General features: G+C 44.2%; 1 protein-coding gene across 4 annotated transcripts; it reads right to left on the bottom strand.

Annotated features, from left to right (window-relative positions):
• Nucleotides 1-47,447: 47,447 nt before the first annotated feature.
• Nucleotides 47,448-51,487, bottom strand: LOC125519859 (uncharacterized). 4 transcript variants are annotated; one of them, XR_007288344.2, is made up of 6 exons: nucleotides 50,928-51,487; nucleotides 50,596-50,790; nucleotides 49,823-49,974; nucleotides 49,589-49,698; nucleotides 49,110-49,187; nucleotides 47,448-49,037 (listed from the first exon to the last, which is right to left on the bottom strand). XR_007288344.2 is itself a non-coding variant. In XM_048684636.2 (5 exons), exons 1-5 carry the CDS (start codon nucleotides 50,971-50,973, stop codon nucleotides 49,160-49,162), a joined length of 531 nt encoding a protein of 176 aa, XP_048540593.1. In that variant the 5' UTR covers nucleotides 50,974-51,487; the 3' UTR covers nucleotides 47,448-49,159. The 4 variants fall into 4 exon arrangements, 2 of the variants coding, with proteins under 2 accessions (XP_048540593.1, XP_048540594.1); XR_007288345.2 differs by having other exon boundaries at nucleotides 49,110-49,184; nucleotides 50,928-51,486; XM_048684636.2 differs by having other exon boundaries at nucleotides 47,448-49,187.
• Nucleotides 51,488-72,089: the final 20,602 nt, after the last annotated feature.

Below are 72,089 nucleotides of genomic sequence, written 5' to 3'. Positions count from 1 at the left end.
CATAACCGCATTGTAAGCAATGTCGCAAGTGGGGTAATCTTCACACAACCCATGTAATGAATAAGGAAAAGAGGTACATAGTTGGCTTACACTCGCCATGTCACACAATAGCATAAATATCATTACATTCATCCAGATACAATCAAGGTCCGACTATGGAACCAAAATAAAGAACAACCCCAAATGCAACAAAGTTCCCGATCGCCCCAACTGGGCACCACTACTGATCGTCAGGAAAGGAAACGTAGTATCGTCCTGAGTCCTCATCGAACTCCCACTTGAGCTCAGTTGAATCTCCTGGAGCGGTATCATCGGTCCCTGCATCTGGTTTTGGAAGTAATCTGTGAGTCACGGGGACTCAGCAATCTCACACCCTCGTGATCAAGACTATTTAAGCTCATAGGTAGGGTAAAAGGTATGAGGTGGAGCTGCAGCAAGCACTAGCATATATGGTGGCTAACATACGCAAATGAGAGCGAGAAGAGAAGGCAAAGGCACGGTCGAGAAACTATGATCAAGAAGTGATCCTATAACAATCTACGTTCAAGCATAACACGAGACCGTGTTCTCTTCCCGGACTCCGCCGAAAAGAGACCATCACGGCCACACACTCTGTTGATACATTTTAATTAAGTTAAGGTTAAGGTTTTCTACAACTGGACATTAACAAATTCCCATCTGCCCATAACCGCGGGCACAGCTTTCGAAAGATCAAATCCCTGCAGGGGTGTCCCAACTTAGCCCATCACAAGCTCTCACGGTCAACGAAGGATATTCCTTCTCCCAAGACAATCCGATCAGACTCGGAATCCCGGTTACAAGACATCTCGACAATGGTAAAACTAAACAAGCAAAGCCACCCGAATGTGCTGACAAATCCCGATAGGAGCTGCACATATCTCGTTCTCATGGCACAACAGATGAGACTAGCTACGAGTAAAACCAACCCTCAAGTTTCCCTGAGGTGGCCCGCAGGCAGCTCAGTTTGGACCAACACTCAGAGGAGCACTAGCCCAGGGGTTTAATAATAAAGATGACCCTTGAGTCCGCGAAACCCAAGGGAAAAGGCTAGGTGGCGAATGGTAAAACCAATGTTGGGCATTGCTGGGAGAGTTTTATTCAAGGCGAACTGTCAAGGGGTTCCCATTATAACCCAACCGTGTAAGGAACGCAAAATCAAGGAACATAACACCGGTCTAACGGAAACTAGGGCGGCAAGTGTGGAACAAAACACCAGGCATAAGGACGAGCCTTCCACCCTTTACCAAGTGTATAGAAGCATTAAAATAGGCAAGATAATATAATGATATCCCAACAATAAACATGTTCCAACAAGGAACAAACTCCAATCTTCACCTGCAACTAGCAACGCTATAAGAGGGGCTGAGCAAAGTGGTAACATAGCCAAACAACGGTTTGCTAGGACATGGTGGGTTAGAGGTTTGACATGGCAATATGGGGGGCATGATAAGAAAGTGGTAGGTATCATAGCATAGGCATAGCAATAGAGCGAGCATCTAGCAAGCAAAGATAGTAGTGATTTCGAGGGTATGGTCATCTTGCCTGCAAAGTTCTCCGAGTTGACGTTAGCTTGATCCTCGTAAGCGTACTCAATGGGTTCCTCGATCACGTACTCGTCTCCCAGCTCTACCCAAGCAAGAACACAAGCAAAGGGAGACACAATCAACCACGTGCAATGCACAAGCAACAATGATGCGAACATGGCATGATATGCGGGATGCGATATGCGATGCATATGCATGCTTTGGAAAGGAAAGATTGAACCTGGCCTCAACTTGGAAAACCAAGAGTGCCACTGGAAAGAGGAGTTGATTTCGGTCAAAATCGATATAAAGATCACCGGAATCAGATGCACGGTTTGCAAATGACAAGCAAAACAAATATGGCACCGATCTGCGATTAACAGCACGAGGCCATCTAAATGCATCAAGAACAACAAGCTACTGCACTCTAACATGACAACAAATCACATGGCAGGGATCCACTCAAGATGCTTGACAAAAGATGAACACTGAGCTACGGCTAATTCACTCAATAGCAGGTTTAAACAAGCATGGCAAAAGTGCAAAAGATATCAGGTCACAGACTTAGTGAAAATAACATGCCAGGAATTTAACATGACGAAGCGATGTTTCAAGCAAGATAACAACATGCTACAGGAACATATCATGGAAAAGCAAGGCATGGCATGAAGCTACTCAAAGCATACAACAAAAGTCCCTTACTGGCCATAAGCCAAAAGGGATTAGAAAATACAATGGCAACCATGTGAACATAGCAATTATCGTTAACAGATTCAGACTTAGTAGAAAGCTGGAACATGGCAAAACAGATATTAAGTAGGCATGTATACGAGGTCGATGCACTCACTACAAGGCATTGCATGACAAAATAAGCATACACCCAGCAAGTAGACATGGCATAGAAGCTAAAACATGGCAAGAGCAACATCATAGCATACATGGATCAACTACAACAAGCTCGGCAAAAATGTTTAACACGTAAACATTCTGCCAGGAACATTTTATAGCAAAAGTAGAGCTCGATTGAGTCAAGCTAGGGTGCTCCATAATTGCAAACAAAGACATGGATGGATAGAGCACAACAATATCTACAAAACATCCTTACTGATCATGCTCAAAAGAGTCATGGATCACTCTGTAGCAACATTAATACATGGCATAAAAATAATGACATGGCAAAGACTTAGAAGATTTCTAAGTCCCTGAAATCAGCAACATTACGAGAACTACTTTGCATGCTTGTGCTAGTCACCACAAAGATCACAAAAATACATGGCATACACCCCTATAAAGATGACATGGCATACTTCAAATCACATGTAGGGCTCAAGTTCATAGGAGGCACACATTAATCATGGAAAAAATGACAAAAGTCCAATTACTGATAAGGATCTGAAACTAATATAAACTAGCACTCTTGCAACAGCATTTAGGGCATCAAGATTAGCTCAAAAGAATATGGTGCAATGTAATGAAATGAAGTACTCGTGGAGACGAACAATTTGATATGCTACACGCCCAAAACGGAGCCACGGATGCAGAGATATGACATGATGAAAATATGCAAAAATTACTAGGAGTTGGACAAAAAGTCAACCGCTAGGGTTTTTTTCTAGATCCAGATCCGGATCGGCACGGATGACGAGGCGCTCGCCGGAGTTTCGTCAGAGTCGAGGAAGAGGGGCCCGAGGTCGCCGGAGCAGGGGGACGCTGGAGAGGAGGGTCGCGGGACGGCGCCGGCGAGCTCCTACGGCAGCGAGGCGAGGCGATGTGGCGGCGGGTCAGGGCGGCGCGGGGCGGCGGCCACCGGCGACGAGGTGGCGCGGCGCCGGCGGGGAAGGGAGCCGGGCGGCGCGGCTGACAATGCGGCGGCGGAGAAGAGGCGAGGAGGCGCGGGGGCGGTGACGGGCTTCGGGAGGGCCGGTTCGGGCTCGCCCAGGCCGGCGGCAGAGAGGGCGGCGGCGCGCCACATGGAAGCGCGTGATTGGCAGCGGCGGTGGCGTCCGGCGCGGACGAACGTGTCCGGCCGCGCGGAGAGGAGCGGGGCTAGGTCTAGGGTTGGAAGGGATCCGGAATTTTCGAGGGAGAGGCCTTTTTATAGGTAGGAGGAGCTAGGAGGCTCCAAATTGAGCACGGTTTGCGGCCACGCGATCATGATCGAACGGCCTAGATGATGGAGGGGGTTTAGGTGGGTTTTGGGCCACTTTGGAGGGGTATTGGGCTGTAACACACACGAGGCCTTTTCGGCTCCTCGGTTAACCGTTGGAGTATCAAACGAAGTCCAAATGGCACGAAACTTGACAGGCGGTCTACCGGTAGTAAACCAAGGCCGCTTGTCAAGTATCAGTCCAATCCGAGAACATTTAATACCCGCACACGAAAAGAGGTAGAAAGGGACACCGGAGGACATAGGAGCGCCATAATGCAAAACGGACAATGGGGAAAATGCTCGGATGCATGAGACGAACATGTATGCAAATGCGATGCACATGATGACATGATATGACATGCATGACAAAGACAAAAGCACACGAAGACAAAAACCCGACAACGAGGAAATAGCATAACTTAGTGCCGGAAATGGCAAGAGTTGGAATACAAATATGGCAGGTTACATACGGGGTTTTACAAAACTATTTGCAGATAGGTCCCTAGCCGAAAATAAACAGAAAAGAAAAATCTAACGAACGAACGTCCGCTAACACAGACTAACGAACGAATTTGTTTGCTAATAAAATGAATCGGGAGAACGTTCACTATTTAATCTAACCGAACAAAAATAAACCGATCTAAAAGAAAACTGAGAAAAACTATAGAACTAGATCGGTTTTTACCGGTTCGGCGGTTTTCGGCGAAAACCGGCGGCAGATCGGGAACGGCAGCGGTGGCGGGGAACTCCGGCGAGCAGGGCGGCGGGTGTCGGCGCGGCACGGCTTCGACGTCGGCGGGAGGCGGCCCGGGGCGGCGTGCGGCTGCGGGGCGCGACACGGGCGGCGTGCGGCAGCAGCGGCGGTGAGATGCGGGGCTGCGGCGGTGGCTTGGTGAGGAGGACGGGGTGGCGGGAGGCGGCTTTTAAGGAGCAGGGGGTGGCGGCTTGGCGAAGGGGGAAGGACGAGGGGAGTCCCCCTCGGTCATGACGGCGGCGGGGCTGGCCGGCTGGGCTTCGGCCCAGTCGGTCCGAAAGGATTTTTTTAAAATAATTTCGCTTAAAAATAAATCCAAAAATAAAATAAATAAAAATCCTAAAATCCCAAAAATAATTTTCACGGTCCTATCCTAATATTTAGGACAACATGAACATTTTCTGTGCTAAAATGCAATTTATGAAAATGCAATTTTCCCTAATTTACCCAAATAAAATCTCAAATAAAATCAAATAAAATTAAATTTCCATTATTTCCTCTATTTTGAAGAAGTCATATTATCTTCTCTCATTATGCTATTTATTTTGAACTAATTGGAAAAATAATTTCAAATAAGAAAACACCTTGATCCAATTTACCAATTTTGAAAATTCAAAAATGGAATTTTATGAAAACCTCCAACTCTCACATGGTCCTTGCGTTGCTTAAGGCCTCTAGGATCAAAATGTCCAAATAAAACCAATTCAAAATGCAAGAATCATGGATGCATATGATGACCTAATGATTAACATCCAAATTGAAAATTGGGATGTTACATGTTCCCGTCTTCTACCCTTTAACGTTTCTTAATTTTACGGAGATCCGTAACTCCGATTGGGCTGAAATTGTGAGGGGGGTTCTATCCATAAATTATCTTTCTTCCAGCGAAAGAAGAGCGGCAACTGCCTTACGAGGTGGCCACTACCGATCAAGGCGCGTTTGGGCCCCTGGTGTGCCCTGGTGCCTAGTGGGCCCCTCAAGCACCATCTTGCATTGATTATTCTTCCAAAAGTTCACATATATTCCAAAAAAAATCTCTGTAAAGTTTTATCGTGTTTGTACTTTGTTTGATATGGATATTCTGTGAAACAAAAAAATGCAACAAACAGGAACTGTCACTGGGCACTGGATCAATATGTTAGTCCAATAAATCATATAATTGTTGCCAAAAGTTTGTGAAAGTGTATAATATTGACATGGAACAACAAAAAATTATAGATACGGTGGAGACGTATCATCATCCGCAAGCTTAACACTTGCTCGTCCTCGAGTAGTTAAATGATTAAGAAGATAATTTTTGATGTGGAATGCTACCTAGTATAGTCTTGATCATGTAATCTAATCATGGCATGAATATTAAGACACGAGTAATTCAAAGAAATAGTCTATAATTTGACATAAAGACATCAATAATCAGGCATCCCAACAAACAACCATGTGTTCGAAAATATCAATGCTAAAGAACGTTATCCCTACAAAATCATATAGTCTTGTCATGCTCCACCTTCTTAACACAAAGCATTCATCATGCACAACCCCAATGACAAGCTGAGCAATTGGTTCATACTTTTTAACGCGCTTCAACTTTTTCAACCCCCAAGCGATACATGAGCGCAAGCCATGGACATAGCACTATGTGTGGAATAGAGTATGATGATAGGGGTAAACATAGAGAAGAAAAAAAGTAAGAAAGTATCACATCGACGTGGCTTAATCAACGGGCTATGGAGATGCCAATCAATTGATATCAATGCAAGGAGTAGGAATTGCCAAGCAACGGATGCACTAAGAGCTATAAGTGTATGAAAGCTCAATATGACAACTAAGTGGGTGTGCATCCAACTTGCTTTCTCAAGACCTCAGGCAATTGAGGAAGCCCATCATCGGAATATACAAGCCAAGTTCTATAATGAAAAATTCCCACTAGTGTCGTGGAATTGTCACGGCAGATGTCCTCAAAGAAGGACTTGATCGTGGAGCCATGGCAACTAGGAAGCTTAAAGGGTTTAAAACGGGACAAAGGACACGACGGTTTACACTGGTTCAGCCCCTTAAGATGAAGGTAAAAGCCTAATCCAGTTCGAGGTGATATTGCTAGGGTTTCGATAACCAGGAAGCAAATACGCTAAGCCTGGCTCTCAGTGTGATGTTTTTTTTGCCCTGAACCGCCGCCGGGTCATCCCTTTATATATAGAGGTTGACGCCCAGTGGCTCAGAGTCCCGGCCGGCTCATAAACAATGTCCGTCTCGGTTTCTCTCTATTCCCGCCTTATAATACAAGTTACACACATATGGCGGTTTATCTCTATGGGCCTTAAGTCGCCCTTTGGGCCTTGGGCCCTTAGCTAACCCGCCATCTCCAGGGGTCATCTTGGGCTTCATGAGTCGTCATAAGTATAACCCGGCCCCTCCCGGACGGGTCATACTAATAGTTATATCCCCAACATTAGGCCCTAGATTGATTTGAACTGGTTCATGTCAATCTTCAATACTTTATAAAAAAATCTTCTGCTCTTCATCTGCGCGAGAGTTTATAACCTGCCATGACGTCACCTGCCATTAATTCATATTTTGTTCAATCATATCCCAACGGATCTTTATCTTTAATAATCGTCCTGAGAATCGAGGCACCTGGGTAGCTGGATAACCATGTTTCGGCCTCCTCGTTTTTCACGCCCACTTATCAGTCTTTCCTTATAAATAGCCGCCACCGGTCTTCTTCTCATTGTCCCCTTTCCCATCGTCTTCTTCCTCTCGCAACCTCTGACGCTCGAACTCCGTCGCCGCCGCAGCGCTCAGCGTCGTCCTCAACCTTGGCCGCTGCATCAACCTAAGCTTGTCCAGAGAATGGCGGCGACCCTCTGCAGTAGATCTGCGTCCGTAAGTCTTTGCTTTTCCGCACCTTAGATCCGCATTAGGGTTTGTGAGTTCTTCAGTGTTCTTCACTGTTCATCACGGATTCTTTGTAGTTTCTCCACCGCATCCTCTTTTGATCTAAAAGAAGTATGGAACTCATGCGGTAGCTGCTTCGCATCCATTTCAGATGCTAGTAGATCCCCTTTTCTTGTACAAAGGCCTCCTTAGAACTGATGAACTCCTCTGTACTGGTTTTTTAGGTCTAGATTTATTTTCCTTTCTTGAACAATCTTGATCCAAAATGGTAGTAACAGCCTGTGAAACTTGTTTATCTCACTACTTAGCTATTTTTTTGTCGATGGCAACTTTTGAATACCTTTAGTCATGGCGGCTTATCATGCCGGATCATTTTTCCTTCATATATCATTAGCCCTTATTTAAGCCGCCATTACGCATTTTTATTGCAAAACATTAACCTGTGATTCCACCATTTAACTTGAACCGGCAAATTACTTCCTTTTTAGCTTGTCCTCTCACCATGCCGCCAAAGACGACGACAGTTTGCAACAGGGTCCCTTCCACAGTCACTGACGCCACTCTGAAGGATTTTTTTACCATTGGGTATTTACCGGAGAAGAGCACTATGTCTTATCGCGCCCCTAACCTGGCCGAAGAAAGACCTCAGCCCAAGGATGGTGAAGTCATCATCTTTACTGATCATATGAAGCGGGGTTTTTCACCACCGGCTCAAAATTCTTCAGAGATGTTCTGCATTTTTTTAAGCTTCATCCACAAGATCTTGGACCCAAATCCATATCAAACATCTGCAATTACCAAGTTCTTTGCGAGGCTTATCTTCAAGAAGAACCTACTGTTCAACTCTTTAGAGAGTATTTCTATTTGAACTGCCAGAATGAATGCACCAACGGCCTCAGCTTGGAACTTGGTGGAATTTCGATTCAGCGCAGACGGGATGTTGTCCTTCCTTTAGTAGTCTTGCCAAGCCATCCCAAGGACTGGAACCAAACTTGGTTTTATTGCCAAGACACGTCGCCAGCTGATGAAAAACCAATGCCGGGTTATCATGCTGAGCGTCTTGACGCTAAGTTTTCACTCCCTGATAAGCTTTCTGCCACTGAACATAAGAAACTCATCCCAACCATCAAAAGGGTTCAAGCCCTGCTAGGAAACGGCTTAACTGGAGTTGACTTGATCCGTTGTTGGATCGCATGGCGGATCATCCCTCTAAGTCGTCGATCTGACTTGATGTACAACTACACCAGAGGAGCAGATGATCCGTTACGCCATAGCTCTCTACGTCTGACTGAAGAAGCCATCATTGAAATGTCAACCACCCTTGTAAATAGCAAATATGAAGACTGCAGTAAAGTTGGATAGAGTCCTTTCTTCAAACTTAACCCGGCACCAGAGGTAAATTCCCTTGACTCCTTTTTCTTCAGTAGTTAAGTTTTTGCTTGAGTTTCAACCTATTATTTTCCTACAGGCTAAATCTGAGTTTTGGAAATCCAAATATGATCATGAGGCTGCCAAAAAAGCTAGAGTCGCCGCAAGAGCCGCCAAGAAGACAACTAGAAAACCCAAAAAGAAACCAATTGCTTCTGATCTCCTCAAGCTGGATGACGCCTCTGATTCGGAGGTAGCCCTTGACTCTCTTGGCCTGCTTTTTAACAACCTTATTGACACTGACTATTACCAAGATGACACGGGGGCCAGCCAGGCAGTAGAAGAAGAGGTAATTATTTCCTCCGATTCAGAACCTTTGCCAAGACAGAAACCTCGACTGGTAACCCGGAAAGTAAGGTTTTCACACCCCTTGGCTTATTTAGATCCTCATTTTCTTTTGAAAAAACAGCAACATGAGAGCCGCCATCAGACTCGGACCAGTGACGACAATGATCTGCCCTCCGGCTTACCGAAAACTCCTCGGAAACGCCAAAATGAGGTTTCTTTCACCTTTGACTTTTGCCTTTATCAATGAATCTATTTCCTTGCTCTTTTAACTGTGATTTCACTTTTGTAGGAGGTCTCTCGTTCTTCTGGTGATTCTTCACAAACTCAACTTCCGGCTTTCAAGACTGCCCCTGGGTAAAGATAGTTATCCTTCTTCTGCATCTTTATGTCCGTATCATTATACTGACTCATCAAATTCTTCTTAGTGGTCAAGCAAAGCCCAAAAAGGCCAGGGTAGCTAAGTCGACTGAAGACCCGAAAGCCGCTGAACCGGCACTATCGATTCCTGCCCCTGGATAACCTGAAGCACCAGAAGATCTTGCTGTGAGCGTTTAATCAGACCCTCCTGAGACGTCTGCTGACGAACCCGTTCTCAATCCATCTACTGCAGAACCGTCAAGCTCAGCTAACCCGTCGGCGACTTATGACAATGATGTTCTAATCACTGGTAGTAGATTTGTTGAGCCGGGCAACCCAACTATGCTGGCCAGACACTCCGCCAAGCAAGAGGTTTGGAAAAGCAAAGAGTGCAGTTTGACATCTCTCACTATGCTCACCTGAGTATTAGTGACATGCTATCTGGCTACCTTAGTCATGTGCATTCCAGCCGTGACTCTGAAATTGAGATGGTCAAACAGCTGTAACTAAAATATGAGGTATGCTCTCCGACTTTAATTACTTTATATGCTCTGCCAGCCCCCCAAGTTTCCTGATTACGATAAACCTGAATGATATGTAGACTTGTGATATAGGTTGATGTTCTGTCCTAGATTTTCCCCAAGTCCGGTTTAAAAATGTTTAACTGGATTTATATGATTAGCATAATTTCGCACTTGTAGTCCCCAAGGGCCGGCTTAATTCATCATGAATGAGCCGGTACTTTAACTTTATAACTTTCTTGGACCAGTCAAAACCAAAATTGTCATCTGGCTCAAGAGGGAAAAAACTTTCTGAATATCATGCATTAGCCCCAAGTGCCAAGCGTTGTTACCTGTAAAACACTTGGGACTTTTTAAAAGAGTCATTTCTGCATTTAAGAATTACTTTGGAAGACATTAGCCCCCAAGTGCCAAGTGGTATTGCTTTGCAAAGTGCTTGGGACTTTAATCATTATGACCTCTATTGGAATAAACTTTGACACATCTGTGCCTATCTGCAGTCCGCCATAACTGACTTGGATTCTCAACTGGCTGAGATAAAGAATCGGCTAGCAGCTCAGGAAATAGAGACCCAACAGGCTGAATCCAAATTGCAGGCTAGTATATCTGAAACAGAGAAGCTGAAGACCACCCTCAGTGCAGAAAAAGAAACTTGGTCCAAAGAAAAAACTACCTTGATCCATCATGCCGAAAAAGCTGAGGCGGCTCTAGAAAAAGTTACCGCTGAACTCACCGGTTTAAAAACCGTGTGTCTCGGATGGTCTCCGCCATCTTTGGTGAGTCATGCTGTCAATTACTCAAATTGAATCATTGTCCTTATGATATAATCCACCGCTTAACTCATTATATAATCTATACAGGCCCCAGGAGCAGCAATTTGAACCAAGATCCATTGATAAAGCTGAAGGCAGTTTACACACTCGTGGAGCAGTTGTACACTGGAGCTCAACGGATTCTTGCAACTATCTACCTAGTGAATCAAGAGCCAAACTTATTGAGCGATGTTTTGAAGAAGCTATCAGTCTTCCCTGCTAGGTTCCAAGAAATCAAGCGATCCTGCGCTAGAGCTGGACCTGTGTCGGCTTTAAGACATTCTAAAGCCTGGATGCTAGAGCTTGACCCGGCAGATGTAATCAAGGGGTATCCTAGATTCAAGGAAGATGGAACACCTTTTGACCAACAAGACTTTGCAGCCTGCGTGAAAGAAATTCGCCCGTGTGCTACAAGCCTTGTTGAAGACCCTGCGTGAAAGAAATTCGCCCGTGTGCTACAAGCCTTGTTGAAGACACCGATCTTAACAAATATCAGCCAGGTTTTGATACTGAAAATAAGAAGATAGCGACACCTTCATACAAAGTGATGGACTTACTCCCACCAAGCCGTAAGCACACCTTCGCCCCTGAGATTGACCCATCTGGTCTGATAGATGATGAGGCTGAATTTATCGCCCTACGTGGCTTTGACTGGACCAAAACCAATCTCCAAACGGCGAAGGAGGACGAACCGGCGAGGGATGAGCCACAACCATCAAGCTAGCCAGGCCTCGGGTCATGCACCGGTTGAACTTATCATCTGCTGTACGAGAAAAACAGTTTGATCCTTTTTTGGATCCAAATGCCTTGTAATAGGCTAGCACTTTAAACTCCTTGCTCTGTTATGACATCATGCATATTATGCCACTTATTTATCCATCATAAGAATTTGAATCTGCTTCCTGGAGGCTTATAGCCTTTGAGAAAATCCAGAAGGAATGATAATTTTGAAGCAGCAATTTTAATGATGAGTTTGGACTTAAACATTTATATAAATCATAATTCTACAAACCCTGCATAGATGTTTAATAACATATACCCTGGCGACTTAACGTCAAAAACCAGGGCCGGCTTTAAACATAATCATTGATAAACAATATCATACCTGTGATATTGAATTGTATTGCCGGTTTATGATACCTATGTAGTAAGGGTGATAGCCCATTCCTGTAGAAGCCGACACTTCCACACATATGATGATTGTTAGGCGCTGGCAATTTATTGACCAAGGTCAAGCCGGGTTAAATAGAAGCCACTCATGAGACACTTCAAATATGATTAAAAAAGTCTCAAGACAAACTCAAAAGATTGTTTGCAAAAAACTTCAGATAAAACAGACAAAATAGACAAAATTTTGAGGCTTCTGATTTGAATATGATCAGTAAACCGTTCCAAAGGGGTTAAGCTAGGATTCGAATACGATCATGTAGCCCCCAGTGGCTTTGGCGTTGCGCCGATCAAGAGGGTACTGACAACTATGTTCTCTTTGGTTCGAATACGACCTATGTTTAAACAAGAAGCCCCCAAATGACCTTGAGAGTTTTTTAACGATGCTGATTCGAATACGATCAACGTTGGAGCCAAAGGGGTTGAGCTATGATTCGAATACGATCAGGAAGCCCCCTAGTGAGTTTGGCAGTGTGCCGATCAAAAGGGTACCGACAGCCATGTTCTCTTTGGTTCGAATATGACCTATGTTTGAACAGGAAGCCCCCTAGTGATCATGAGGTTTAGCGGCTAGATTTGAATACGATCATGAGCCGTACCAAGAGAGTTAAGCTAAATTCGAATACGATCAGCCCCCAATTGGTCGTTTTATGATTAGAATAATAAAGACATGTGATCATTGAGGATGAAAAGGACAGAGGTCCTGCTTTATTACTTATCATAATATATACAACGTCAAAGTATGTACATTACGAGAGCTAGTGGCTCAAGTGTAGTAAGGCCGAAGATGAGCAATATTCCATGGTCGGCGGGTCTCCTCCTCCGACTTACGTGAGTCTTTGTGCTCTCGAACATCGATAAGGTAGTATGACCCGTTGTTCAAGTTCTTGCTGACCACAAAGGGTCCTTCCCAAGGTGGGGATAGCTTGTGCGCATCAGACTGATCCTGGATGAGCCGGAGCACCAATCACCTTCTTGAAAGGTTCTTGACTTAACCCGACGACTGTGATAACGACGCAGGTCCTGTTGGTAAATTGCCGAGCGAGCTTCTGCTAAGTCACGCTCTTCATTTAATAGGTCAAGTGCATACTGACGGGCTTGTTCATTATCGGCTTCAACGTAAGCCGCCACGCGGGGCGAGTCATGACGGATATCACTGGGCAGGACTGCCTCTGCTCCATAAACCATGAAGAAAGGCGTATAACCCGTAGACCTGTTAGGGGTAGTATTAATGCTCCATATCACCGAGGGTAATTCCTCCACCCAACAACTCGGCGTCCATTGTAAAGGAACCATAAGCCGGGGCTTGAGACCTTTTAAGATTTCCTGATTTGCTCTCTCAGCTTGACCATTAGATTGGGGGTGAGCTACTGATGAAACATCAAGCCGGATATGCTCACGTTGACAAAATTCCTCCATAGCGCCCTTGGACAGATTAGTACCATTCTCAGTTATAATGCTATGTGGAAAGCCGAAGCAAAAGATCACCTTTTTTTCATGAATTGAACCGTTGTGGCTGCATCACACTTACTAACCGGCTCTGCCTCAACCCACTTTGTGAATTTGTCAACTGCCACCAAAAGGTGTGTCTTTTTATCTTTGGATCTTTTGATAGGTCCAACCATATCGAGCCCTAGACTGTGAATGGCTAAGTAATTGGAATCATCCGTAATTCCTGAGCCGGTACGTGCGTCCGTCGTGAGAATTTTTGACAACCGTCACACCTACTGACCAGGTCCTCCGCATCAGCGTGAGCCGTCAGCCAGTAAAAACCATGACGGAATGCTTTGGCTACAAGAGACTTTGAACCGGCATGATGGCCACAACCCCCTTCATATATTTCACCAAGAATTTCTTGACCTTCCTCAAGAGAAACACGACGTTGAAATGCCCCAGTGACACTGCGATGATGCAACTTGCCATTGGCAATTGTCATTGACTTAGACCACCGGGTTATCTGTCTAGCCAAGGTCTCATCCTCGGGCAACTCGCCCCGGGTCATATAAGCCAAATATGACAATGTCCAATATGGAATGACGTGAAGAGCAGCCACCAATTGTGCTTCCGGGTCTAGAACAGCCAAGTCTTCCTCTGTAGGCAACTTTACAGAAGGGTTATGCAGAACATCGAAAAAGTGTTAGGAGGCACCGGCTTACGCTAAGATCCCAACCGGCTTAAAGCATCAACCGCTTCGTTCCTTCTGCGGTCAATGTGCTCCACTTGATAACCCTTGAAGTGTCCAGCAACAGCGTCAACCTCACGGCGATAAGCCGCCATGAGAGGATCCTTGGAGTCCCACTTGCCTGATACTTGCTGAGCCACTAAATCTGAGTCGCCAAGGCACCTTACCCGGCTTAAACTCATTTCTTTAGCCATTCGAAGACCATGGAGTAAGGCCTAATACTCAGCTGGGTTGTTAGTACAAGTAAACATCAACCGCAACACATAACAAAATTTGTGACCTCGAGGGGAAGTCAAAACAACTCCAGCCCCCGAGCCCTCCAATTTCCTAGACCCATCAAAATGAATCGTCCAATATGTGTTGTCTGGCTTCTCTTCAAGCATCTGCAACTCTGTCCAATCATTAATGAAGTCCACCAGCGCTTGATGGCAGTGCGTGGCACATACTTTAAACCATGAGACCCAAGTTCAATGGCCCACTTGGCGACTCGTCCCGTGGCTTCTCTATTTTGAATGATATCTCCTAAAGGCGCAAAACTAACCACAATAATGGGATGACCCTGGAAATATAGCTTAAGCTTTCGGCTTGCCATGAAAACCCCATAAACAAGCTTCTGCCAGTGTGGATACCTCTGCTTGGACTCAATAAGCAATCCACTAACGTAATAAACCGGCCGTTGAACCGGATATTCTTTGCCAGCCTCCGTGCGCTCCACTACAATGGCCACGCTAACAGCACGGGCATTAGTGGCCACATATAATAATAATGGCTCCTTATCAATAGGAGCAGCAAGGACTGGCGGCTCAGCAAGCTGTCTCTTCAAATCCTCAAAGGCAGCATTAGCAGCATTTCTCTAGACAAAGTCATCTGTCTTCTTCATCATCTGATATAACGGTATAGCCTTCTCCCCTAGCCGGATTATGAACCAGCTTAAAGCAGCAATGCGACCCGCCAGACGCTGAACATTGTTGATACACGTCGGTTTAGCAAGAGAGGTTATTGCTTTGATCTTCTCCGGGTTAGCCTCGATGCCTCTGTTAGAAACCAGAAAACCCAAAAGCTTGCCTGCTGGTACTCCAAAAACACACTTGGCCGGGTTAAGCATCATTTTGTAGACCCGGAGGTTATCGAAGGTTTCCTTCAAATCATCTATCAAGGTTTCCTTCAAATCATCTATCAAGGTTTCCTTCTCTCTGGACTTTACTATGATGTCATCCACATAAGCATGAACATTGCGCCCAATCTGATTGTGAAGACAGTTCTGCACACACCGCTGATAAGTCGCCTGGGCACTCTTAAGCCCAAAAGGCATAGACACATAGTAGAAGGCTCCAAACGGAGTAATAAAAGTCGTCTTCTCCTGGTCCTTAACTGCCATCTTGATCTGATGATAACCAGAATAAGCATACAAAAAGCTCAAACGCTCACAACCCACCGTAGCATCGATGATTTGATCAATACGAGGGAGAGCGAAAGGATCAGCCGAACAAGCTTTGTTTAAGTCTGTATAATCCACACACATGCGCCAGGTGCCGTTCTTTTTTAGTACAGGCAAAGGGTTAGCCAACCACTCTGGGTAAAAAACTTCAACAATAAACCCGGCCGCCAAGAGCCAGGCCACCTCCTCACCAATAGCTTTACGCCTCTCCTCATTAAACCGCCAAAGAAACTGCCTGACCGGCTTAAATTTCGGATCAATATTAAGAGTGTGCTCAGCGAGTTCTCTCGGTACACCCGACATGTCAGAAGGTTTCCATGCAAAGATGTCCCGGTTCTCACGGATGAACTCAATGAGCGCGCCTTCCTATTTGGGATCCAAATTAGCACTGATAATAAATTGTTTGGATGAGTCGCCAGGAACAAAATCAATCATCTTGGTATCATCTGCTGACTTAAACTTCAGCGCCGGCTCATGTTCGGTAGTTGGCTTCTTGAAAGATATTATGTCTGCCGGGTCAACATTGTCTTTGTAGAACTTTAACTCCTCCGTCGCGCAAATAGATTCCGCGTAAGCAGCATCGCCTTCCTCACACTCTAAGGCTATCTTCCGACTCCCATGTACCATGATAGTACCTTTATAACCCAGCATCTTGAGCTGCAGATAAACATAACACGGCCGTGCCATAAATTTTGCATAAGCCAGTCGTCCAAACAGGGCATGATACAGGCTCTTGATTTTGACCACCTCAAAGGTTAACTTCTCTGCCCTGGAATCATGATCATCTCCAAAGGCCACCTCCAACTCAATCTTACCCACTGGATATGCCGACTTACCAGGCACCACTCCATGGAACACAGTGTTGGACGTCTTAAGGTTTTTATCAGTCAACCCCATACGTCAAAAAGTCTCATAATACAAGATGTTGATGCTACTGCCCCCATCCATAAGCACTTTAGTGAACTTATATCCACCAACCTGAGGTGCCACCACTAAAGGCAGGTGACCCGGATTGTCAACCCGGGGAGGGTGATCTTCCCTACTCCATATAATAGGCTGCCCCGACCATCTCAGATAACGAGGAACTACCGGCTCAACTGTGTTCACAACCCTTTTATGAAGTTTCAGGTCTCGTTTGCACAAACTAGTGGTGAACACATGATATTGTCCACTATTCAGCTGCTTTGGATTGCTCTGATAACCCGATTGTTGTTGCTGCTGACCTCCCTGGCCAGATTGTTGATTATGACCACCTTGACCTCCTTGAGAGCCTTGAAAGCCGGCATTTGAACCGTCGCCCGAGCCATGAAAACCACCTCCACCTGAGCCGCTGCCCGGCCCATGATTGCCGTCGAACATGTTAGAGTTTTTGAAAGCCTTCATGATCATACAATCCTTCCATAGGTGAGTGGCCGGTTTCTGCTAAGTACCATGCCTTGGACAGGGCTCGTTTAATAACTGCTCAAGAGTGGGACCTGACCCGCCGGACCGAGGAGGCGGCCTCCCCTTACGCCATTGATTGTTGCCTTGTGCGTTGGCGTTAGCCACAAAATCCAAACTACCGTCAGCCTTACGTTTATTGCCTCCTTGATTCGCCGGATTATGCTGATGACCCTTGGCATTGCCGTTCTTCTTTCCCTTCCCTGTCTTATCCTCGCCAGACTCAGGATCTTTAGTACTATCAGAATCGGCGTACTTGACCAGAGCCGCCATGAGCTGACCCATGTCGTTACAATCACGCTTGAGCCGCCCCAGCTTCTGTTATATAGGCATAAACAACAATTTTTCTCCAACATTAAGACTGCAGAGCCGGCATCCATCTTATCGGATGAATGTATTATGGCCTTGACCCGATGCACCCAATGGGTCGTGGACTCACCTTCCTCTTGCTTGCAATTAGTCAAATACACAATTGACATGGGCTGCTTGCATGTGTCTTTGAAGTTCTGGATAAACCGGGCCTTTAACTCTGCCCATGAACCAATGGAATTAGGTGGCAGCCCCTTCAACCAAGTGCGGGCCGTTCCATCCAACATCATGGTGAAGGACTTGGCCATCGCCGCATCACTGACCTCCAACAGCTCCGTGGCCATCTCATAGCTTTCAATCCATGCTCCAGGCTGCAAATCAGCTGTATAATTTGGCACCTTTCGAGGCCCCTTGAAATCCTTGGGCAAACGCTCATTATGTAGAGCCGGCACCAAACAAGGGACACCGCCGGTTCTCGTGGCCACGCCTGCCTCAATAGAAGCCGTTGGATAAACCGGAAAAGATTGATAAGCCGCCTGCTGAACCGCCCGCTCAGCCTCTTGACGTATTATGTCCTGATCGATCAAGTTAGGAGCTCCAACATGTGTCAGGTTATGCCCACCTGGCTGGTTACGACGCTGGGCATTGCTTGACATGGCTGCCAAATCCATATGTCTGCTATAACTCGGGCTCTGGCTTGGGCGAGGGGTCAAATGAATCCTGTCTTGACTATAAGAGTATGCCTCCTGTTGTGCCAGAGCCGTATGAAGAAGTTCCCTGACCCTTCGCGTTTCTATCGCCATCGGAGAGTCGCCCTCCACCGAGAGAGACGCCAAATGTGCCGACGCAGCGATCAGATTCTCCAAAGGGTTAGAAAAATGACCCGGTGGTGTCGATATATAACGAGGCGGATCAGTATTCATGCGAGGAGGTTCCATCGCTTGGGGCTGAACCGGCGTCCCAGCTCTGGGTGTTATAATCTGGTTTGCCTCCGGCGGGTTACTAGGGCCGTCTCCAGGTGTGCAGAAGAGATTTTGAGGATCATAAGCCGGAGGCAGACGGGATTGAGCCTTCTGGTGCCTCCTCCTCATGACCTCGTTAGATGCGTTCAGATTCATTGTAAGTTGGAAAGCCTCTAATTGAATCTGCTGAGCTCGAGCATCCAAATCCGCCCGCTCTGCTGCTATCCTGACATCCTCTGCTGCTAGGTTTTCCTTGGCTTGCATTATCTCCTCACGTAGCCGCGCCACTTCCGCACCATGTTGAGCCTGATCCATCGTATTAACCGCGGTGGTTAACTGTCGTGGAATTGTCACGGAAGATGTCCTTAGTGTCAGGACTTAGTCGCGAGGCCAACGCATCTATGTGGTAGCTTGAGAGGGGTTGAGCAGGATGAGAGACGCGATGTTTTACCCAGGTTCAGCCCCTCACGGTGGAGGTAAAAGCCTACATCCTGCTTCATTGATATTGATGATGATGATGATCACGGTTACAAGAGTGCTCATCTCGAGAGCTATTATCTAAACCTAACTTGTCCAACTTGTGGAACTTGTCAATCTTGTACCTCTTGGGGTGCCCTGCCCCTCCTTATATATGTTGAAGGGGCGGTTTACATGACTAGTCCTATTAGGATTAGAATTACTCTATTACAAGTGGAGTCCTAGTCTTGCTTCCTTTGCAAGGGAATATTCCTTATGCTTTCCTCATAAACCGGCCCACCATTTAAACGTGAACCGGCCTTCTGGGCCTTGGTCCTCGTCATCCATCTGACCCGCCCGCCGGGTCACAAGTGAGCCATAATGACCAGGCGGGTTGCTTGTAAACCGCCAGGTCAGGGCAGATCGCTAGTGTCGCCAATGAACCGCCAAGTGTCAGCCGGATCTCAAGTAAACCGCCAAGTGTCAGCCGGGTTATACTTCCAGCCGGTTTACGCTGCGGGGTATATCCCCGACATTAGCCCCCAGTTTAATTTGGATTTATCCATGTTAAACTGATCTTGTAAAATAAACACAAGAGCAAATTTGACAGATTATGCTCCGGGTTAAGAATTCTTGTAAACCGGCATCTGATGATCCTTAAATCCTTGTCATTTCCTCCTTCTAGAAAATCCGGGTTAACAAGCCAGCTTCATACTCAATTTGTTGACATTGGTTTCTCATAGAGAAATATTATGAAGAATAATCCACTTGAGTCGGCTTCCAAAGCGCCGGTTTAAGAAATATGGGACTTGAAATACTTATCTGATATTCAGTCGGTTTGAAGATGTAAAACTTTCCGGTTTAATATTACCAAAATGGCTGGTTTATAAATACTAATGGCACCGGGTCATAATTTTTGTCGACACCGGTTCATGTAATTGATCTTCCTGATTTGCTCAAAACTGATAAAATGAAGATGTTCCTCCTTTATATGCATAATACCTATAGCCCCCAAGTCTTAAGAGGAGAACATAGTGACAACTTAAGGCTTGCTCCAATAAGTGTTTCAACCTTGAAGAAGTCCGGTTTGTTCATCTCAATCATATAAACTGGATACTCCACATATGTAGCCCCCAAGTGACGGGTTGTCATGCTTGCAGCAACCTGGGACTTGTAATTGCTTATAAAAACTTCAATCAGTGTAACCCCCAAGGGCCGGGTCATTATGCAATAATGAGTAGGAACTTTGTAAATATAATTATGTAGATTTTAGCAGTGATGTGTAGCCCCCAAGGGCCGGCTTAGTAAGATAATACTGAACCGGGACTTGATATATACTTCAATGAAAATAACATCTTATAACGTAGCTTCCATCGTAGGGCTTGAACCCACGTCCACAAGGTTAAGAGCTTTGTGCTTTACCAACTGAGCAATGGATCCTTCAATATTATGGACGAAAACTTGTGTACCTTGAATTGTTGACAGGAGCAATTGGTAGCCCCCAAGGGCCGGCTCATTATAATATGATGAGTCGGGTCTTCAATAAGACTAGTAAAAATGACTTTGCATTAGCCCCCAAGTGTCATGATGCATGCTTGCAGCGACATGAGACTTGCATGTAATCTTGATTTGAATAATGTAGCCCCCAAGTGCTGGGTTGTAAGCCTGCAGCGACTCGGGACTATTCCTTCCATTGTAGAATAAATCATATCCTTTGATAAAATAATAGACATTGCGCTAAAGTGACTTTGAAAACTTAATAACACCGGTTATTAATAACCATAAAAATCCAGCCATGTTGGCTATTCAAGATAATATAATCTGGTGAAAACCTTATTCATTCAATATCATAATGAAAATTCAGCCAAGTTTGGCTATTCGAATAATATAACCCAATGATTTATAAGCGCATGATTCCAATGGCGCAATCCAAATATATATATATATATATACTGGCGACTTATAGTCCAATGCCAGGACGATTTAACAAACCTGTTTCTGCATACAACAAGTTTAAAGTGTCCTGGCGGTTTACCGTCGGACGGGTCATAATGCCCAACATACAACCCGGGTTTATAACCAAGGCTGCACTTAAGAATAATCAAATATGAAATATATCATACCTGTAACATTGAATCATATTGTTGGTTTTACCAACTTTTTGTAGTAAAGGTGATAACCCCAATCTTGAGTACCGATAACTCCTTCCATATTGTGTCGGTTTAGGATAAAACCGTACAGGGTTGTGATAAACACCGGATTATCCATATTCGATGCTGGCGACTTGTAGTCGAAACCAGGCGAGGTTAATAATCTCCGGATTGTAACTTGTACTGACAACTTATAGTTGACAACCTAACCGGGTTGAGAAAAATTCCGGTTTATAATTGAGTTTGTACTAACAACTGATAGTTGAAAGCTTGTGCCGGGTTAAGAAATACCAGACTGATGAAATGACTTATAGTCTGGCCGGGTCAATGGACGCCGGTTTACCTTAAAACCTTATCAAAGGAGAAGAAACTTTGACAACAAGCAAATGAAAAAACTTGTAGTCGAGGCTTTTCAAGGGCTGCCAGGCCCAAACTCGAGGCTTTTCATGGGCTGCCAGGCGGCTGAGTTAAACCATTTGACAAAGCCTTTTAAGATGGGCCTCCAACTAACCAATCGGTCGTTTTAACTTTGACAAGTTCAGGGTCTGTATAAGAGTAACTTGTCAAACGTTCGGCGGGTCATGCCAGGATTACCTGGATAGGAGTGGCTTACTTGATGAAGGCAGGTTAACCTGGGGTTTTAGGTGAATACACCAGGCTTCCAAGCCGTGGGTCGATACCCAATTACAAGGGTCCTTTCAAAATCTTTGTTACTTTACACAAAGAGCCCCCAAGTAACTTTGTGAGCTGTGCTCAATGGGTGCCTATGTTTGAGTTGTGCGTAGCAACAAGACTCTCTTTGGCCCCTTGGGTGTGAAGCTCCCAAGCTTTGTTGTGGCGTGATAGCCGGATTAATGGACAGGACTCCGCTTTGCAAGCAGAAGCTCCCATGTGATATATTTCTGAGCTGTGCTCGCCGGGTGCCTATGTTTGAGTTGTGGTGTGCAACAAACTCTCTTTGGCCCCTGATGATAATATTGTCTTGATAGCCGCATCAAGAGGGTAGTAATGCCATGTTCTCTTTGGTGAATACACCTATGTTTGAACAGGAAGCCCCCAAGTAATCATATGAAGATGAGCCCATAAGGCAGAACACCCATGTTTGAACCGCGCATCATGGCTGCAGGTCCTCTTCGGCAACCTTTAACTTTTTGCAAGAGATAAATTCTTCTTGAACCGGGATTTTGAACCGGATATTGAGAGCTCCAATGTTTTATGGGAGACATCTTTCCCTTGAACCGGATTTTAAACCGGAACCTTCATTTTCAGCCGAAAATTTTCTGACGGCCTTTCAGCTCGAACTTGCGAGAGATTAATTCCTCTTGAACCGGAAATTCTTAAACCGGATTTGAGAGCTTCAGAGCTTTGTGGGAGAACAGATTTCCCTTGAACCGGATTTTAAACCGGCATTCTTTATTTTGAACCGGAAATTTTCTGACGGCCTTCAAATTGCCATCAATATGGTAGTAGCCTCCGGGATCGGGTTATCTTTCCCTCCAATGTCCTGGGGTTCTTGACTTCACTGAAAACCGGCAACATTTGCTGAGTCATATTACTGTAGCCCCCGAGTCTCAAGGTGACTCGAGGAGTTGACTTGAGATTCTCCATTTTTTACCGTGATATAAACCGGTATGATTCATTCAATAGCTTAGTGATATAGTAACCCCTTCCTGCATTGGAGAACTTACAAGCCAGAATAATTGCTCTTTTAAAGAAAACAATATAAAATATATGCTGGATGGATTTCACCTGATATGTTAGGCCAGAAACTATTCACCACGGAGTTGATGATCACTAAAATCCATCACGGGTGAATCGACCATAGGAGCAGAAAGATGAGCCGGTCACGGTGTTGTAAGCCGGTGCAGGAGTCCGTTGAGTAACGACAACCACCTATGCCAAAAGATGTTGGCATGCCTCCATCTCCGCGGTATAATATCACTTTTTGTCATAAATAATTGCCCTGATTTGTTTGGACGACGGATGATCCGTTTATCGCGACAGAGGTGGCTCAGGCAGACCAGCGACTCCATATAGCTCCGACGGCTCAGGCAGACCGGCGACTTAATATAACCCCGGTGGCTCAAAGCGGCAAGGGCGGCTCAACGCGGCTCCGGCGGGTTGATGTAGATTAAGTTGCACGGGCGGTGACTTACGCACACATGTTCCATCAGTAAGTGGGCGCAGACGCCGGTGCGTGATGGTGCTGACGTCCAGGAGTGGCGACTCACGTATGTATCCATCGAGCATCACGGCATGAACAAGTACTAGTGCAAACATGACGTTGGCACGCACCCCTTATATGACACTTTTTTTTGTAATGAATAATGGTCCTGCGGAAAATATTATAGACCAGAGTAATTGTTCTCAAACAATTTAATATGTGCTATTTAAAATAGTCCGGACGGATATCACCTGATGTATTTGGACTTGATGATCCCTACCGGTGTCCGTTAGTCAACCCGGCACGTTGAATAGGCCAGACCTCGGGGCGGACAGTAAAACGACCGCAACATCAGAGGCGGCTCGGACAGATGAGTCAGCTATGGCTTTGTAAGCCGGTGCGGGTGGGGAGAGTCAGCAACAGCATTGGAAACGGCTTGACCGCGGGTGCGGATGATGAGTCAGTCGTGGGTGCGGTAAGCCGCACGGATGGCCAGTTAATCGCGGGCGCGATCCTAGCGAGTTGATGTAGATCGAATTGCACGGGGGGCGTGGAGGCGAAGCCGGCTTGCAGCAATGTCGAACAGGGGCAGTAGCTCGTGAGATCACGACACACAGAAACGGGTGTCGAAACGCTGGCGGCAGCCACGGAAGCAATGATGGCGGCCGGCGGTGGAGCCGTAGAGACTTGTGCCCTTGAGATGTCGCTCCTTTGTCTGTTTTACTTTTGTATACTCACGTGGACTAGTAGCAGAAACTGCTTTCGGGACTTAGAGCTTTTGACTCGAGCGTGGAGCAGCAGTGTGACGCACTGAAGCCAAAAACTTGTCCTTTCCTTTCACGGGATCAACTTCTGGCGCTCTTTCCTTTCAACACCTCATCTTCTGACTGATGCCGACAGCTCCTGCTGATGTGTTTTTTTTGTCACCCTATCCTCGGGAGTAGCAGTAGTCAGAAGACACCAAAATACGTAAGTGTTCGGTGCAGCCGATTCGCTTCAATCTTGACGGAAAAAGGAAACCTCCGGATTCGATCTTGATACGGACAACTGTTCGCTTATCGGTCTCGGCGACTCCTGTACGTAGCCGCGGCGACTCGGCGAGTCAGACAAAGCAACTGTATTTTGATGACTTCGATACGTGTAGATGAAAACCCCCTTTGCACTCGGCTATTTCGCAGCGATGAAGGAAAAAGTGATCCGGCCACGACGGATCGTCTGCTTGCATGCGACGGCGCACACAAATTTTAATTTTCTCAGACCTCATAGACTATAAACTTTGAAGTTGACGCGGATCTTTTCAACCCGGCTCTTCTTCATCCGAAAAATCACGAACTTCTCGATCCCTGGAAGAGATCCCTCCGAGAACTCAACACCACCGTACGCGGGCCCCACGGTGGGCGCCAACTGTCGTGGAATTGTCACGGCAGATGTCCTTAGTGTCAGGACTTAGTCACGAGGCCAATGCATCTATGTGGTAGCTTGAGAGGGGTTGAGCGGGATGAGAGACGTGATGTTTTACCCAGGTTCGGCCCCTCACGGTGGAGGTAAAAGCCTACATCCTGCTTCATTGATATTGATGATGATGATCATGGTTACAAGAGTGCTCATCTCGAGAGCTATTGTCTAAACCTAACTTGTCCAACTTGTGGAACTTGTCAATCTTGTCCCTCTTGGGGTGCCCTGCCCCTCCTTATATATGTTGAAGGGGCGGTTTACATGACTAGTCCTATTAGGATTAGAATTACTCTATTACAAGTGGAGTCCTAGTCTTGCTTCCTTTGTAAGGGAATATTCCTTATGCTTTCCTCATAAACCGGCCCACCATTTAAACGTGAACCGGCCTTCTGGGCCTTGGTCCTCGTCATCCATCTGACCCGCCCGCCGGGTCACAAGTGAGCCATAATGACCAGGCGGGTTGCTTGTAAACCGCCAGGTCAGGGCAGATTGCCAGTGTCGCCAGTGAACCGCCAAGTGTCAGCCGGATCTCAAGTAAACCGCCAAGTGTCAGCCGGATCTCAAGTAAACCGCCAAGTGTCAGCCGGATCTCAAGTAAACCGCCAAGTGTCAGCCGGGTTATACTTCCAGCCGGTTTTCCTTGGCTTGCGTTATCCCCTCACGTAGCCGCGCCACTTCCGCACCATGTTGAGCCTGATCCACCGTATTAACCGTGGTGGTTAACAGAGTTGTCAGCCTGTCCATGATATTTATCAGCACTTGAGCCGGCGCGCGCATAGGGCCCGGGCCGGTGTTGACCCGGTGGTTATTGCTGCCGCCGCCGTAGAGTTTTGAACGTGATGTGTGCCAGTCATGAAGATCCCTGCTCTGCTCGGCGGCTCAAAGGGGTCCGGAATACTGCTGCCATCGGAACAGCCCCCAAGCCCGCCACCTTGTAGTTGATATAATGAATCCGTCTCACCTGTGGATGACTCACCGTCAGAATAGATGGCTGTCTCACCGCCATCCACGGATCCTTCAGAAAGCTCCTCTCCATGGATGCAACCCACGAAGGCACGCTTCACGGTGGGCTGAGCCCGGGCGGGTCTCGCACACTGAGCCATCTCGATGATGTTGGTGTAGATGTCCGACTCAGGGCCCGGCTCGCCGATTCGGCCAATTAAGACGTGGATTCCGCCAACGGGGACCCGGTATCCGTACTCAATTGAGCCGATGTCAGGGGCCCAGCCTGCATCGACGATGTAGAGCTTGCCGCGACGACTTGGTCATCCGGCCCATAGCATATCCCTTGAGCCCTTCGAAGCTGCCCTTCAAGAACTCAAATCCACCGTGCGTTGGCCCCACGGTGGGCGCCAACTGTCATGGAATTGTCACGGCAGATGTCCTCAAAGAAGGACTTGATCATGGAGCCATCGCAACTAGGAAGCTTAAAGGGGTTAAAATGGGACAAAGGACACGAGGGTTTATACTGGTTCAGCCCCTTACGATGAAGGTAAAAGCCTAATCCAGTTCGAGGTGATATTGCTAGGGTTTCGATAACCAGGCAACAAATACGCTAAGCCTGGCACCCTTTATATACAGAGGTTGACGCCCAGCGGCTTAGAGTCCTGGCCGGCTCATAAACAGTGTCCGGCTTGGTTTCTCTCTATTCCTGCCTTATAATACAAGTTACACACATATGGCGGTTTATCTCTACGGGCCTTAAGTCGCCCTTTGGGCCTTGGGCCCTTAGCTAACCCGCCATCTCCAGGAGTCGTCTTGGGCTTCATGAGTCGTCATAAGTATAACCCGACCCCTCCCGGGTGGGTCATACTAATAGTTATATCCCCAACAACTAGTATATGTAAGTGACTACATAGGAGAGTCTATACATGAAAAACATGGTGCTACTTTGAAGCACAAGTGTGGAAAGGATAGTAGCATTTCCCATTCTCTCTTTTTCTCTCATTTTTTTCTTTTTTGGGATCTTTTTGGCCTCCTTTTTTCTGTCTAGAGTCTCATCCCGACTTGTTGGGGAATCATAGTCTCCATCATCCATTCCTCACTGGGACATGCTCTAATAATGAATAATGATGATCATCACACTTCTATTTACTTACAACTCAAAAGAAATAAAAATTACAATTCGATACCTAGAACAATATGACTCTATATGAATGCCTCTAGCAGTGTACCAGGATGTGTAATGATCTAGCGTAGCAAAGATATCAAAAAATGGACAAGCCATGAAAATACCATGCTAGCTATCTTACGATCATGCAAAGCAATATGAAAATGAATGCTCAAGTCATGTATATGATGATTATGGAAGTTGCATGGCAATATATCTTGGAATGGCTATGGAAATGCCATCATAGGTAGGTATCGTGGCTGTTTTGAGGAAGATATAATGAGGCTTATGTGTGATAGAGCATATCATATCATAAAAGAACAATTCATGCACATCAAGTAAAGGTCAATATAAACAATTTCTTGCAATTTTATCATATTGGAAACATAGAGAGGTTGAGATGTAGTCCCTCTCTCATAATAATTGCAAGTAGGAGCAGCAAGCACATGCATATTATAATCATCAAAATCATCATGTGTAATGGTAAAACACAACCCATCAATATAATCCTTAATAAGAGCAAACTTCTCCGATATAGTGTAGTTGGGAGAATTCAAAAGGATAATAGGACTATCATGTGTGGGTGCAATAGAAACGATTTCATTCTTAACATAAGTAACTATAGCAAGTTCATCTCCATAAGCATAATTCATATTGGCATCATGGCCACAAGCATAGCAAGCATCAAGTTCATCAAAAGGGATATTTCAAACGAAGCAACGGGATCATAGCAATTATCATAGCATTCATCCTTTGGTAAGCACGAAGGGAAATTAAACAATGTATGGGATAAAGAGTTACTCTCATTAGAAGGTGGGCATGGGTAGCTAATCTGCTCTTCCTCCTTTTGTTCTTCGCTCTTCTCCTCATCTTTTTCATCTAATGAGTTCACAGTTTCATCAATTTCTTCTTGCATAGATTCCTGCAAAATATTAGTCTCTTCTTCAACAACCGAGACTTTCTCAATAAATACATCAATATTAGAATTCTATTTATAATTCTCATAGCAATATTTAAGTATAGCAAAATTTTCAGGTCTATAAACAACATCATCATAATCTTCATACTTTTCAAACAAAGATTCAATTTCATAAGCACCCTTAAAAGCAACAAATTCTTCTATTTGTTCCACATCATAGTAATCATATCTACCATTAGCATAAGAAGCCAAGGTTTCGTTATCATTAAATTCACATGAAACGGGAAGGTGTCGAGCCTTCATCCTAGAGCAACAAGTATTATCATATCTCAAGCATAAATTCCAAGAATACCAATGCAACATTTCAATTTGATCCCATAAGAGTTTCCCTTTTTGAGTCAAGCGATAATCCCTAAAGTATTCACGTTGATCCAATGTGTCTCCCATTATCAAGTTGAATGGGGTTTTCTCAGTATTATCAAAGTAGTGTTTAATATTTTTCACATAAAGAGGATATCGAGGGTTTTAGGAGGTTCCCCATCTCCATGAGTAGCAAGTACAACTAATTTTTGGTATTTCTTGCTCCATATCCATAACTAAAGATATAAAACAACTTAGAGCAGAAAATAAAAACTACTTAGTGATAAAGCAAAGAAGCACAAAATGAGAATATTCACCCCATGCTATTGCTCCCCGGCAATAGCGCCATAAAAAGGTCTTGATAACCCATAGGTATAGGGCATCGCTTGTAGCCTTTTTTGATAAATAAGAGTGTTGAACCCAACGAGGAGCTAAAGGTAGAACAAATATTCCATCAAGTTCTATCGACCATCGATACAACTCTACGCGCACTTAACATTCGCTTTACCTAGAACAAGAATAAAACTAGAAGTACTTTGCAAGAATAAAACTACGGATAAATTGCAAGATAATAAATTTAGTAGTTTAGTAGAAAGATTTTTGTAACACAAAAGAAAGATTTGTCCCTAGGCAATCGATAACTAGACCGGAAATCATTATTGCAATTTTGTATGAGGGAGATGCATGATCTAACATACTTTCCGTACTTGGATCATATGCACTTATGATTGGAACTCTAGCAAGCATCCGCAACTACCAAAGATCATTAAGGTAAAACCCAACCATAGCATTAAGTATCAAGTCCTCTTTATCCCATACACAACAACCCCCTTACTCAGGCGTAAGCTTCTGTCACTCTAGCCACCCACCATAAGCGAATCATGAACGTATTGCAACACCCTATAGTAGGGACCCCTCATGCTTGCGCGAAACGGAGGGCACCATAGGACAACATCAAAATAAAATATACAACTCAAACCAATCATGATCATCAATCAACCCATAGGACAAAATAGATCTACTCAAACATCATAGGATAACCACATATCATTGGATAATAATATATAGTGTTGAGCACCATGTTTAAGTAGAGAATTCGAATAGGAATAGAGAGGTTACACCACTGCATAGAGGGGGGGAGAGTTGGTGTTGATGGTGTTGAAGTTGTTGGCGTAGATCGCCGTCATGATGATTGCCCCGACGGCGTTATGATGCCACCGGGAGAGAGATCCCCCTTCTTCTTCTTAGGGTTTCCCCTCTAGTCCATGGCCTCCATGGCGGCAGAGGGGCCAGAGCATGCCCGAGATTGGATCTCTCCCTCTCTCTCCCTCTCTCTCTCTCTCTGTTCTCTTCTGTTTCGCGTTCTCGTTTTCCGGCCCTTCAATGTTGCTTAAATTCATGGAGATCTGTAACTACGATTGGGCTGAAATTTTGAGGGGGTTTTTATCCATAAATTATCTTTCTTGCGGCGAAATAAGGGCAGCAACCGCCTTACACGATGGCCACTACCAATTAGGGCGTGCCTGGGCTCCCTTGGTGCGCACTGGTGCCTAGTGGGCCCCTTGAGCATTGTCTTGTGTTGATTCTTCTTCCAAAAATTTACATATATTCCAAAAAAATCTCTGTAAAGTTTTATCGCATTTGGACTTCGTCTGATATGGATATTCTGCGAAACAAAAAACATGCAACAAACAGGAACTGGCACTGGGCACTGGATCAATATGTTAGTCCAATAAATCATATAAATTGTTGCCAAAAGTATGTGAATGTGTATAATATTGGCATTGGAACAATAGAAAATTATAGATACTACATAGATGTATCATACGCATATGAAAGTGTTGAGGCGGCGACACTTGAGTGTCCCAGTCCTGGGTCTCGTCCTCTGCCGCTGCCAACACGTTCAGGTAAGCAATGATGTCCGCTGGTAGGACAGTGTATCCGTTCCTGGCATGAGAATCAAAAAAATCAGGTGCAGGCAACGGAATAATATCACATGTGTCCTCACTAGAAACGAAGTTATAGCGAATGCGGTGAGAAGGCTCAGGGGCATCAATAAAGTGATAATTTTCCATCAACTGGTGGTCCAAGTAAGCTCTAGGTAACAAGTAATCATGGGGGCATATAGCAACATTGAAACGTCTTGCCAAGCGAGTGGCATAGATGCCACCATGAATTTTACCCTTAGTCCTATTAGTGTGCAAATGGCGTGCAATGATAGCCTCGAGGTTATAGGTGTGGTCACTATGAAGTGCACGGCTTAAAATGGCAAGGTCATGGGCACTGAGTATACTACCTTGTGATGACCCACAAGGGGATCAATAGTAGTCCTTTTCATAAGTAAGAGTGTCGAACCCAACGAGGAGCAGAAGGAAATGACAAGTAGTTTTCAGTAAGGTATTTTCTGCAAGCACTGAAATTGTCGGTAATAGGTAGTTTGATAGGAAGATAACTTGTAACAACCAAGTAATGGTAACGGTAAATAAAGTGCAGCAAGGTAGCCCTATCCTTTTGTGGCAAAGGACAAGCCAAAACAATCTCTTATAATAAGCAAAGCGTTCTTGAGTGTACACGGGAATTTCATCTAGTCACTTTCATCATATTGGTTTGAGTCGTGTTCACTACTTTGATAATTTGATATGTGGGTGGACCGGTGCTTGGGTGTTGTTCTTACTTGAACAAACCTCCCACTTATGATTAACCCCTTCACAAGCATCCGCAACTAGTAGAAAAGTATTAAGATAAAATCTAACCATAACATTAAACATATGGATCCAAATCGGTCCCTTTTGAAGTAGCACATAAACTAGGGTTTAAGCTTCTGTCACTCTAGCAACCCATCATCTAATAACTACTCTGCAATGGATTCCCTTAGTCCCAAAGATGGTGAAGTGCCACGTAGTCGACGTTCACATGACACCACTAAGGGAATCACAACATACATATCATCAAAATAGCAAACACATATCTAGTTCACATGATTACTTGCAACATGACTTCTCCCGTGACCTCAAGAACAAAAGTAACTACTCACAAATGATATCCATGCTCAAGATCAGAGGGGTATTAAATAGCATAATGGATTTGAACATATAATCTTCCACCAAATAAACCATATAGTAATCAACTACAAGATGTAATCAACACTACTAGTCACCCACAGGTACCAATCCGAGGTTCTGATACAAAGATTGAACACAAGAGATGAACTAGGGTTTGAGAGGAGATGGTGTTGTTGAAGATGTTTATGGAGATTGGCCTCCCAAAGATGAGAGGGTTGTTGGTGATGACGATGGCTTCGACTTCCCCCTCTGGGAGGGAAGTTCCCCCGGCAGAATCGCTCCGCCGGAGGGCAAAAGTGCTCCCGCCCAAGTTCCACCTCGAGACGGTGGCGCTCCATCCCGAAAATCCTCTCCTTATTTTTTTCTAGGTCAAAATGACTTATATACCAGGAGATGGGCACTGGAGGTGGGCCGAGTTGCCCATCACCCACCAAGGCGCGCCTGGGGGGCCTGGCGCACCCTCGTGTCTCGTGGGCACCTGGCACCCCCCCTCTAGCAGTTATTTGTTCTAGTATTTTTATATATTCCAAAATAATTCTTCGTAAAATTTCAGCTCATTTGGAGTTGTGCAGAATAGGTAGCTCTGACTAGCTTTTTCAGGTCTAGAATTCTAGCTGCCGACATTCTCCCTCTTTGTGTCCATATAAAGGGAGAAAATGCATTAGAGTTACTCCATAAAGCATTATTATGCATAAAAACATTATAAATAATAGTATGAAAACATGATGCAAAATGGACGTATCAACTCCCCAAGCTTAGACCTCGCTTGTCCACAAGTGAAAACCGATATTGAAAAACATGTCCACATACTTAGAGAGAGGTGTCGATAAAAACAAAATACGAACATAGTAGCATCATGCATATTATTATAACAACAACAAAATTTATCATATAACTTCTCATGAACAAGTAACAAATCATCACAACATTGAAGTAGAAAGCGTTAACTTTATTGAAAACTAACAAACTATGTTTTCAGTCAACTTTGCAACTACAATTCATCATATTTTCAGGAAGGGTCTCGTATCGGAGCCTTTTGGCAAGTCCACATACTCAACCATCATTTAATCTTCTATAATTTCTAACACTCATAATATATATGAGGAAAAAGTTTTAACCGGACACATAGAAAGATAGGGGCTTATAGTTTCACCTCCCAACTCATTCACCTAAAGGGTGATGTCAACAATAATAACTCATGCTCACTCATATCCAATTGGATACATGTGCCTAGATCTTTCCCCACCACATGATGCTTGCAAAAATAGGAAATAAAAAGGAACAGGGAGGAATACTTTGACTCTTGCATAAAAAGTAAATACATAAAAGTAGAAGATAGGCCCTTCACAGAGGGAAGCAGAGCTTGTCATGCGCTTTTTGGTTTGTATGCACAATCTCTTAATGCAAAAGAACGGCATGTTATATTGCCCCTTATGATAGCAACCTTTATTATGCAGTCCGTCGCTTTTATTACTTTGCGATCACAAGTTCGTACAACGCTTAATTTCTCTTACACTACATGATCAAACACATTTAGAAGGAATTTTTATTGCCTTATTGCACCGATGACAACTTACTTGAAGGATCTTGCTCAATCCATAGGTAGGTATGGTGGACTCTCAAAATAAGATTTTTGGGTTTAAGGCTTTTTGGATGCACAAGTAGTATCTCTATGATACGTATCCAACGTATCTATAATTTTTCATTGCTCCATGCTATTATATTATCTGTTTTGGATGTTAATGGGCTTTATTTTACACTTTTATATAATTTTTGGGACTAACCTATTAACCGAAGGCCCAACCCAAATTGCTGTTTTTTTGCATATTTCAGTGTTCCGCAGAAAAGGAATATCAAACGAAGTCCAAACGGAATGAAACCTTCGGGAACGTGATTTTCTCAACAAACGTGATCCAGGAGACCTAGAGTGGGAGTCAAGAAACAATCGAGGAGGCCATGAGGCAGGGGCGCGCCCTCCACCCTCATGGGCCCCTCGTTGCTCCACCGACCTACTTCTTCCTCCTATATATATCCACGTACCCCGCAAACATCCAGGAGCACCACGAAAACCTAATTCCACCGCCGCAACCTTCTGTACCCGAGAGATCCCATCTTGGGGCCTTTTCCAAAGCTCCGTCGGAGGGGGCATCGATCACGGAGGGCCTCTACATCAACTCCATGGCCTCTCCGGTGATGTGTGAGTAGTTTACTTCAGACCTTCGAGTCCATAGTTATTAGCTAGATGGCTTCTTCTCTCTCTTTGGATCTCAATACAAAGTTCTCCTTGATCTTCTTGGAGATCTATTCGATGTAATCTTATTTTGTGATGTGTTTGTCGAGATCCGATGAATTGTGGGTTTATGATCAAGTTTATCTATGAACAATATTTGAATCTCCTCTGAATTATTTTATGTATGATTGGTTATATTTGCAAGTCTCTTCGAATTATCAGTTTGGTTTGGCCTACTAGATTGATCTTTCTTGCAATGGGAGAAGTGCTTAGCTTTAGGTTCAATCTTGCGGTGTCCTTTCCCATTGACAGCAGGGGCAGCAAGGCACGTATTGTATTGTTGCCATCAAGGATAAAAATATGGGGTTTATATCATATTGCATGAGTTTATCCCTCTACATCATGTCATCTTACTTAAAGCATTACTCTGTTCTTATGAACTTAATACTCTCGATGCATGCTGGATAGCGGTCGATGTGTGGAGTAATAGTAGTAGATGCAGAATCATTTCGGTCTACTTGTCTCGGACGTGATGCCTATATACATGATCATACCTAGATATTCTTATAACTCTGCTCAATTCTATCAATTGCTCGACAGTTATTCGTTTACCCACCGTAATACTTATGCTCTTGAGAGAAGCCACTAGTGAAACCTATGGCCCCCGGGTCTATTTTCCATCTTATTAATCTTCCGTCAACAAGCTATTTTCTGTCGTATTTTATCTTTGCATTATTTTCTTTTCCGCTTTATCACAAAAATACCAAAAATATTATCTTATCATATCTATCAGATCTCACTCTTGTAAGTGACCGTGAAGGGATTGACAACCCCTTTTATTGCGTTGGTTGCGAGGTTCTTATTTGTTTGTGTAGGTGTCTGGGACTCGAGCGTGGTCTCCTACTGGATTGATACCTTGGTTCTAAAAAACTGAGGGAAATACTTACGCAACTTTACTGCATCACCCTTTCCTCTTCAAGGGAAAACCAACACAGTGCTCAAGAGGTAGCAAGAAGGATTTCTGGCGCCGTTGTCAGGGAGATTTGCGCCAAGTCAAGTCAAGATTTGACTTCCGACAACAAGCCATTTCTGGCGCCGTTGCCGGGGAGTCTATGCACAAGTCAAGACATACCAAGTACCCATCACAAACTCTTATCCCTCGCACTACATTATTTTTCATTTGCCGCTCGTTCCCCCCCACTTCACCCTTGCCGTTTTATTCACCCTCTCTTTTTCGTTCGCCTCTTTTTCGCTTGCTTCTTGTTTGCTTGTGTGTTGGATTGCTTTCTTTTCACGATGGCTCAAGATAATACTACTCCGATTGCTCCTCTTACCGATGCCGAATCTTGTGAAATTAATGCTGCTTTGTTGAATCTTGCCATGAAAGATCAATTTGCCGGCCTTCCTAGTGAAGATGCCGCAACCCACCTGAATAGCTTTATTGATTTGTGTGATATGCAAAAGAAGAAAGATATGGACAATGATATTGTTAAGTTGAAGCTATTTCCTTTTTCGCTTAGAGATCATGCCAAAGTTTGGTTTTCGTCTTTGCCTAAAAATAGTATTGATTTATGGAATAAGTGCAAAGATGCTTTTATCTCTAAGTATCCCCCCCCCCCCGCTAAAATCAACTCTCTTAGAAACGATATCATGAATTTTAAGCAACTTGATCATGAACATGCTGCACAAGCTTGGGAGAGGATGAAATTAATGATATGTAATTGCCCTACACATGGTTTGAATCTTTGGATGATTATACAAAAAAATTATGCCGGATTGATTTTTGCTTCTAGAAATCTTTTAGATTCGGCCGCGGGAGGCACTTTTATGGAAATCACTTTAGGAGGAGCTACTAAACTCCTACATAATATTATGGTTAATTATTCTCAATGGCACACCGAAAGATCTACTAATAAAAAAGTGCATGCGATAGAAGAAATTTATATTTTGAGTGGAAAGATGGATGAACTTATGAAGTTATTGGTACTAAAAGTGTTTCTTCTGGTAACATCCCAAATTTTCAATTTGGAATGTTATACACTAGATCATCATTGCATATCATATTTTATTGCATTTTGGTTCATCCTAGAAATTCTACGCAACTCAAGGACCCTCGGAGAGAGTTGGGGATTTCGTTATTTTCATATTTGAGTTTTCTCAAATTTTGAAAATAGGATCATTCGATTTTATTTATTTTATCTTCAATTATTTCTATTATCAAAATATGAGAGATGGAATAAAATGACTTTCCCAAAATAAAGAAATATTGAGGATTTAATAATAAAATCAAATAAGATTTTATTTTGGTTTTATTTGCTATTTTATTTGAATTTAGGAAAAATGCGCATTTTTCAAAATTGCATTTAGGCCCCAAATAAATGTTCATCCTGTGCGGCTTGATTTTAGAAGCTGGGAAAATTTTATTTCGGGATTTTTGGAGTCTGTTTAGTATTCCTTTTGTTTTTTTCTGAGCATAATTACGAAAAAAAACGCGCGAACCGACCAACGGGCCGTATCCGGCCCGGACTCCTCCGGGGGGAGGCTTTATATAGCGCGACCCTGGGCCGAGCCAGCCCAAAGCCACGCCCCACCGCCCCAAACCCTAAGCCGCCGCCCTAAGCCGCCACCGCCGCTGCGCGCCGCCGCCGCCCTAAGCCGCCACCGCCGCTGCGCGCCGCCGCCGCCCGCTGCCGCCGGAGTTCGCGTTCGTCGGTTTTTTTCGGTTTTTTTAGATCCACTTTTTTGTTAGATCGGTTTTTTTCGGTTTAGTTTATTGAGCGAGCGTTCGCTCGTCCGTTCGTTTTAACGTACGCGTTCATCGTCTAGATCCAGATAACGAACGTTCGTTCATTAATCTGTTCATCATTTTTCTGTTCTCAGATTAAATCCGCGATTTTTTTGATCGTGATTTCTGATCCGATTTTCGTTCTAGTATAACTTTTCGCTCGTTTATCAGAATCAGGAGATTCAAGCGCCTGGAGTTTCGTCTTGAAACCCTCTTTCCGTTTAACCAACTCAAACAAGTTTTTGCTTCTGTAAAATTTGACCTAGATCCAGAATAGTAAACGAAGCTTGTTTCTTTTGCCGTTTTGTCTTTCGTTGCTTCATTCGATTTGGTTCTTTTTGCCAACCGGAGTTCTTAAGTTAAACTTTCTGGTTAGATCTCTTATTTGAGTTTTACCTATGCATTACTGGAGTACTTATTGTATGCTTATTTGTTTGCGATAGAGTAACCGGAGTGCACCGCTTGCTACTTCGAATCGCTAGGTTTTGCGGATCATCAGCAAGGCAAGTAACATTTTGATCATACCTCCTACTACCCAGTTTTTATTGCATTTAGATCAGCCCTCACACATTGCATGATTAGGGTCTAATTAAATTGTGGGTTTGGGAAGTAGATGAGGTAGTACCTATCACCTGTTTTATTATCAAACCTTTGGAAGTTACTTCTACGTTTGCTTATGCCATGCTATGCTAGTAGACGTGGATTGGATGAGTGAAATCCATGACAGATGTGAGTTTGTTAAATTAATGGTTTATCTAAGGTGGCAACTTAAACACACATCTGGGTGGACTGAGGCACCTGGGTATTCCAGCGATTGCCTGTTTTCTTTTGGACCGCCACCCAGGCTCAAAGGGATCATGAGATTATTCATACTAGAAACTTCCGTGTGCAGCCACAAGCTACTATCGTCTCTAGCATAGTTGACTAAGTTGTGCGAACTCTTACAGTGGTAGACTAGCAGATGTAGGGGAAAGTAGGTGTAACGGTCTACCCGATCGCAAGGTGTTAGCGCTTCTGAAAGACTATGTCTCGGTCATCCGTTTCTCAAACACCATGTAGTGCGAGAATCCCAATAGAGGAGATCGAGTCTTGTGGGGAAAAGTGCGCAAACCTGTGCAGAGTGTATAAACTAATCATGGTTAGCCGTGTCCCCGGTTATGGACATCTTGAGTATCTAGTACTTGGATTATCATGTGAATCTCATCATGTTACTCTAATTAATTTGTTGGGTTTGTTTAATGATGATGTTTAATTGGGATTGAGAGGGTGTCTACACTCTCAATGTTTAACAACCACCTTGATAGTTAAATAAAATTTATTCCTTTACAGTAGGGAAAAATTGGCTTTACGCAAAACTGTAACCATAGAGCTTTCCACCAGCCAAATATGCATGTAGTATAGCTTTATTTTTGCGTTATTCTCTATGTGTTACCTTGCCAGCATATTCCATGTGCTGACCCGTTTCGGGCTGCAACGTTCATGTTGCAGACTTTTCAGACAACGAGTAAGGTGTTTTTAGGTTGTGGTTCTATACTTAGTGATGCCGTTGGAGTTGATGGACTCACTTATCTTTCAAGCCTTCCGCTGTTATCGTTATTAGATGGCCTTAAGCCATATTTATTGTAATAGTTCTCTTTTGAGACACTCGATGTAATAAGTGTGTGATTGCTACTCTGTTATAAATCCTTCAAGTACTGTGTGGTGTCAGCATTACTGATCCAGGGATGACACTGGAGCACAAAGATTGGACCGTTTGAGGTCTGGGCGCTACAAGATGGTATTAGAGCACACGCTGACTGTAGGACATGACCACTAAGCTAAAGCCCTAGATCACTACTCACTCTTCTCATTCTGACTCCTCATCTTTTCTACTCTTTTAGGATGGGGATGCATGGAACAAGTTCACGCAACCAGATGAAGATACACCCTTTGGACGTCACTTGAAGGAAGTCACTAGATATCTGAACATAGGAGTACCAAGCTTCACCGGGACTTACAACACCACTTTACCTGAAGAAGAGCGCTGGATGATTCAAGTTCAAGTTTCAGAAAGGACGTTCATGCCAATCACTGAGCCCATGGAGTTTTCCTTTGATGCACCAACTTGGAGTCTAGGAAAGAGCATGGCAGCTCACATCGCCATGGGACGCATTGGAGAAGTTTACCGCAATGATCTCAAGGATACAATCTACCAGATTTGTGGGCGCCGAGATGAGCACTGGGAGATGATCAGCACCAGGAAGGATAGATCAATTGCAACTTGTATCCAGGAGTTAAACCAGCACATTCGACGTCAGGAGAACCAAATGTGCGCAGACATGATAGATCTGAAGAAGGCGAGGACAAGAATCAAGGAACTGGAGAAAGAACTCAAGGCTACACGTGAAGATTATGAAGAGGAAATCGAAGTATTAGTGGAGAAGAATGACGATCTGATCAAGAATATTGGAATATTTATGGGAGGCCCTACACCAGTAGAAGAAGACAAAGAACCCAAGGAGATTCGCCCGGAAGACTACATCATCATCGACGACACCGACTCGGATCCAGATGATAGCGATGATGACTATGTTGATGAAGCTGGAGCAGATATCATGGAGTCTGCAACCGAAGAATATTTCTAGTAGACCACCCCATCAGCAGTATTAGTCCACCATGTAAATATAGTAGTCCGAGCACTTTTGCGATAGTTAGATCGATTGTATGCCCTTGTTTGATTGAATGAAGTGAATTGTTTGCTTTTGCCTCATGTGCATAAGGGTAGTGTTTTCTCTCTAGACCCCTCTCTATTCTTAAATCTCATCTTTTCTAAACCCTCAGATGCCTCCGAGACGTGACCCCGGATTTACCTTCCCACCGGAGCTCACCCAGTTGATCTAGCAGCAGAACACGTTGATGCAGTTGCTAGTCCAGAATCAGAATCAGGGGAACAACAACAACCCACCACCACCACCACCTGTTGATCACTTAGCCCGTTTTCTTAGGCTGAATCCGCCGGTGTTTTCCAGTAGCACCGAGCCGATAGTAGTAGATGATTGGCTCCGCAATATAGCAAGGGAGTTGACCACGGTAGGATGCACAGATGCGGAAAAGGTGAAGTTTGCCGCACATCAGCTTGAAGGACCCGCAGCATCATGGTGGGAGAATTTCACCGCCACCTTCCCTATCGACACTGTCACATGGGACCAGTTCCAACATGCTTTCCGTACTGCCCATGTTTCAGCAGGAGCTATGGCCATGAAGAAGCGAGAGTTTTGCAACTTGCGCCAAGGAGGACGGACAGTTGGCCAGTATGTGGAGGACTTTAGTAAGCTAGCACGTTATGCCCCAGATGACGTTGCTACGGATGTAGCTAAGCAGGAGAAGTTTCTGGAAGGACTGAATGATGAGTTGAGCATGCAGTTGATGGTAGCAACCTTCAACAACTACCAGGAGTTGGTAGATCGTGCTCTCATGATTGAAGGAAAGCAGCAGCAGATTGAGAATCGCAAGAGGAAGTATGGACAAGGGAAGTACAATTCAGGAGCTCAACAGAAGCCACGTTTTACCCCTAGACCGGGAGGACATTTTCAGCATACCCATGGAGGAGGTAGCTCGCACAATCATAATGGCACCAAGAATGGTAATGGGAATGTAGGAAGCAACGCCAGAACCGTACCAACCCATCAACCCCAGCCAAGAGAGACCTGAGCCAAGTCACTTGCTTTGAGTGCCAGAAGACCGGACATTATGCCAATGAATGTCCTGAATCCCAGAATGGAAATAGAAATGGAAGCTCTGGGAAGAAGCCGAACCCTTTCAATAGGGTACAGGTGAACCACGTTAACGTAGAGGAGGTTGAAGAGCAGCCGGATGCAGTAATCGGTAAGTTTTTGGTTAAGTCATTTACTGCACTCGTTCTTTTCGATACTGGTGCATCGCATTCATACATATCAAGGGGATTTGTGGATAAGTATAACCTGCCCACCAAAGTTCTTAGAACACCTATGTTAGTAAGCTCACCAGGAGTGGAGTATATGGCTAGTAAGGGATGTTTTCAATTTCCATTGAGTATAGGTAGGCATGTGTTTCCCTCGAATTTGATCATTTTGGAATCACAAGGTTTGGATGTAATTCTGGGTATGGATTGGCTGTCGATGTATGGAGGAAACATCGATTGCGCCAGTAAGTCAATTTTGCTTACCACCCCAGAAGGAAGAAGGATCAAGTATGTATCCCGGCATGTGCCGAAAAGGACTCAAGTAAATTCGTTAACAGGAGTTGTGCAGGAGGAAGTACCAGTAGTAAAGGATTTCCCTGATGTATTTCCAGAAGAGTTGCCAGGCATGCCACCGGATAGAGATATTGAGTTTTTGATTGAGCTTTTGCCAGGCACAGAGCCAATATCTAAGAGACCATATAGGATGCGCGCAAAGGATTTGGAAGAAATTAAGAAGCAGATTAAGGAGTTACTGGATAAAGGTTATATTCGCCCAAGTTCTTCACCTTGGGGATCGCCAGTACTTCTAGTGGAGAAGAAGGATGGATCGTTAAGGATGGTTGTTGACTATCGAGGATTGAATGAAGTAACAATCAAGAACAAGTACCCACTACGGATGATCAATGATCTGTTTGATCAATTGCAAGGAGCTAAGGTATTTTCCGAGATCGATCTGCGATCAGGATACCATCAGTTGAAGATTCGAGAACAGGATATACCTAAGACGGCTTTTACCACCAGGTATGGGTTGTACGAGTATACGATTATGTCATTTGGTCTGACTAACGCACCTGCATATTTTATGAACATGATGAACAAAGTATTTATGGAGTTTTTGGATAAGTTCGTCGTAGTGTTCATTGATGATATCCTGGTTTACTCGAAGAATGAAGAGGAACATAAGGAGCATTTGCGTTTGGTACTTGGTAAGCTCATAGAACATCAGTTATATGCCAAGTTTAGCAAATGTGAATTTTGGTTGAAGGAAGTTGGATTTCTCGGACACGTTATATCCGGAGAAGGTATAGCAGTAGATCCCACCAAGGTTGACACCGTGACAAATTGGGAAGCGCCAAAAACAGTTGGAGAGATCCGGAGTTTTCTTGGACTCGCGGGATACTACCGGAGATTCATTGAAAATTTCTTGAAGATTGCAAAGCCTATGAAGGAGTTATTGAAGAAGGATACCAAGTTCATATGGACCGAGAAATGTGAGGCCAGTATCCAGGAGTTGAAGAAACGATTGGTTACATCACCAGTGTTGATTTTGCCAGATCAGACCAAGGATTATGAGGTGTATTGCGACGCTTCACGTCGAGGACTTGGAGCAGTGCTTATGCAAGAAGGAAGAGTTGTTTCCTATGCCTCACGACATCTTAAGCCTCATGAGTTGAGTTATGCCACGCATGATTTGGAGTTAGCAGCCATAGTGCATGCATTGAAGACCTGGAGACATTTTCTCATTGGAAACCATTATGAGGTGTACACGGATCACAAGAGTTTGAAGTATATTTTCACGCAGAAGGAGTTGAATCTCAGGCAAAGGAGATGGTTGGAGCTCATAAAGGATTATGATATGAGATTGCATTATCACCCTGAAAAGGCTAACGTAGTAGCTGATGCGTTGAGCCGTAAAAGCCATGTCAACACTTTAATGATGGGAGATTTACCAAGAGAGTTAGCTAAGAATCTTCGTGAGTTGTGTTTGCAGATAGTCCCGAGAGGCTATATAGCAGCATTGGAGATTCAGTCTACTTTGATGGATAAGATCAGAGAAGCCCAGAAGAATGACAAGGAGAACACTTCTATTAAGGAGAAAATGAGCAAGGGAAAAGCTAAAGGATTTCGTGAGGATGAGCACGATACCTTATGGTTTGAAGACCGTGTTTATGTGCCTAATGATTCGGAGATCAGGAAGTTAATTCTGCAAGAGGCCCATGATTCACCCTATTCGATTCACCCAGGAAATACCAAGATGTATTTGGATTTGAAGGATACTTTTTGGTGGACCGGAATGAAGAAGGATATTGCGGAGTATGTAGCAGTTTGCGATGTATGTCAGAGAGTAAAGGCAGAGCATCAGAAGCCAGCAGGATTGCTACAGCCATTGCCAATACCCGAATGGAAGTGGAATAAGTTAGGCATGGATTTTATTACAGGATTGCCCAGAACTCGTTCAGGCTATGACTCGATTTGGGTTGTAGTCGATCGTTTGACAAAGGTAGCTCATTTCATTCCAGTGAAAACTACCTATACCAGTGCTAAGTTAGCAAAGATATATATGACCAGGATCATATGTCTGCATGGAGATCCAAGGAGCATCGTATCAGATAGAGGAACCCAGTTTACCTCAAAGTTCTGGAATCAGTTGCATGAAACTTTGGGTACCAGGCTAGATTTCAGTACAACTTTCCACCCACAGACAGATGGACAGACCGAGAGAGTCAATCAGATTTTGGAGGATATGCTGAGAGCTTGTGCACTAGATTATGGATCTAGTTGGGACGAGAATTTGCCATATGCAGAGTTCTCCTATAACAAAAGTTATCAATCCAGTTTGAAGATGGCCCCTTTCGAAGCCTTGTATGGAAGGAGGTGCAGGACCCCATTGTCGTGGGATGAAGTTGGAGACCGTCAGTTGTTTGGACCGGATCTGATTAAGGAGTCTGAACAGAAAGTAAAATTGATTCACGATAGGCTCAAGGTAGCCCAGTCCAGGCAGAAGAGCTACGCAGATTCAAAACGTAAGGAGACAGTTTACGAAGTCGGAGACCGAGTCTATCTTCGAGTATCTCCACTTCGAGGAGTTAAGCGCTTTGGAGTTAAGGGAAAGTTAGCGCCACGTTTTGTAGGACCATACAAGGTTTTGGAGCGTATGGGAGAAGTAGCCTACAAGTTGGAATTGCCCGAAGGATTGTCAGGAGATCACGATGTATTCCACGTTTCTCAGTTGAAGAAGTGCCACGCGGAGATGGCTGATATACCGCTAAGAGATACAGTACCACTGGAAGCGATTCAGTTGGATAGTGATTTGACCTATGAGGAGAAACCAGTCAAGATTCTTGAGTATGCCAGCCGAGTCACCCGCAACAAGGTTATCAAGTTTTGCAAAGTTCAGTGGAGCCACCACACGGAGGACGAAGCCACCTGGGAATGAGAGGAAGAATTGCTGAAGGACCACCCTCACCTATTTTCTAGCCAACCAGAATCTCGAGGGCGAGATTCATCTTAAGGGGGTAGGTTTGTAACATCCCAAATTTCCAATTTGGAATGTTATACACTAGATCATCATTGCATATCATATTTTATTGCATTTTGGTTGATCCTAGAAATTCTACGCAACTCAAGGACCCTCGGAGAGAGTTGGGGATTTCGTTGTTTTCATATTTGAGTTTTCTCAAATTTTGAAAATAGGATTATTTTATTTTATTTATTTTATCTTCAATTATTTCTATTATCAAAATATGAGAAAGGGAATAAAATGACTTTCCAAAAATAAAGAAATATTGAGGATTTAATAATAAAATTAAATAAGATTTTATTTTGGTTTTATTTGCTATTTTATTTGAATTTAGGAAACATGCGCGTTTTTCAAAATTGCATTTAGACCCCAAATAAATTTTCATCCTGTGCGGCTTGATTTTAGAAGCCGGGGAAAATTTATTTCGGGATTTTTGGAGTCCGTTTAGTATTCCTTTTATTTTTTCTGAGAGTAATTATTTTAAAAAAAACACGCGAACTGACCTACGTGCAGTATCCAGCCCGGACTCCTCCGGGTGGACTCCTCCGGACCCCGGGCCGAGCCAGCCCAAAGCCACGCCCCGCCGCCCCAAACCCTAAGCCGCCACCGCCAGCCACCGCCGCTGCCGAAGCCGCCGCCGCCGCCCGCCGCCGCCGACGAGGTTGACCGCCGCCGCCGTTTTTTTTAGAAAAATCGTTCGGTTTTTCCGTCGGTTTTTTTCGGTTTTTTTAGATCCATTTTTTCGTTAGATCCGTTTTTTCGGTTTAGTTTATTTAGCGAGCGTTCGCTCGTTCGTTCGTTTTAACAAACGAGTTCATCGTTTAGATCCAGATAATGAACGTTCGTTCGTTAATCTGTTCGTCGTTTTTCTTTTCTCGGATTAAATCCGCGATTTTTCTGATCACGATTTCTAATCCGATTTTCGTTCTAGTATAACTTTTCGCTCGTTTATCGGAATCAGGCGATTCAAGCGCCTGGAGTTTCGTCTCGAAACCCTCTTTCCGTTTAACCAACTCAAACAAGTTTTTGCCTCTGTAAAATTTGACCTAGATACAGAATAGTAAACGAAGCTTGTTTCTTTTGCCGTTTGTCTTTCGTTGCTTCGTTCGATTTGGTTCTTTTTGCCAACCGAAGTTCTTAAGTTGAACTTTCTGGTTAGATCTCTTATTTGAGTTTTACCTGTGCATTAGTGGAGTTCTTATTGTATGCTTGTTTGTTTACGATAGAGTACCCGGAGTGCGCCGCTTGCTACTTCGAATCGCTAGGTTTTGCGGATCATCGGCAAGGCAAGTAACATTTTGATCATACCTCCTACTACCTAGTTTTTATTGCATTTAGATCAGCCCTCGCACATTGCATGATTAGGGTCTAATTAAATTGTGGGTTTGGGAAGTAGATGAGGTAGTACCTATCACCTGTTTTATTATCAAACCTTTGGGAGTTACTTCTACGTTTGCTTATGCCATGCTATGCTAGTAGACGTGGATTAGGTGAGTGAAATCCATGACAGATGTGAGTTTGTTAAATTAATGGTTTATCTAAGGTGGCAACTTAAACACACATCTGGATGGACTGAGGCACCTGGGTTTCCAATGATTGCCTGTTTTCTTTTGGACCGCCACCCAGGCTCAAAGGGATCATGAGATTATTCATACTAGAAACTTCCGTGTGCAGCCACAAGCTACTATGGGCTCTAGCATAGTTGACTAAGTTGTGCGAACTCTTACAGTGGTAGACTAGCAGATATAGGGGAAAGTAGGTGTAACGGTCTACCCGATCGTAAGGTGTTAGCGCTTCTGAAAGACTATATCTCGGTCATCCGTTTCTCAAACACCATGTAGTGCGAGAATCCCAACGAAGGAGATCGAGTCTTGAGGGAAAAGTGCGCAAACCTCTGCACAGTGTATAAACTAATCATGGTTAGCCGTGTCCCCGGTTATGGACATCTTGAGTATCTAGTACTTGGATTATCATGTGAATCTCATCATGTTACTCTAATTAATTTGTTGGGTTTGTTTAATGATGATGTTTAATTGGGATTGAGAGGGTGTCTACACTCTCAATGTTTAACAACCACCTTGATAGTTAAATAAAATTTATTCCTTTACAGTAGGGAAAAATTGGCTTTACGCAAAACTGTAACCATAGAGCTTTCCACCAGCCAAATATGCATGTAGTATAGCTTTATTTTTCCATTATTCTCTATGTGTTACCTTGCCAGCATATTCCATGTGCTGACCCATTTCGAGCTGCAACGTTCATGTTGCAGACTTTTCAGACGACGAGTAAGGTGTTTTTAGGTCGTGGTTCTATACTTAGTGATGCCGTTGGAGTTGATGGACTCACTTATCTTCCAAGCCTTCCGCTGTTATCGTTATTAGATGGCCTTAAGCCATATTTATTGTAATAGTTCTTTTTTGAGACACTCGATGTAATAAGTGTGTGATCGCTACTCTGTTATAAATCCTTCAAGTACTGTGTGGTGTCAGCATTACTGATCCAGGGATGACACCGGAGCACAAAGATTGGACCGTCTGAGGTCTGGTCGCTACAAGATGGTATTAGAGCACACGCTGACTGTAGGACATGACCACTAAGGTAAAGCCCTAGATCACTACTCACTCTTCTCATTCTGACTCCTCATCTTTTCTACTCTTTTAGGATAGGGATGCATGGAACAAGTTCACGCAACCGGATGACACCGGAGCACAGAGATTGAACCGTTTGAGGTCTGGTCGCTACACTTCTGATCCAAATGATATGCCTTTTTCTACTTTGATTGAGAATAATAATGAATCTATGGATGTGAATTTTGTTGGTAGGAATAATTTTGGTAACAACGCGTATAGAGGAAACTTTAATCCTAGGCCGTTCCCTAGTAATTCCTCTAATAATTATGGTAAATCCTACAATAATTCTTATGAAATTTTTAATAAGATGCCCTCTGAATTTTAGACTAGTGTTAAGGAGTTTATAAATTCGTAAAAGAATTTCAATGCTTTGCTTGAAGAAAAATTGCTTAAGGTTGATGAATTGGCTAGAAACGTTGATAGAATTTCTCTTAATGTTGATTCTTTGAAACTTAGATTTATTCCACCGAAGCATGATATCAATGAGTCTCTCAAAGCCATGATAATTTTCATCGACGAGTGTAAAGAAAGAACCGCTAGGATGCGTGCTAAGAAAGATTACTTTGTGAAAGCTTGTTCTTCTAATTTTTATAAGAACTAGTTGACCCGTTGCGTCAAATGACGCAGAGACCCGCTAAACCCATATTTGCGATGAAAATAGTTTCCTTCAGTAAGGACAGGCGATGTATATACTTATTGTAGTTCGGTAGTAGAAAGTCATATCTTAATCCATATGCGCCTTGAAAAAAACATGGTTTAGTTGATTTCGTTGTGGGCAAGCACATGTGGTAACAAATTTAATCTCTTTTAATAAAAAGGAATGGTGTCTTGCTGTCTACAATGAGATGTACTTCCTCCGTTCCTCTATCTAAGGCGTGATTTTTTGGGCACGGTGACCAAGGCAACAAATTATAGATACATTAGTACAAAATTGCCCTTGTCAAATTTGTTGATTACTCAATACCAATCAGGGGAGACATACTTTCCTCTTTTTTATAAAGAAAGATACAGACAATCAGGAAAAAGATACTTTACTCTTTTCTACATAGGTAAAAAAAGGATTATGACGAATTAGAGAAATGTACCTTACATTGTAGAAATTTATCAAAAAACAAATACACCTTATATAAAGGATCGAAGGGAGTACGTACATATTACAATTTGGTAGTACAGACTCATTCAAAACCATGTGTTGAAAATATGAGTATTTTTTAGACAATCTTTTGTTTGAGCAAGCAAGTACGGTAAGAATTTACATCCCTATGTAAAAACAATACATTCTTTTTGCTTAATAAGAATATACATATACCTAACACCATGTATAAACCACATAAGAAGCCCCTTTTAAAAAAAGTGTTTCTGTAAAAGAAATGTGTTTGAAAAAAAGACTGTTTCTATGCCACTTAGACGCATGTCTATTCGGATGTAGTCGCATGGTACTCAATTCGGCCCACAAAGTGTTTTCTTCGGCCGACCCGCTTGAAGCACAATATGAAAAATACAGGGAGCAGAAAATAATTAGACAAACAACATAAGAAAGCTAGATCTAATGTGTACAACTTAGAAGCTCTCTTGCTCCTCTTAAGAACTTAAAAGCTCCTTTCTTTTCTTTTCGTTTCTTCTCTTTTCTTTTCTCAACAATACGTGTTGGGAGACCAGCTCATGAACAGAAAGCATTCCACCCAGGATGCACATACTTAATATGGTTTGGCTCATAACATAGCTGACATTCATTGTTTCAATAGTGCTTTGGCAGATGCAGTACAACCAAATTCTCTACTTTTTAATGTCCAATTACATAAAAAGTTGTGCAGCCATACCCAGGCAGATGAACTCGGTTTAACGGTAGACGAAGATCAGAACTTCTAGGACTGATAGACGATGCAGATATAGGCATAACATCATGGCTCCGCTTTTGTGGTAGCATGCTGGAGAGACCTAGCTAAGATACTATGCAGACTACAATGAAATAACTTCATTATAAACATATGTTCTCAGACTGGTCCTTGCTTTGAAAAGAGAAGCAAGAAAAGGATTATATTCAAACACATGTCCAACCTGCAGGCAAACTACACTTGCACAGAGATACCTAGCTAAGATACTATGTAGCTGCAATGAAAGAACTTCATTATAAACATATGTTCCCAGCCTGGTCCTTGCTTTGGAAAGAGAAGCAAAAAAGAAAAGGATTATGCAATAGACACACCAAACACCAAGGCAATGCACAATATTCACTGATTTTACTCATATTTTCCGACGACGCATCTAAACTGGCCCTAAACATTATATTATTTAACGATAATGAAAGGAACTTCTTAAGGCACTCAGTCCCAGGTTATGATTCTACCACCTACCATTTTTACACTCTGTAAAATGACCATGTCAGTACTGATTTTATATGAAGCTACAAAGAGATAATAATAATAATAATAATAATAATAATAATAATAATAATAATAGCGACATTGATGAAAACTGAAATCACAATATATATAAAAATGGGTGTCACACCTTCCTTGTTATGTCGTGGCAGTAGTACCTGACCTCTATTCTAATAAAATCATATTATAACAATTTGCATATAGAGAATTATATATTGTGTGTGTGTGACCTCTGTTATAATAGAATTATATATATGCTTCACCCAGTGTGCCTACAGTTTTTAGAATGTAAATTTTCCCATGTTTTGAGAAACCAATTTAGGACTGCAAGAATTATCACGGCAGTCTATTCTATGCGATTCAGTCAAGGTGTTGGTATCAATTACGATAACAGCAATGATACATGTGTGTGCCATATCCACTGTGAAATGAACTGAAGTACTCGGGCCCCAATATTTCATACTGAAAATCAGTAGAAACTAAAAAGAATAAATTGTAATTAGTTTTGGTAGAAACATATTTCACATTATTTTTAATTAAGCGGAGCAGGGGAATTTCCTCAATGAGATGGGCCGGTGTGTTCAGAAGCAATTGTGATCCGCAGAAACATCTAAACTGTCAGGATGCCGACAACATAGAGCAATGGAATAAATGCTCACAAATGAAATGACGGTGAAGGGGATATGAATCTTGGCTCTGGATTGAACAAAGTAAATGGGATAAGCTCACCTTGCCGCATAGACAACGGACGCCCAACTTCAAGAAAAAAGGCGAGTACGCCTGAACATAGCAAGGCATCCGGATGTCTAAAATGCACCTCACCTACTGGAATCACCCTCGCCTCAATGAAAGAAATATAGCCCAACTCGACCCTAAATATGAAGCAAAAATACATAATGAAACATGTTGAACCTGCAATGAATGAATGAATTGTTTGAACCTACACTGGATAGCTCATGTCCAATTGTCCATCCATCCGTACGCTACTTTCTCATCAGAACGTCAATCCCAAATATCTTCTGCTGGAAATATAACTTTATATTAGTCAGCTGAAACAACACCTTAACTATCCAAGGGGTTTCCTAATACGCAACACTCTCTTAGAACATTTGAGGAACAAATCAAGGGAGATTTTCAAATCAGCATTACATGTGTAAAGTCATAATCTCTGAACATAATAGATAGCGTAGTAGAAAATTTGAAAAGCGCAAAAGTAGATATTAAAGATAGCACCATCAGCACTAATGTATCTAAAAGTGCACTGATGCCTAGTATGTAAAGTGACCTAGAAAAACTCCAGCACATAAAAGATGTGACAAAATAAAGGGGAAACAACAATCCTCCTCAAGAAATAGTGCTGATAGGTAGACATATTCCTTTTCATGTACTGTGGTGCAAGAGTTGCAGAAGAAATCAGGCTCACCTATCTTGGAAGGGTCCGATTGCTCTAGGGAAATCAAGCCACAATATCTCCGGCCACAGAACCAAAACAATATGCCCTATCTTCATTTTCAGACTTCCAGTCACAGGAAACTGTATGGGCCAAAAATAATCTTCAGAGAACATAGCAAATAATAAATAAGCAAAAGGATCATCCCTGGAAATGCAATACATGTTGCAAAACAGTCAAGATCGTCTGAAAATATACACATCTTACCCTGCTGCTTGTACTCCTCGACGACTTGCTCCTTCTTCCTGTCGTTGGCCGTGTCCCCTCCCCTGCAGCCATACCCCATTGCGGAGGAGTGCCGCTGCTTGCACTCCTCGATGGCATGCTCCTTCTTGCTATTGTTATCCACCTCTCACCCCCTGCAGCTCCACCCCAAAAAGCGCAAGGTCACAATTTATATTTAGAGCTATTTGAAAAGTTTTGGTCCCAAATTCGTTTTCACTTTTAGTCCCAACAAAAATATAGATCTGCTCTGTAACTAATTTACATGACATGACGATGGCATCAATACATATCCATCCATTACAACATGAACATTTATATTTATTCTGCGGAAAACAACTGGACATATAAGGGAATATACTAAACCGAAACGAAAAAAAAACATGGCAATCTCTTTGCATAATCTGGAATGCAAAAAGGCATAGCTCCCAACTCTTTGCATAATCTAGCTTGATACATGTTAGCTTTTCCATCACCAGAGAATACTAAAACTAAATGCAATTTCATGATCACAAAATTATATTTATGTAGCAGGAACATATACCATAATAACTTCAATAATAGGATTGGTAGCTAATCACATTACAGCTAACGGCAGCTATCCAGTTGCTTCAATAATAGGACTGGTAAACATGTGACCAATAACAATACTTCAAACTAATTTAAGATGACTACCTCTATGAAGTCTGGGGTTAATCCACATAAATAAATTACAGAAAATCCTATACTTCATGGGGTGGAGAACAAACCAAACCTACCGTAGAGTCCTTTCCAGCTGGATCTGGCGTTGCTAGCCATCTGGGAGGCGCATCCATTGGCATAGGGTAGCAGGACGACAGCTCCTGGCCGTCCCGCTCCTCTGCCTAGATGAAGATGGCATACTTTCCTCTGCTCCATGGAAGCCATCGACGTGATGAACAGCAAGTCGAAAAGGAACTGTAAAAGGAAGGAATCTAGGGGGAAGTCAGCGCCAAATAAGATCAACAATGAAGAAATCCTCCATTGTTTGCCCACGAATTAGAACAGACAAGAGGGGAAATCAACAGAAAACAAATCACACGGGAGAGGGGGGAAAGGTAGTCGAGCCTACCTTGGTGTTGTGTATCGTGGCATCGAGCAAGAGCGGCTGGCTCCATGGCGTCAAAAGATCTGCAGCCGGGATGAGACGAGGATACGCCGCAAGACTCCCTCTTCCCCTTCCCGTGTGAACTTCTTCTTTCACTCCCTCGATTCACATCTTCTCCTGCTCCCTCTCACTCGTTGCCCTCCATCTCCGGCGGATCCATGGCGGTGGAAGCTGGTGGGGCGAGGTGAGATGGCGGCAGTCCAGCAATCTTGTCGCTCAGCAGGGGCCGATCCATGACGCAGCCTCAAATCAAGCGCCGCCGCCGTCGCCCTTCGCCTGCAGGTCGCCGACGCCGTCGCCCTTCGCCTCCGCTGCCCGCACGTCTCGGGTCCGTTCAGTGATGAGCGGGAAGGGGGCTGGATGAGATGTGGGAGGGGGCGCGAGAGGATGGAGGAGGAGGGCAGCTGCGGGGTTCGGGGGAAAGGGATGCGGGCGACTGCGGAGGAGCCGCTGTGGGGTTTGGTGTGGTGGTGACGATGGGTGCAGTGCCTCCTGAGGCGCTCGCGTCAGCCATAGAAAGACAGATGACTGCTCACATATGACCACGCGCTTGCAACATACTGATTGGAGTTGCACCTGTTCGGAACACCCACAAGTAACATGCAGAACTATAGAAGCAAATGGGTCACAAGTCAGCCAAACGTGAGAACAAAGCAGAAGTAACATTTCTTACCACGCGGTCAATTGATCCAACGTCCAGCAGCGGAAGTCAAAGCCCATCCGATGGCCACGAACGCGCCAATCCGGGGGAGCTTCGTGGAGGAGGGTCGGCTAGCATCCTTATAGGTTTAAATAAAGATGAAGATTTAAAAGTTATTGATGTGTCTCCTATTAAATCTTTGTTTGGCAATATGAATCTTGATAATGAGGGGACTGATGAGCCACCTTTACCTAGAAGGCGTTCCAAAAATTTGGAGTTTTTAGATCTTGATGCGAAATTTGGTAAAAGTGGGATTGAAGAAGTTAAAACTTTTGATATCAATGAACCCACTATTTTGGATTTCAAAGAATTTAAATATGATAATTGATCTTTGATAGATTGTATTTTCTTGTTGCAAACCGTGCTAAATTCTCCTCATGCTTATAGTCAAAATAAAGCTTTTACTAAACATATCGTTGATGCTTTGATGTAATCTTATGAAGAAAAACTTGAGTTGAAAGTTTCTATCGCTAGAAAAATTTATGATGAATGGGAAACTACTATTAAAATTAAAATTAAAGATCATAAATGTTATGCTTTATGTGATTTGGGCGCTAGTGTTTCCATGATCCTAAAAACTTTGTGTGATTTGCTAGGATTCCGTGAATTTGATGATTGTTCTTTGAACTTGCACCTTGTGGATTACACTATTAAGAAACCTATGGGAAGAATTAATGATGTTCTTATTTTTGCAAATAGGAACTATGTGCCCGTATATTTCATTGTCCTTGATATAGATTGCAATCCTTCATGCCCTATTATTCTTGGTAGACCTTTCCTTAAAACGATTGGTGCAATTATTGATATGAAGGAACGGAATATTAGATTCCAATTTCCGTTAAGGAAGGGCATGGAGCACTTTCCTAAAAAGAAAATTAAATTACCTTATGGATTGCATACCAAAGATGACAATACCTAGATCTATCCTTACTTTTATGCCTAGCTAGGGGCGTTAAACGATTGCGCTTGTTGGGAGGCAACCCAATTTTATTTTTATTCCTTACTTTTTGCTCCTGTTTGGTAATAAATAATTTATGTAGCCTCTGTCTTGGTTGTGTTTTTTGTGTTTAATTAGTGTTTGTGCCAAGTTGAACCGTTGGGAAGACTTGGGAAAGTCTTTTTGATCCTGCTGTAAAAAACAGAAACTTTAATGCTCACGAGAATTGCTGCCATTTTTATTTGGAAAGTGCTATTTAGTTAATTATTTTTGAATATGATTAATAGATAAATTACTCACGTCCAGAAATTTATTTTAGAACTTTTGGGGTTCCAGAAGTTTGCGTTATCTACAGATTACTACAGACAGTTCTATTTTTGACAGATTTTATTTTTCGTGTGTTGTTTGCTTATTTTAATGAATCTATGGCTAGTAAAATAGTTTATAAACCATAGAGAAATTGTAATACAGTAGGTTTAAAACCAATATAAATAAAGAATGAGTTCATTACAGTACCTTGAAGTGGTGTTTTGTTTTCTTTCGCTAACGGAGCTCACGAGATTTTCTGTTAAGTTTTGTGTTGTGAAGTTTTCAAGTTTTTGGGTAAATATTTGATGGATTATGAAACAAGGAGTGGCAAGAGCCTAAGTTTGGGGATGCCCATGGCACCCCAAGATAATCTAAGGACACCAAAAAGCCAAAGCTTGGGGATGCCCCGGAAGGCATCCCCTCTTTCGTCTTCGTCCATTGATAACTTTACTTGGAGCTATATTTTTATTCACCACATGATATGTGTTTTGCTTGGAGCGCCTATGATTTGAGTCTTCGCTTTTTAGTTTACCACAATAATCCTTGTTGTACACATCTTTTGAGAGAGACTCACATGATTTGAAATTTATTAGAATACTTTATGTGCTTCACTTATATCTTTTGAGCTATATAGTTTTTGCTCTAGTACTTCACTTATATCTTTTAGAGCACGGAAATGGTTTTATTTTATAGAAATAATTGATCTCTCATGCTTCACTTATATTATTTTGAGAGTCCTTTAGAACATGATGGAAATTTGATTTTAGGAATAATATAAAAACCTTCATAGAAGTGCAATGAATACTATGCGAAGTTTGATACTTGATAATTGTTTTGAGATATGGAGATGGTGATATTAGTCATGCTAGTTGAGTAGTTGTGAATTTGAGAAATACTTGTGTTGAAGTTTGTGATTCCTGTAGCATGCACGTATGGTGAACCATTATGTGATGAAGTCGGAGCATGATTTGTTTATTGATTGTCTTCCTTATGAGTGGCGGTCGGGGACGAGCGATGGTCTTTTCCTACCAATCTATCCCCCTAGGAGCATGCGCGTCATACTTTGCTTCGATAACTAATATATTTTTGCAATGAGTATGTGAGTTCTTTATGACTAATGTTGAGTCCATGTATTATACGCACTCTCACCCTTCCACCATTGCTAGCCTCTCTAGTATCGCGCAACTTTCACCGGTACCATAAACCCATCATATACCTTCCTCAAAACAGCCACCAGACCTACCTATTATGGCATTTTCATAGCCATTCCGAGATATATTGCCATGCAACTTTCCACTGTTCCGTTATTATGACACGCTTTATCATTGTCATGTTGCTTGCATGATCATGTAGTTGACATCGTATTTGTGGCAAAGCCACCGTTCATAATTCTTCATACATGTCACTCATGCATCATTGCACATCCCGGTACACCGCCGGAGGCATTCACATAGAGTCATATTTTGTTCTAAGCACTGTTCAAGATATCTTCCGATATTCCGATAAATCGGCTGATCAATCGCTTACCGTTGTCTGACCGATAAGATAAATCGGCTGATAAATCGGCTGATATGGTGATAATCGGCCGATATGCCGATAAACTAGTCGATTTACCCCTTATCATGGGTCAACCGACAAGTTCCCGATAAGCGATATCCCCAACATTGGTTCTAAGTATTGAGTTGTAAGTAAACAAAATGTGATGATCATCATTATTAGAGCATTGTCCCAGTGAGGAAAGGATGATAGAGACTATGATTCCCCCACAAGTCGGGATGAGACTTCGGACGAAAAATAAAAAAATAAAAAAAGAGAAAAGAGGCCAAAAAGAAAAAAAGAGAGAAAGGAGGCCCAAATAAAAAAATAAAAAAAGGAATGAGAGAAAAAAAAAGAGAAGGGACAATGTTACTATCCTTTTTCCACACTTGTGCTTCAAAGTAGCACCATGATCTTCATGATATAGAGTCTCCTATGTTGTCACTTTCATATACTAGTGAGAATTTTACATTATAGAACTTGGCTTGTATATTGCAATGATGGGCTTCCTCAAAATTGCCCTAGGTCTTCATGAGCAAGCAAGTTGGATGCACACCCACTTAGTTTCTTTTGTTGAGCTTTCATACACTTATAGCTCTAGTGCATCCGCTGCATGGCAATTCCTACTCACTCACATTGATATCTATTGATGGGTATCTCCATAGCCCGTTGATACGCCTAGTCGATGTGAGACTATCTTCTCCTTTTTGTCTTCTCCACAACCACCATTCTATTCCACATATAGTGCTATGTCCATGGCTCACACTCATATATTGCGTGAAGATTGAAAAAATTTGAGAACATCAAAAGTAGGAAACAATTGCTTGGCTTGTCATCGGGGTTGTGCATGATTTAAATATTTTGTGTGGTGAAGATAGAGCATAGCCAGACTATATGATTTTGTAGGGATAACTTTGTTTGGCCATGTTATTTTGAGAAGACATAATTGCTTAGTTAGTATACTTGAAGTATTGTTGTTTTTATATCAATATTAAACTTTTATCTTGAATCTTTCGGATCTGAACATGCATGGCACAATAAAGAAAAATTACATTGAGAAATATGTTAGAAAGCATTCCACATCAAAAATTCTTCTTTTATCATTTACCTACTCGAGGACAAGCAGGAATTAAGCTTGGGGATGCTTGATACGTCTCCAACGTATCTATACTTTTTGATTGCTCCATGCTATTATATTATCTGTTTTGGATGTTAATGGGCTTTATTTTACACTTATATATCATTTTTGGGACTAACCTATTAACCGGAGGCCCAACCCAAATTACTGTTTTTTGCCTATTTCAGTGTTTCGCAGAAAAGGAATATCAAACGAAGTCCAAACGGAATGAAACCTTCGGTAACATGATTTTCTCAACAAACATGATCCAGGAGACCTAGAGTGGGAGTCAAGAAACAATCGAGGAGGCCACGAGGCAGGGGGCGCGCCCTCCACCCTCGTGGGCCCCTCGTTGCTCCACCGACCTACTTCTTCCTCCTATATATATCCACGTACCCCACAAACATCTAGGAGCACCACGAAAACCCAATTCCACCGCCACAACCTTCTGTACCCAAGAGATCCCATCTTGGGGCCTTTTCCGAAGCTCCGCCGGAGGGGGCATCGATCACGGAGGGTCTCTACATCAACTCCATGGCCTCTCCGGTGATGTGTGAGTAGTTTACTTCAGACCTTCGGGTCCATAGTTATTAGCTAGATGGCTTCTCTCTCTTTGGATCTCAATACAAAGTTCTCATCAATCTTCTTGGAGATCTATTCAATGTAATCTTCTTTTCCGGTGTGTTTGTCAAGATACGATGAATTATGGGTTTATGATCAAGTTTATCTATGAACAATATTTGAATCTCCTCTGAATCCTTTTATGTATGATTGGTTATCTTTGCAAGTCTCTTCGAATTATCAGTTTGGTTTGGCCTACTAGATTGATCTTTCTTACAATGGGAGAAGTGCTTAGCTTTGGTTCAATCTTGCGGTGTCCTTTCCCAGTGACAGCAGGGGCAGCAAGGCACGCATTGTATTGTTGCCATCGAGGATAAAAAGATGGGGTTTATATCATATTGCATGAGTTTATCCCTCTACATCATGTCATCTTACTTAAAGCATTACTCTATTCTTATGAACTTAATACTCTAGATGCATGCTGGATAGCGGTCGATGTGTGGAGTAGTATATGTAGAATCGTTTCGGTCTACTTGTCTCGGATGTGATGCCTATATACATGATCATACCTAAATATTCTCATAACTATGCTCAATTCTATTAATTGCTCGACAGTAATTCGCTTACCCACAATAATACTTATGCTCTTGAGAGAAGCCACTAGTGAAACCTATGGCCCCCGGGTCTATTTTCCATTATATTAATCTTCCGTCAACAAGCTATTTTTGTCGTCTTTTATCTTTGCATTATTTACTTTTACTCTTTATCACAAAATACCAAAAATATTATCTTATCATATCTATCAGATCTCACTCTCGTAAGTGACCGTGAAGGGATTGACAACCCCTTTATCGTGTTGGTTGTGAGGTTCTTATTTGTTTGTGTAGGTGCGTGGGACTCGAGCGTGGTCTCCTACTGGATTGATACCTTGGTTCTTGAAAACCGAGGGAAATACTTACGCTACTTTATTGCGTCACCCTTTCCTCTTCAAGGGAAAACCAACGCAGTGCTCAAGAGGTAGCACTCTACTTAGTGCGGAATTTTGGCTAGCAAAGATATTGAGTAAGCACCACATGCTGAAGGATCTATGACAATATAACTTGTACGTGAATATGTACAAACATAAATCATTACGTTGTCTTCCTTGTCCAACATCAAAAATTTTGACATAAGACATTTAGTGGGAGCTCACAATCACAAAAGATGTCCAAGATAGCATATTTGCATGTGAATCTTCTCTTCCCTTATTAATTCTTTGATGAGTTGCATCATTGACCAATGCTATGTTTGTAAACTTCCAACAAATTTTACCAGTTTCCTGATGTGATTTCATTACTTAACATAAGATTAGCATATGATCTTTTTCATCATTTTCTTTTATTTTGATTGCAACATAAAAGTAAAGATTCAAAAACTCAAACTAAACTTTATTATATAACTCTCACTCGATTACATAGATAGATAGATCACGAAACGAACACTCAAAATAGATCATGCTAAACTTTTATTCAACTAAATCATGAGATAGCTAAAGACCGAACTAAGATAGGTAAAGGTAATAAAAGTGATGGTGATATGATACCGGGGCATCTCCCCCAAGCTTGGCGGAAGCCAAGGGGAGTGCCCATACCCATGTACTCAAGACTCCTTTGGCGGGGAAGATGATGATGGTGGTGGTGGTGATGAGGTAGTAGCGAGCGTATCCTTCGGCTTCCACGACAGAGGCTCACCATCATAAGAGGAAGCACGAGTCTCCCGAGTCCTACAACTGGCAGCTAAACACATACCTTTAAATCTTGCTTTGCAGAAAATTAATTTGTTCATTGAGGGTGAAGACGATTTCCCTCATAGACCGCCCATCCACCTTGTGATCATGGGTGAATTTCGTAATCATGAGCTGATTGGAACTGAGTCCAAGCTCCACCATCCCTTGGCACTTAAAGATATCCTGCTCAACTGCCTTGAGCCTGGCCTCCACGGTTCCCGTCTTCTTGGGCCCTTGAACATCCCACATGTGGAGCACCCCTCACGCATCTCGATGGCTTGAGGGTGCTTCATCACCTTCGACAAGTAGGGGTTGATTACCCTCTCGAAGAACTTGTCCTTGGAGGAGCTTGGTGTGGCCATGGCGATCTAGATCTGTCAAAAACAACACAAAACAAGAATATATGATTTCTCCGCGATACGATGGTCAATACATCGGGGGAGTATATGAAGATTTTTTATCTCTGGAAACAAGCAATTAGAAGGAAAACGGAGTTGGGAAGGTGCCCGAGGGGGCCACCACCCAGTAGGGCGCGCCATGTGTATCGTGGCCACCTCGGTTGCCTTCCTGGTTGTTTCTTATTTTCCTAATATTCCAAAACTGACAGAAAATACTTTTGCGGATTTTTTGGAGTCCGTTTACTTACCTTATCATGTACCTCCTCTTTTTCAGGGTTCTAGAGGGTTCTGGAAGGTTTCTTTTATGTATTCCTCTTGTGTCATGGTTTGGATAATATTGGTTTCAACATTAATAGGCGTACCTGAGATATAGTGCTTAATTATTTGCCCATTGACCACCTTTGGATTAGTACCTCCGGCATTATTAATCTTGATAGCTCCGGAGCGATAACCTCTTCCATAATATATGGTCCTTCCCATTTGGAAAGAAGTTTTCCTGCAAAAGATATAAAAACGAGAGTTGTACAAAAGAACATATTCACCAACTTTGAATTCCCACTTTTGGATTCTTTTGTCACGCCACCTTTTAACCTTTTCTTTGAATAGTTTAGCATTTTCATAAGATTGAGTTCATGTTAATGCTCAGGTACACAACGTCTAATAATACCATCTGCTCCTTCTTTATAAAGATGTGGGTCATTGAGGGAGTCCTGGATTAGGGGGTCTCCGGACAGCCGGACTATATCCTTTGGCCGGACTGTTGGACTATGAAGATACAAGATTGAAGACTTCGTCTTGTGTCCGGATGGGACTTTACTTGGCGTGGAAGGCAAGCTAGGCAATACGGATATGTATATCTCCTCCTTTGTAACCGACCTTGTGTAACCCTAGCCCCCTCCGGTGTCTATATAAACCAGAGGGTTTTAGTCCGTAGGACAACAGACAATCAGACCATAGGCTAGCTTCTAGGGTTTAGCCTCTCTGATCTCGTGGTAGATCAACTCTTGTAATACTCTTATCATCAAGAACAATCAAGTAGGACGTAGGGTATTACCTCCATCGAGAGGGACCGAACCTGGGTAAACATCGTGTCCCCTGCCTCCTGTTACCATCAGCCTTAGACGCACAGTTCAGGACCCCCTACCCAAGATCCGCCGGTTTTGACACTGACATTGGTGCTTTCATTGAGAGTTCCACGGTGTCGTCATCATAAGGAAGATGATTCGCCTCGTTGTCAAGGACAACATCACCTCTGGGGGAGCCCTGGCTGTAGGCCAAACTCTCCGACTAGGCGGCTTCGTCATGACCGCCCGCTCAGCCGCTGCGCTGACGATGACCTCTCGGGTCATCGAAATATCCTCCACATCGGATCAAAATTTGCCGAGCAGATGGATCGAATGGAACTCTCCTCTCTGGACGAGCTCTTGGATCGCATTGCCGCTCTCGGAGTCACTATGGACTACGATCGGATCGGGCTTAAACCCGACCAAAGGGAGATTAACTCTCCGCCGGTCACCCATCAGATAGCGGTGGTGGAGGGGCAATGTGGCGATTCTCCCTATATCCTGAGGACGAACTACGTCCGGATTCCCGAGCTCTACGAACAGGATACTCGCTCATGGGAGGACACTGCCCTAACCCTGAATCCAGAATCAGGTCGCATACCGAACCCGCAGGGCAAAATCCCGGGGCCTGAACTTCCAAGATCGGAAACTCCCCTGCCCCGGGATCACAGATTGGGTCAAGGTCTGGACTTAAATCCACCCACCCACCCAGATACAAACAATCTTTCCCACATTAGGCAAGCGCCCCAAGAGACAGTACATCACTATTGGGCCAGATTCCTCCTTGTAATGAACAAGGTCAAGGACTGTCGCGAGGAAGATGCAATTTCATTCTTTTGCAACAATTGCACGGACAAGCGAGTCCTCAACGCCATAAGTCGCCGTGACGTAGCACACTTCGCTAACTTAGCGGCCATAGTACGGAAATACTGTGCGATGGAAAGTGCCTGGAAAACCCAAAAGCAATTTTGGGATAATCCGGCTCTGACAAAACCCCCAGTCCGAACTAAAAGGGTGCACTCTCATAAGTCGCCCGACTCAATTACAAAGAAGCAAAGGCCCACTACAAGGCGCAGAACTGTATTGGAGGGATGGCTCAATGGGCCCTGCAAAATCCATAGTACATCGGATACCATATCAACACACAACCTCAGAGCATGTTGGGTACTCCGGCAGGTGGCCAAAAGCGGTGAGGATCTTCTCACCCAAAATACCTCAGAGCACCTCCCCACGGATAACAACACAGTATTAACGGTCTTCGAGACCTTCGCCTCAAATAATAGGCGTAAGCGAGCACTCTGCAGTCTTGTCGAAGTCTGCCACATGGCAACCATAAATCCATGGAGCGACATGGCTATCACCTTCAACGCCAGTGATGAACCTAAATTCCGAACAGCCCGAGCACCAGCTGCTTTGGTCCTCAGTCCAATTTTTGACGGCTTTCGGCTCACTAAGGTGCTCATGGATGGCGGCAGTGGATTAAACCTCATTTATGAGGAAACTCTCCAAAAAATGGACATAGACAGCAACCGTATTGAGCAAAGCAATACGACCTTCCGAGGGATCATCCCTAGTCGGGAGGTACGTTGCGCTGGGAAAATCACACTTGATGTGGTATTCGGCACTCCGGAGAATTACATGTCCGAAGAAATTACATTCCAAGTGGCCCCGTTCAGTAGCGGATACCACGCCCTTCTAGGGCGGGAGACATTCACGATTTTCAAGCCATACCCCATTATGGGTACATGAAGCTCAAAATGCCCGGACCCAAGGGAATTATCACTCTAGCTAGTGATCCGGACATAGCACTCCGCGCCGAGAACAAAACAGCCGCACTAGCCCTCGAGGCATTATCCGAAGCCCTTGTGGCGGAGGAGTTAACCGCGCTGTGCTCCACGGTGGACAGGGACGACGTGATACTAGACAAAAGATCCAAGTCCACCTCCTTTAAACCAGCGGACGAAATAGTTAAATTCCAAGTCCATCCAACGGACCCTAAAAAACAACATCCATTGGGGCATAGTTAGACCCCGCTGTAGACGCCGCACTACGGGAGTTTCTGCGCGAGAATCGGGATATATTCGCCTAGCATCCTTCAGACATGCCAGGAATCCCACGCAGATTGGCCGAGCATAGCCTTAATATTCTAAAAGGATTCAAGCCGGTCAAGCAGACTCTTCGGCGTTTCTCTGAACCTAAGCGACAAGCCATGGGAGAGGAGCTGGCCAAGCTACTGGAAGCCGGATTCATTAAAGAAATAAAACATCGGGATTGGCTAGCAAATCTGGTGATGGTACCAAAGAAGGACAAATCCTGGCGCCTATGTGTCAACTTCAAAGACCTTAATAAGGCTTGCCCAAAGGATCCCTTCCCACTCCCTCGCATCGATCAAATCATCGACGCTACCGCAAGACACGAATCATTGTGCTTCCTCGACGCATACTCCGGTTACCACCAGATTAAGATGGCGGAGTCTGATCAAGCCGCAACAGCATTTATAACACCATACGACCCCTTCTGCTTTAACACAATGCCCTTCGGGCTCAAAAACGCTGGCGCAACATATCAGCGCATGATCCAGACGTGTCTGGAAAAGCAGATCGGTAAGGCTGTGGAGGCATATGTAGACGATGTGGTCATTAAAACCAGACACGTCGACTCTTTAATAGACGACTTGAGGCTCACGTTCACCAATCTCCAAACATACGACATTAAGCTCAATCCGGAAAAATGCGGTTTCGGCGTTCCCGCCGGAAAGCTCCTAGGCTTCATCGTCTCCAGTAGAGGAAGTGAAGCAAATCCGGCTAAAATCTGAGCTCTGTCACAGTTGGCTATCCCAACTGACCTCAAGAAAATCCAGAAATTGACTGGATGCGTGGTGGCTTTAAGCCGCTTTATCTCCCGATTAGGAGAAAAGGCACTTCCCCTTTATCGCCTTCTTCGGCGCACCGAACACTTCGAGTGGACGGACGGAGCCACTACCGGACTGGAAGAAATAAAAGCCATCCTGGCCGCCAACCCAATCCTGGCCGCGCCAACTGTTGGCGAACCAATGCTATTATATATAGCGGCAACTCACCAAGTTGTAAGCGCAGTGCTCGTCGTCGAACGAGAGATGGACGGACATAAATTCCCACTTCAAAAGCTGGTATATTATGTATCCACCGTCCTCACTCCATGCAAATCACGGTACCCACATTACCAAAAGATAGCATAAGCGGTATTTATGGCATCCCAGAAATTACGACAGTACTTTCAAGAGTGTTCGATTACGGTGGCCTCCGAAGTACCACTCAATAACATAATAAACAACCGCGATGCCACGGGCCGGATTGCCAAATGGGCCATCGAACTCCTCCCGTTCGACATAACATATAAGCCACGACGAGCCATTAAGTCGCAAGTACTGGCCGATTTCATAGTCGAATGGACAGAAGCCGAACTCCCTAAAGAGTATGGCGCATACTCCAATTGGATCATGCACTTCGATGGCTCTAAAATGCTGGCTGGTCTAGGGGCTGGCGTCGTCCTGACGTCCCCCACCGGAGACACGGCGCAATACGTGCTCCAAATACTATATATGGACTCCAATAACGCAGATGAATACGAGGCCCTATTACACAGCCTCCAGATGGTAGTCTCCATGGGCATCCAACGCCTAGAGGTGCGTGGGGACTCGAACCTCGCAATGTCCCAAATAAATGGAGACTTCGATTCCAAGGATCCGAAAATGGCGGCATATCGCAACGCCGTCCTCAAAATGTCAGCCCGGTTCGAGGGGCTTGAATTCCATCATGTGGCTCGGGAAAACAACCAGGCGGCAGACATCCTAGCCCGTATCGGCGCTAAACGCGACCCTGTCCCACCGAACATCTTCCTGGAAAGACCGTTTAAACCATCTGTGGTATGGGAAGGGGACACCGGCAAAAATAGTCCGGAGCCGGCCACAACCCCAGATACCGAATACTCTGACACAATCGGAGGCTCTGCCACCGAAATAACACCTTCAACCCACGTGATAATGGCCGTCATCGCCCCATGGATAGAACCATTCCTGGCCTACCTAACTAGACAGGAATTACCCAAGGACCAAAATGAGGCTCGCTGCATAGTGCGGCGATCTAAAGCCTACAAGGTCCATGAGGGAGAGCTTTATAAGAAAAGCACAACCGGAGTCCTTCAAAGGTGCATCTCCGAAGAGGAAGGGCAGAAGCTTTTGGCAGAAATCCATGCCGGGCTCGGCGACCACCACGCAGCAGCCCGGGCCCTTGTAAGCAAGGCCTTCCATACAGGTTTTTATTGGCCGACGACCCGGGCAGATGCACAGCATCTGGTACAACATTGTGTCGGTTGCCAGCTTTTTGCAAACCAAAGCCACATGCCACCTACCGCCCTCCAAACAATCCCCATTACTTGGCCCTTTGCGGTCTGGGGGCTCGATATGGTCGGACCCCTCAAAGGGGGAACCCATAAGAGAAAATACTTACTGGTCATGGTGGATAAATTCACCAAATGGATAGAAGCCAAACCTGTCAAAACGGCTGAATCCGGACTGGTGATAGACTTCATATACGGGGTTGTACACCGTTATGGCGTCCCCCACAGCATCATCACTAACAACGGCACGAACTTTACAGTCGACGAGGTGAAACTTTGGTGCAGCAACATGGGCATCAAGCTCGATTATGCTTCTGTCTATCATCCGCAAACTAACGGTCAAGTCGAACGGGCGAATGGTCTTATCATGCATGGAATTAAACCCAGATTAATCCGGTCCTTAAAGGAATCAGACACCCATTGGGTAGAGGAGCTTGACTCCGTACTATGGGGGCTGCGGACCACGCCGAATTGCACTACTGGATACACACCGTTTTTTATGGTGTACGACGCTGAGGCGGTGCTGCCTTGCAACATAATTCACGACTCACCTCGAGCGCACATGTACAAAGAAAGAGAGGTCGAGCTCGATCGGTAGGACAGTTTGGATGCCCTGGAGGAGGAGCGCGACGTAGCAAAAGCCCATTCCGCATTCTATCAGCAATATGCTCGAAGGTATCAAAGTAGAGAAGTGCGTGCCAAAACCTATAACGTTGGTGAAGTAGTTCTACGCCTGCCGGAGAAGAAAAAGAACAAGCTCAAGCCCAAATGGGAAGGTCCCTTCATTATCGACCAGGTTCTGACCGGTGGAGCGTACCGTCTGCGGGATGCATCGAATAATCAACTCGAGCCAAACCCATGGAACGCAGCCAGACTCCGAAGATTCTACGCCTAGCGCCGGACTCTATGTTCGTCTCCTTACCTCCATGAATTTTTTGCACATCTGTTTTCTCTCTCTTTCTTTCTCTCTTTTCTCTTCAAGGCCCTAAAGGGCTAAACCTTTGTCCTGGTTACACAATCTTGACGTGCTAACTGCGCTCAATATACCTGGGGGCTTCCTATACAAAAGCTTAATCTAATTACCTTTCTGGGCTTTATGCCCCGCACATGTGTTATTCTTCCGCATGTACCTTTTTTCGCCATTATATGCATCGATATGACTTAAGTTGTGGCCAAGCTAGGTTGCCTGGCTCTTGTATTTATGCCCTACGTTCCCGTTAATTCGGTTAGGGCATAAGGGGAGCACCTCTGCGATTGTTACTGCCGGGTCAGCCAGATGTGTACCTCAGACTGGGTGAAGCCGAAAGCTAGCGTTCTTAAGGGAATATTCGGTCGGTGAATAAAAGATGACTTTCATTTAAATTACTACACGCCCCTAGATGTTTTTAGCCTGTGTCTCGCAGTTCGGACATGCACATTAGGGCATGCGTACCCAGGGAAAGGAACCCTTAACAGAACTATTCTCCCTGGAAGATGTTTCTTACTATCCATGTAATATAACATAGCTAGTTGGATACTTGTCTGTTCAAGCACTTATGACCCCTATGCCTGGTTTCCATGCATACCCCGGGTTTTATATAACCGAGTAGGTATTCGGATACACTCCGGACTATCGGGTCCAGAGGTCGAAGCGAAAAGGTCCGCCATGACAAATGATTTACAATCCGGCTAGGGACATTACATATGTCACTTGAAGTACATAGTCACTAAGACTGATTAAATTCTTCTTCTATACCATCCAACAGGCTGTCTAGCCTACTATCCTGTTGGGAATACTTTGCGGCTAATTCTACTTGATCATACACTAAACTGACGGGGATCTCTTTCCCATCGGGCCTCACAGGTCCGACCTCGGCCATGTGGTTTGGGTCAGCCTTGGTATATCGTGTCTTCACCATAGCCCAAGCTCCCCTTGCACTTTGTCGGCAGGCTGATATCTTCCATAATCGGAAGTGCCGCCGCGCTCCCTTGAGCTTCTCTATAAGCTCCCCCATGCCTCCTGGCGGGGACGCGGAAGGCCACAAGTCTTGGGTAATACTCTGCATCACCTGGCGAACTTGTTCATGCAGTTGTGAGAGCTCTGGTAGAAGATCACCCGAGGACCCGGGCATCTCCTCCGTGGGACGACCCGTCAGCATACCTGCAGACATAACGCTGTTAGCAGGCTTCTTCACCGAACTCCTTTAAAAATTTCGTTCAAGCACTTACTAAAAAATGCTGCGCTGAAGCCGTTTATTCTCCTTCACGAAGTCCGCAAGCTGGGCTTGGACATCGTTCAGTTCCACGCCCAACCGGATATTGGCATATTGGAGATCATTTTTCTCCTGCCGGACTCGCGTCGGCACGCGCTCGCTAGCATTTCGCTGCCGATCATCACGTGCCGTATCCACCTCCACGGCCTCCAGATTCACTCCGGGGCCACCTGCAACATCTATTGTTAGGTGTGCATACATGCCGCATACTACCTGGTACTGATATTCTTTTCAATAGACAAAAGAGTTACCAGGGGGACCCTTTTTGGACTCTTTCAATGCGGCAACAATGGCTTCCAGCTGGGCCTTGCACTCGTCCAACTCTTGAGACAGTTGGGAATTCTTCTCCGTAAGAACCTGCACAAATAATGATCCTTAAATCAGTTGCGTCAACTGTTTCAAGTCTCAGGGGCTACTGATACATATAATCGTCAGATTTGCTTACCCGTACATCCCTTACATACTGGTCCGTGGCTCTGGCTAGACCATTTTGAGCAGCACGGAGGTACGCATCTCCAGAGTTGAAGGCATCAAATGCCTCTGGTGAGAAGCAAGCGTCACGGAGTACGGCCCGATGATGCCTATGATTCATGGCGGTCTCCACTTCTGAATTTGTAGCAGACAGTCTATCCGCATCCTTTGTAGGAGGAGCATCCGGCGTCCGCCCCATGTTGGCTTCCGCCTCTATGTCCAACCCTGGAGCCCGACTGGTGGAAGCGTGATTGGCAGCCTCTCCGGACATATTTTGGCGAGCATTTTTTCTATTAAAGAAGCATGGACGTCATTGCATTTTGAGAAAGACGACAACCACGGAGCAGGGTTTTGTGTTATACCTCTGCGCCGGCGTCTCCGTCCTGACCGCCTTCCTTTTTGGCCGACCCGGCCTCGGTGCCTCTTGTTGGCGAGTTGCTGCGGGTTCGGCACGGCGTCCCGAATGCCTTCCTTGTAAAACACCATATGTGTACGGTAGGTGGAGTGTCTAAAAGGGGATCCCAGTTTTGGAGTTGGGATTTTGGTTTTTCTTACGTGCGACACAAGGAGCAGTCTGGGATAGTCAGCCGTTATGGCCACCATGGCGTCATCACAGCTCAATTGATAGAATTGCCTGTCTATCAGCTCCACGAATATGTCCGGATCTTCTTCGAGTCCGGGACCGAGGGCCCGGCCAGGGTCCTCGGGTTGTGGAGATGGGTTGTTGACCTCCCTCACAGCTTTTCGCAGTTCTCGCCGTAAAATGGCAAGGTGAGTACCTACGACGAAGAATGCGGGAAGAATGGGAGTAAAGAGATATAACTCACCCAACTTGGAGGGTTGTACATGGAGAATCCATCCCGTGGCTTGATACAGATGAACTCCTCTTCCTCTCCCTTGAACAACTTGGACAGAATTTTTGCTAAAGCAGCAGCGGAGTCCGGTCCCTTACGCCCGCAACGGATGGCATCATCTTCCCCATTAAAACACCACAGGGGGTGCCCTCAATATTGAAGTGGCTGCACTCCCCGCATTATGCATATTGACATAACCTCGATTATTGTCAATCCTGACCGAGCCAGCGCTTTAATCCGGTTCATCAGGTGAAGGACTTCTCCGTTGTCTTCCTCCTGGGGGCTCTGTGGGCGCCAGCTTTGGCGTTTCTTCAGAGGAGCATTGTTGAACTCAGGAAGACCCCGCCGAACAGGGTCTGGAAGGGGGACGTCCTCCATATAAAACCATTCCGAAGGCCAGTCTTCGGACGTCTTCTTCGGAGTACCGGACAGGTATCCAGCTTCGGCGATGCGCCATATTTCGGCTCCGCCCACTTGATAAAGTGACCCCTTCTATGTGCGGGGCACAAGGCAAAATAACCTTTTCCACAGCTCGAAATGAGCCTCGCAGCCCAGGAATAGCTCGCAAAGGGCAACGTAGCCGGCGATGTGTAATATGGAAGCAGGGGTGAAATTGTGCATCTGGAGACCGTAAAACTCCAGGAGCCCGCGGAGGAACGGATGAATTGGAAATCCGAGTCCCCTTAGTAAGTAAGGAACAAGGCACACTCGCTCCCCCGTAGAGGGGCTGGGGAAGCTCTTCGCTTGCTCCCCGCCATTATAGGTGGCGAGCCCGGCTCAGACGAGAACCATATACGCTGGAGGGAGAAATCCCCGAGTCTGCAGCTCTACTAATCGACTGTGTGGGACGAAACACCTCTCCCAATCACCGTGCTTAGGGCTACGGGGGCAAGAGGAGGAGCTGTGGTGGTCGGCCATGTTGGAGTGGATTTTTTCGAAGCGTGCTCCAATGGATTCTCGCCGTGGGAGGATGGTATGGATTGGATCTAAGAATCCCCATCCCTTTAATAGACAATTTATTTATCTAGCTAGGGGGGCGAATGTAAAAATGCCCTGGCTCCTCGTATTCGTTCGACACGTGGAAGATAGCCCTTATTGAGCACAGAAGCCAAGAAGTCCAACATTTATGGGGCCGTACACTACTTAACATACATTCAAAATTTGGAGAAGAACCCGCCTTGCAATGCCGAAGACAATACTGTGCGCCGGACTCGACTTCATTGAATCCTGGTTCGGGGGCTACTGAGGGAGTCCTGGATTAGGGGGTCTCCGGACAGCCGGACTATATCCTTTAGCCGGACTGTTGGACTATGAAGATACAAGATTGAAGACTTCATCTCGTGTCCGGATGGGACATTACTTGGCGTGGAAGGCAAGCTAGGCAATACGGATATGTATATCTCCTCCTTTGTAACCGACCTTGTGTAACCCTAGCCCCCTCCGGTGTCTATATAAACCGGAGGGTTTTAGTCCGTAGGACAATAGACAATCAGACCATAGGCTAGCTTCTAGGGTTTAGCCTCTCTGATCTCGTGGTAGATCAACTCTTGTAATACTCATATCATCAAGAACAATCAATCAGGACATAGGGTATTACCTCCATCAAGAGGGCCTGAACCTGGGTAAACATCGTGTCCCCTGCCTCCTGTTACCATCAGTCTTAGACGCACAGTTTGGGACCCCTACCCGAGATCCGCCGGTTTTGACACCGACAGTCATCCCAAAAGTAATGTCTTAAATCAGAGAAGAATTTTTTCTTTTGTTGGTATGTGAAACTAGGTGGTATAAAGTTAGCAACGATATAATTAGCATAGTTAGCATACCATGGAGTGTTATGAGAGTTATTTATTGCAGCCAGTTGTTCATTAGGAAAGCTTTCATCAATAGGTAGTGGGTCATCAAGAATATTTTCTAACCTAAACAAGTTATCAGCTATGGGATTCTCAGCTCCTTTCCTATCAGTGATATGTGTAAATCAAATTCTTGTAGCAAGAGAACCCACCTAATGAGTCTAGGTTTAGCATCTTTCTTTTCCATAAGGTATTTTATAGCAGCATGATCAGTGTGTACAATTACTTTGGAATCAACAATGTAAGATCTGAATTTATCACAAGCAAACACAACTGCTAAAAATTCTTTCTCAGTGGTAGCATAGTTTCTTAGGGCACCGTCTAGAGTTTTATTAGCATAATGGATAACATTCACTTCCTTATCAACTCTTTATCCTAGAACAACACCAACAACATATTCACTAGCATCACACATAGTTTCAAAAGGCAAGTTCCAATCAGGTGGTTGAACAATAGTTGCAGAAGTTAAGGCTTTCTTAAGTGTTTCAAAGGCTTCTACACAATCATCATCAAAAACAAATGGAACATCCTTTTGTAAAAGATTTGTAAGAGGCCTAGAAATTTTAGAGAAGTCTTTAATAAACCTCCTATAGAAACCAGCATGACCAAGGAAACTACGAATACCTTTGATATCTTTAGGACATGACATTTTATCTATTGCATCAATTTTAGCCTTATCCACTTCAATACCTCGTTCAGAAATTTTATGCCCCAAGACAATACCTTCATTAAAGGTCAGATACCTGGCGACTTTAACTATATCAGAAGTCCAGATAACCATAATAAGCCTGGGGGAAATGCCAACGACATGCTCATATTCAATGATTTTATTCATTCACAAATCTCTTGTTGAGCTCCCAATTAAAGGTCGGATGTTCACATGGAGCAATATGCAGAACAACCCATTGCTCGAACAGTTGGACTGGTATTTCACGTCGCTAATTGGACCACAAATTACCCCAACATGGTAGTAACACCTCTGCCCAAGCCCATGTATGATCACACGCCTTGCATCATAAATATTAAATCCATTGTGTCCAAGAGCAAAATCTTCCGCTTTGAAAATTTCTGCATATCTCATCCTGGTTTCTTTTAGATAGTACAACAATCTTGGTCCAAATATTGTTATGCTCCATCCTCTGCAACTCTCTTATGCAAAAAGCTCAAAAACCCGAGGTATGCTCTAAAAGGGGGGAGCAAGGGGATTTCTTGTTTAAACAATTGTATTTATAATTGTAATTGGGCCCTGTTTGAGATTGATGGGATCGAGGACAAGAGAGAGTTGACTACCCCAGAGAAAAAACTTCAGGAGCATTTTGAAATCTCACCTCATTACTTTGTTAAGATATAAACAAGAATACTGAAAAAGATGCACAGTAAGATGGTTTCAATGTGGGGGCAATAACACTAAATTCTTCCATGTCGCTACTGAGGGAGTCCTGGACTAAGGGGTCCTCGGGCGTCCGGCCTGTTGGACATATGCCGGACTATTGGGCCATGAAGATACAAGATAGAAGACTTTCTCCTATGTCTGGAAAGGACTCTCCTTTGCGTGGATGGCAAGCTAGGCGGCCGAATGTACTATTTCCTTTCTATGTAACCGACTTTACAACCCTAGTTCCCTCCGGTGTCTATATAAACCGGAGGGTTTAGTCTGTAGGGACAATCATAATCAGATAGGCTAGACTTCTAGGGTTTTAGTCATTATGATCTCGTGGTAGATCAAATCTTGTAACCCCCATACTCATCAATATTAATCTAGCAGGACATAGGGTTTTACCTCCATCTAGAGGGCCCGAACCTGGGTAAACATCGTGTTCCCTGTCTCCTGTTACCATCAACCTCAGACGCACAGTTCGGGACCCCCTACCCGAGATCCGCCGGTTTTGACACCAACATTGGTGCTTTCATTGAGAGTTCCGCTGTGACGTCGAAGTCAGGGTTGATGGCTCGCCTTGTGATCAAGGACAACATCACCGCCGATGGAGCCCTTGCCTCAGGCCAAACCCTCCGATTGGGTGGCTTTATCATGGCCGCCCGTTCGGCCGGTGAGAAGACGATGACTTCTCGGGTCATCGAAAATCGCCTCCGAATTGACTCCGAATACTCCAAACAGATGGATCCAACGGAATTATCGTCCTTGAACGAACTCCTGGATCGCATCGCCGCCTTGGGGGTCGCTACAGACTACGGTCGTATTGGGCTTAAACCCGACCAGAGAGAAATCAAATCTCCATCGATCACCCATCAGATAGTGGTAGTGGAGGAGCAAAACAACTACTCTCCCTCTATACTGAGGACGAACTATGTTCAGATCTCCAAGCTCGAAGAGCCGGATACCTGTCCACGGAACGACATGCCTTGTCCTCCGAACTTGGAATCAGACGGTAGACCTGAAAAATCGGTCGATCTCCCGGTGCCCGAACTATTAAGCTCGGAAATTTCTCAAACTCCGGATCCCAAATTGGGTCAGGGTTCGGATTTGAAACCACCCACCCACCCAGATATACACGATCTCACATACCTACGGCAGCAGTCTCAGGAAACAGTCCATCACTTTTGGGCCAGATTCCTCCTTGTCAAGAACAAGATTAAAGATTGACGCGACGAAGACGTGATCTCAATATTCCACAGTAATTGTACGGACGAAGGAATCCTCAACACTATCAATCGCCGTCACATATTACACTTCGCTGACTTGGCAACCATAGTACAGAAGTACTGCACAATGGAAAGCGCCTGGAAAACTCAGGCAGCTCGCTAGGAACCGCCCGCTCCCACTCAACCTCTCGTCCGGACAAAAAGGATGCACCCTCACGGGGCGCCCGACATAGCAATAAAGAAATCAAAACCCATTACGGGGCGAGGAACCGTTCTGGAGGGATGGCTCGATAGTCCATGCAAAATACACACAACACCGGATACCATACCTACC

This window comes from Triticum urartu, chromosome 7A, assembly GCF_056163025.1.
Source record: "Triticum urartu cultivar PI428250 chromosome 7A, HENAU_Tu73, whole genome shotgun sequence".
NCBI lineage: Eukaryota > Viridiplantae > Streptophyta > Magnoliopsida > Poales > Poaceae > Triticum > Triticum urartu.
Note: the sequence above shows the minus strand (reverse complement) of the source record. Positions and strands in the feature narration are given on the sequence as shown.

What these genes read in the sequence shown, in the direction of transcription:
- LOC125519859 (XM_048684636.2), bottom strand. Translation starts at nt 50,973, where the DNA reads ATGGAGCCAGCCGCTCTTGCTCGATGCCACGATACACAACACCAAG. An exon ending in CAGCTGGAAAGGACTCTACG is followed by an intron (nt 49,975 to 50,595) that starts GTAGGTTTGGTT and finishes GTGGAGCTGCAG; the next exon opens with GGGGTGAGAGGTGGATAACA. An exon ending in ATCGGACCCTTCCAAGATAG is followed by an intron (nt 49,188 to 49,588) that starts GTGAGCCTGATT and finishes TTATATTTCCAG; the next exon opens with CAGAAGATATTTGGGATTGA.